Source organism: Centroberyx affinis, unplaced genomic scaffold, assembly GCF_046629955.1.
Source record: "Centroberyx affinis isolate AG114_WGS23_722 - 3 ecotype Tasmania unplaced genomic scaffold, CSIRO-AGI_Caff_v1 ptg000749l_1, whole genome shotgun sequence".
Classification (NCBI taxonomy): Eukaryota; Metazoa; Chordata; class Actinopteri; order Beryciformes; family Berycidae; genus Centroberyx; species Centroberyx affinis.
Window position 1 is genome coordinate 209,870 of NW_027279362.1, and position 71,136 is coordinate 281,005.

Consider the following 71,136-nt stretch of genomic DNA (forward strand, 5'->3'; position numbering starts at 1 on the left):
TCCTTTATTGCATCTCCATTTACTCTGGAATGGCAATAGATATAGGTTTACTTACAATGGATCCGTATTCCTTCTTCTTTTGCAGATGTTTATTCTCCAAAATATAATAAATGTAATGGCGGTCAACAATGCAATGTATTTATTTGACAGTAACGTAATGTAAACAAGCTTGTGTCTAATCAGAACTGAGCGTAATCAGTCTGGTGTTGTGTTTGGTGTGTTTAACAACTACAGCATAGCTATTCTTCTACTTTATAGTTGATGAAGTGAAGAAGTTATGGAAGAATTTGAGGGACACCTATGTGAGAAAGAAGAGGGAGGAGGGGGAAGTGAAGAGTGGCCAGGCTGGTAGCAGGCAGAAGAAGAGATGGAAGTACATGGAGGCAATGTCTTTCTTAGATAAGTCCACTTCATTCAGGAGGTAGACTATAACCCTTTTAACTTACCTCTCATTTGTCAATTGCTTTAACACTAGAATTAGTTAGTCAACTAATTACTAATTAGTTGCTTTTGAATAGCACCCAGAGCAATCTAGATGGTGAGGAAGAGCAGGAAGAGGATGCAGGGCCAGCAGAGCAGGTGTCTGACCAAGCAGAAAGTGAGGGAGAGTGTGGTGCTGTAGCTCCCAGGCCAGCCAAGGCAAAGAGAAAGGCTAGTGACAGCATGCTGGAGGAGTACCTGAGGAAGAAGGAAGCCAGGGAAGCAGAGAGAGACAGAGAGAGAGCACTGCAGAGAGACGAGGTCACTCTGTTCCTTTTAAGCTTGGCGCCTGCAATGAGGCGTCTGCCCACAGAAAGGCAATCCTGGATTAGGATAAAGATGCAGGAGTTGTGTCATGAGGCAGAGTTTGGAGCTGTGTATTCTCAGCAATACCAACATTTTACGTCACTGTAGTTGTGCTGCTATATTTAAAATTTGTTATGTACTTCATATTTATTATTAATTTATTAAATAAAATCTGATTGAAACAATAACCTGTCTGCATTTGACTGAAAAACAAGTGGTAGGGCAAGAAACATGGCTTTTATTATTTATGTGGAAACAAACAACAGTTTAAACATTTAAAGGTTTAGGCCTACATATTTATCAGAGAAATGTTAATACATGAGGTTTTGATATTTAGTATACTCTGTACCAGTCACCACACAGGAAAAGAGCAATGCTGTACACAGGGCCTTTCATACTATATTATTTGGATATACTGTATATGTTAATGTAAAACTGGGATGAAAATTAAATGAACTGATCAGGGCAGATGCAAGTTGCTTTAGGCAGCAAAACCACGGTGTACATGGGCATATTGCCAAGGCACTTGTCCGGCTGGTGAGTTGAAGTAGTGGCGGAAGGTTTCCCGTACTCTCAGGGCCTCTGCCGATGCCCTGTTCCCCCGCAGGTTCCTGATTGGAGCTAGGATGCTCTCTCCACCATCGTCTTCACCTGGCTCTCCACCGTCTGGATTCTGATCCCCCTCAGCAGAATGCAGAAAGTTGGAGAGTATGCAAGTTGCCTTCACGATACTGTCTGCTGCATCAGGGCAGACTTGCAGTCTTCGACAGTAGACCCTCCAGCGTTGCGTGAGGATGCCAAAACAGTTCTCCACGATACGGCGGGCTCTGGAGAGGCGGTAATTGAAGACTCGCATGTCCTCTTGAAGGTGGCGCCCTGGATAGGGCCGGAGGAGGTAGGGCTTCATTGGGAAGGCCTCGTCAGCCACAACCACATATGGCACAGGTCCCAACTCTGGTGCAGAAGTTAGGGGAGATGGTGGTGGGACATCAAGGTCACCTGCCTGGAGGGCTTTGCCAAGATGAGAGTTGGCAAAGATGCCTCCGTCGCTGTTGCTGCCAAAACCTCCAATGTCAACAGCCAGAAATCGGTAGTCTGCATCCACCAGGGCAAGCAAGACTACCGAGAAGGTGCCCTTATAATTGTGGAATTGTGATCCTGAGTTGGGAGGTGCCTGGATCACAATGTGCTTCCCATCCAATGCACCTATGCAATGTGGAAAGTTCCATCGCTCTTCGAATCTCCTCGCAGTATTCATCCACAGATCTTTATTTGGACACGGCATGTAGGCTTCTTTCATGTCTTCCCAGATGGCATTGCAGGTTTCCCTCACTATTTGTGCCACAGTTGAGATACCAAGGCGAAAACTTGCTGCAATTGTGGTGTAACTATCACCAGTGCTTAGAAATCTGCAAAGACATGATGAAAGAAAGAATTATCTTTTCTTTCAATTTCACACATATGATTGCATACAGTACCTTTAGAACAACAGTGTGATGAGACAGAGCTCCTAGACATGAAACATGAGATATTCTGTCTGTGGATAAACTGAAAGATTAATTGCGCAATATTGTGCTTCTGTATATCCATGGGACATCCGTGTGTAAAGCACGTCCCCAGAAGGATTTAATGGACAGAGCTCATTATATATCTACAAATATTTCACATTTAGCAAATGTTATCCATACTGGTTATTTCCTATGATTTAACACTATATAACACTGTAAGGTCGGCTGTAGGAAACGTGAGCTGCGCTGCGTAATGGCGCATTCCAAGGATTCCATTCCATGCAGTAAATTCATGATGACTGAAGAGCCTGTCATGTTTTTTTTAAATACCTTATAGTTCGTTATTGTTTTATTATTTATTTGCCCAGTTCTTTGTGTCGTTTTGTTGCTCAAGCACGTTTGGCAATGTGCCTGTAATATTTAATATATTGAAGTAATGGCTACGCCTCCGTTTCCCCGTATACCGTATATTGTATTTTAGAAATTCATCCACAGATGCTGATTTCGTTGCGATGTTTTTTTTTCCAAAGATGAAGTTTTGAGGTAGGCTGTGGTGTTTTTCCCTATAGGCAACATCAGGTTACTCATGCGGTCTGTTGGTCTTTGCTTTGCTGCAGAAGTCTGTAGTTCAATTATAAATATTCATCATGGACTAATGAATAGTCCTAAACACCCCAATGATATTATACCATTTTAAACTTTTATATAGGCTACAGGAGCCATAACTATAAAAAAATACATACCGATTCCATAAGTAAAATAAATAATCACTTATTGCCTTTATGTGTGAGCGCTGTTGTTGCTGAATCGTGGAGAAAGTTTGATTATTGAATGACCTTTGTGTTACAGCCACATATTTCAGTGTAGTTATTGGCGTGCTCCTGGATGAGCCTATAAACTCTGTGTTCCGTCTTTCCTCTCTGTTATGACTCATTTAGAAATGTACTGGCTTTGCTGTTTTTAAGCGCTGTGCGCATTCAGGGCCGTGGGAAGATGATTTACTGAATGATTTAGGGATGCACAAGGGTTAAATAGCCTAGTCTATGTGTCTCTCCCTCTATCCACCACCTATCAGTCTGATATAAAGTTTATTTGTCTATTTATTTATTTAATGTATTTGTCTCTAGCCAATGCTCACAGTTATTTTTGTCTTTAAAAGGATATGATGTAGCCTAGTTGACAAAACAGTACCAACGTGTACTGGCATTGCTGCCTTCTTCGGAGCGCACAAAAAGGCCAATAAACAACACAGATGGGTAGGCTATTTATTAACCACTAAGTAAAGTGTCTGGTTGGTATGTTAACGCAAGCCTCGAGAGGAGAGATCAGATTTTGAATGATTTTTGACCAAGCTAGGCTACAGGCGACCCAACTCTGTCGAAGAATATGAATGAACCAAATGCGCACTGCGCACAGCTGGAACTGTTTACAAACAAACGGGACTTCCCTCAAATTAAATACTTAGAAAAAAAACGATTATCTTACCTCAGACATACAGCTAGCCGCTGCTCCGGGTCAATCGGCTCTCTGAAATTACTCCTCTGCTTCTTCAAGCTTGGTGCCAGCTGTTGCAGCAGTACTTCAAATTGTCCGACGGACATCCTGAAGTACGTCCTGAAGCGGCTGTGGTACAGTTTAAGCTCCTGGACCAAGCAGTGGAACTCACCAAGTTCTCCTCTCTTTGTTAGTATTGGGTGTACCCAGGTATTTCGTTTTTTTTTCTTTTTATTAAGTAAAAGGAGCACCAGGTCATCGTCGCTTGATGTTGAGTCCATTTTTTTTTCTTGTGGCGCGAATATTTTTAGAACCTTAATAATTTATTCGCAAAATCGCGTCGCGCTTGATGTGAATAGTCAGGCGCGTCAAAATTCGCCTCCGAATTATTCGCAATTTCGTGCCGTTTATTCGCGTCGCTGTTGGTGTGCAAAGGCCTTAACTGTTGGTTTTCTGCAAAATAGTCTTGTAGCATGGATAAACTTTCCATTATCATGTAAAGGTTTAGGCTTTACCATTAGGCTGTAGTCTGGTGTTAATTTCCCACCCTGGCTTATACTATATTAGGATTAAGAGTCCTAGCTTTGGCTACGAGAGCATTTACACTTTGGTCTCATAATATCTAGGCTGTTCTCTCTCTCAGGGCTCTCCATCTGTACAGTATGTTCCTTCTGTTTACTTCTGCATGGATTAGCCAGCCTAGTCATTGTTTTGTGATGTTTTTATAGATTTCTCGCTCGTCTGTCACAACTGAAATCTGTGCTTTTTTCATAATCTACACTGCTTTCATGTGCCATAATCCCCTCTTCCAGCCCTAATTAAGCCGGTACTTCACCAGAAAGAGAAAGCGAGAGAAAATTTGAGAGAGAGACAGAGAGAAAGGAATTCTATATGAGAAAAACATAGCTTTTAAGTCCTTCACCTCAGGTGGAATGGTTGACTGATGTGATAAAATGAAGTGCTTCTCTCTCCTTCTCTTTCCATCTCTGACTGATATGAAAGGCCCTGACATACTGGTAGCGTCAACAGGGCTTCCGTTTTACCCTCTGCTCAAAAACTGGATCAAAAGAGATGTGCCACTTCGCATATCAGAAACGACACTGCAAGGGCTGTTTGGCAACTGAAAACAATATGCTTGCTTGTACTCCCAGTATGCCAGAGGATATAGACTAACTCGGTGGCTCTCAAGTCTTTGAGTGATGCTGCTTCCCTATTTATGAATGAAATAATTTGGGGAAAAAACTGAGTTTCTTCCTGTTTGGATTTCATGACCTAGTGAAATGACCAGAGATGTGCTCAGGAGTCTAATATTTCCTAAGCTTTAGGACTGAAAATTCTATAGCAGCAAGAAATTAAAATGAGTGACAGATAGATCCTCCAATAAGCGAAGAGAGATGTGTTAATTATGCCCCTCAGTACATCACATCGGTCTACCTCTTGAGATGATCTGTGATCAGCTTTTAGGATATTATTGGTGATTCAAGGGAAAAAAAACAATAAACTTATAATCTAATGGTGCGTCTTTCTTTTCCCTTGACCATGATGCAAAAAATAACCAATTTCAAAAAACCAGAATAAAAGCTGCGACTGCATTAACAGACAGGCTGCTCCTCTAGGGTCGTAAACTCTTTCGTCTATACTGTAATTTGGCTAAAAAGAACCCAAACAACCTGCCGTGAACCAACAACACATTGCACATGTATTGTCATTTCCTCTCTTTGGGTCAGACTTTATCTAAGTTGTTTTCACACCAGAAATGATCCTCACTATGGACTGGCAATTTTGGCGAACCTTTTGCAAATTTTTGGTCCACACCTGAGTCCACATGGCATGTTCACGCCTGTCAAAATCATCTGAACTTAGAAAATAGTTTGTAAAATCCACACCAAATGATGAAGGTGTGAAAACCACCTTAGTGTAAGTGTAAAATACTGGTGCAATGATATCGGTCGGGTTTATTAAAGGTTTATTAAATCATTCTGCCTTGCAGGGTGATCTATTCTCTGTTAAGAGTATTTCTTATTCTGTTAGTTCTCAAGAGACAGCCCACCCCGAGACCTTAAGCATCTGCTAGAGGGAACTCGCATTCCAATGTCCAGCATGCAGGGAGACAGAGAGAAGGGGAAAGAGAGAAAAGGGAGGAGAGAAGTGGAGAGACAGAGGGGGGGTGGGAAAGAGGAGTGGGGGATATGGAAAGAAAGACAGATAAGGTGAGGGAGATGGACAGAAATGATGAGAATGTCAGAGTCTTGGCTCGCCTTCCACCACAGGAAGGAAGCAAGACGAGAGGAAAAGGCACTGTCAGTGATGGTAGGAGGGAGGAGGGAATTGTGGGAGTTGGAGGGTAAAGAAGAAGTGACAGAAGTGAGACAGAAGGGAAGAAGAGGCAGAGATGCAAGGAAGTAGCGGGGGGGAAAGGGGGGACAGATAGTGAGGCTAGTGTGGGAGGGTGTAAGCCTACGATAGATACCCCATTTCCAGCTCCTGTCAGTGCCGCTATGCACTGCATGCAAACTAGACAGGGAAGGTGCAAGCTGGCGAGCCATGAGATTGAAATGTCCTCTTTTCCCTGACTTTGTGTTTGCCAGTTTTCTCTCTGTGAAAGCTGCCAGAACTCTTGCCTGTCCCAGTTAGGTCTATGCTACATGTTGGAGGCGTCATGGAAGAGTGACCACAGCCTGGTCACAGCGCAGTTGATACAAAATTAAACCTAAAGATTTGGCTTGGAAGCAATAACTAAGGCATGTCACTGAGATATTCTTAATTTGAAACACCAAATAAAAACCCATAATGTGCTTATGATGGGAGAGGGCTGAAGCCCTTTTCCAAGACAAGTTTTAAACTCCAAACTCCAGCTGCTTAATCCAGGAACACCTAGAGAGATGTTTCAGCTGCTCTACATCCCAAAAGCCCCTCGATAATCTTTCAACTGCCAGTCACCAACCCTGATATTTTTCTTCTCTCTTTTCTTCTCTCCCATCTCCCGCTTATACTTCAGCAGCTACATGTGTTACAGAACATGTGCGCATCCACCTACACACTCTCTTTCAATAGCCTACTTAATATTGTAAATGCGACACAGCCTCCAGACCTGCTCAGCCTTGGCATTCAGAGGCACCGACAAGGGAGGGCTGATGGCATGAGATGTTCAACTGCTAATACGTGAGCGTTTGGGGGTTTTGCCGCAGCGGACACAGCAGCCAAAGCAGCCAAAGCAAAGCAGACAAAGCAGTCAAAATGATGTCTGGGTGAGAATGAGTCTCTCTGCTGCAGCGGTGTTTAAAGTTGAGAATTTGACCCACCCTGACTGCCCGATGAATAGAGATGAGATCTCTTTGACGAGTCCATTTAGGACTTGTCGGAGAGAGGGAACCAGTGTGTGTGTGTGTGTGTGTGTGTGCAAGCCCCCCTGGAGGGCTGAAGCTGGTAGCCTCAGGACAGACTCCACAGGTGGAGATGGCAGCAATAACACAGAGGACAGAGCAGCTACAGGGGGGCCACTTACAATGAAAATCCTTCTCAGGGTATAATAGCACCCAACCTAGAGGTCCACATATACACAGGCAAGCATGCACACACACACACACACGCAAACTTTGGTGAGTGTGAGAGCACTTAATGATTAAGTTTAAGGGTACCATGGGAGAAGTACTTCCTGATGAAGGTATTTTTGCTTACTCTATGCCTATGTTCTATGACAAGGGATACAGTGGAGGGTAAACCTACTTAAACTCAATTAACCCAACTTTTACTTGGGGAATAGAGTTCACCCACCCTTTGGTTTTAGATCGATTCTTGTTTATAATGGTGGTTGGAATGCCTTAAGATGATCACCGCCTTGAGGTCATAGTTTTCCACCTATTTATTTACCACTTCATTGCTTGCGATGACTAATTAGATGTAGCAATGTATCACCATTCAAATCTGACTAGGGTACACAAGCCTTATGTAGCAGCCATTTTGATTAATGAGGTTGATTTTGACTAAGCTTTGGGTGGAACAGCTGCTATGATTCGGTGTTTGATCGCCTGCGAATAGCTTGAGGTGCAGTGCTCTCTGTAATAACAGATGCAACCACATACAAAAACATTCACCAGATTAATAACATTTGAATAACCTGGAATTTTGGTTGTAATAGAAACAAGTTAAAGAACTTTCCCTCCTAAAACCAACACAGAATCACAACCTTTGGTAGCTCAATTGGTGAATCCACACCCTACCCATGGTGAACCAACCAAATGCCCATACAACCCACACTAACGATAACAATGCATGACAGCAAACTGCACAGCAACAACAGTCAGACTTTGCACAACGAGGTGCTGGCTGAAAGAGCCGTTTCCATAGAAATATGATTAGATTTATCTGCTAAGATCTTGATTATAGTTATTGCATTGCTCACAAGTGAAAGGTGGGCAGCGAGGCTAAGAAAGGGAGGAAACCAAGAGAGTGACTGCAGCTCCCCATTCCAATTATACAGCCGTTATGCAGGGACTAAACCAAACAACAATTAGCTACTTTTATCTGATCGTCATTTAGCAAGGTTTCCTGTTTCTGTAAGAGCAACGGGGGGTCGTTGTCTAAATCTTAAACTGGCACATAAGTTGGTGTGTAGCGTTACATTACGTTGTGCGGTCAACAGCTCTAGTGAAGTGTGTAGAGGACCACAGAAAACAAAAGGTTAATAAGAGATAAATACACAAAAGGAGCATGTTTAACAATAGAAACTAAGGGGAAACCGCGCATGGAAATATAGTGTAGGTTAGATGCTATGAATGAGCCGGTGCAGGAACCGTAACGTTACTAACTTACTGCTAGCCAAACTTTTCATTCAAGTTTGCTCCTCGAAGCGTTACCTGAAACCTGGAACATTTAGCTAGTGCTACCCACCTTATGAAATACACTGCTATTAAATGAACCGTCAAAAACCTGGACTCTTCTTGTCGTCAACCAAAAACTAACGGTGTCAATGTTATCCAGTCTTCTAGCTACATCGCCTGTGTCAGCGTAGAGAGCAGCGGAGGAGAGAAAACAGCGCACTCACCTTTATTAATTCCACCTTCTCGGCGTTTTCAGCAAGAAAAACAACGCACTCACTGGTCAGTCACCGGCACACACACACTGTCACGGCTGGGCAAGACAAAACGAGTCGCGGCTGTACAAATTTCACTGCAAAAACCTTCGGGGCTCTTCACCTATGTGTCTGTTGTTGTCCGTGTACTCCAACGGCCGCCTCTCGGTTTGTTCAATTCAGAAGTTCATCCAAAGTTGCAGCGGTTCGCTCCGCCTCGCGAGGATGAGGTCACCGCTACTCAACTCCTCGCGGAGTTACTCTCGCGATACGGATGAGAGCGGTCGCATTTGCAGATGAACAGATTGCACAGTCTCGCGATATAAACGAGAGTGGAAGTGGTTGGAGAGATTGCTGATGAAAGGATGGGAGAGAGGGAGAGCGTTGCTCTGGCAACAGCCTCGGAGAGGCTTTTCAGCGACGGATCCTCGAGCAACTGGTGTTTGTGTGGCAGGTTTGGGTGTTGATGAACAGCACAAGTGATGAAACCCCGGTAGCTTGCATTGCATCATCTGTAGGCTTGCAGAGCTTTACACCTAGCTGTAGCAACATGCCTGGATTATCAACAGCGCATGTAGCAGGGGTGCTGCTGCGAATTCTGGACCCCCTGACAAGACATGACACTGGGCCCCCCACTTCAACCCGGTGTTCACACTGCGATCGACTTGGTTGATGGGTTGCTCTGACTGATTGTGTGCAGTGCAAGAGTCTCTGATTGCATCCATGTAGTGGTCTTGTGTAGCTACAAAGTTCTGATCAGTCGGATTGTGTATTTTCCACTGCTTTGGTCTTGCCGTTGGTGTTGCAACATTACATCGTTTTGATGAGTTCACATTGATAGCTAGCTATTGAATAGTTGAATTAATTGAAAATGAACAGAACAACAACAATAATACTACTTCAGAGCTTACCATCGATCCCAATGACGGATGCAACCATTCTTCTAGTATTGTTTTTGAGATGTTTATTCCTTTAGTCTTTCAAATAGAAGTTGTAGAGAAGTGGGAGGCTTTAAATGGCTGTTATCAACTTCTCATCCATTTTGCACTTGTCAGGCAGAGCTATTGTTCATGAAACTGAATCTCATCAGTAGGGAAACAAGAAAGTGTGGAAATCTGATACCCGCCATGGCCAACTTCAGGGTCAAATGGTGTTTTCTGTACTGTGCTTTCATCACTGTTCTCTACTTTGTTAAAGTGGTAATATGCGCAATCCTTGTTTTTGTTTTTTTGTTGTTTTTTTTATTGACATCTGCAGTTTGAGTTTTTGTAGGTGGCACTCTGTCTGATCAGCCATGGTGGCTGTCGCTGCTCGTGCTAACTACACAGCTCTTCTTCTATTTATTCCAAACAAACATAAAACGCATCACTTCCCGTATGCCCAACAGCAGGTGGTTAGAACAGCAAATGTACAAGCTTTTACGAACTGGCAATAGGTTGGATCACTATTGTGTTATATCACTCTGCAATAGAGAGTAGCAAAACACACATTAGTTGTATGAGAATGTCACAGATCATTACTTTTATGCTGTAAGCTCAGTTCTGCACATTCTGCCTGATTGCTTTCTTCACATAAATTAGTTATTTCAGCATCAAAGTTTAATTTGATGAGAGTAAGAACACTGCCCTAATTAAGGCTGCGGGGTAGAGTAGTATGAGGCTCACCTGTGAATAGTTACAACCTTCTATGTATTTTGTGTCCCTCTCTGAGTCTGTCTGCTGTCTATCTGCAGAAGGTGACAAAATGAATAACATTTATTATCTACAGTGTTATTCTTCTATTCTATTGCGTATTGTTGCCCATTTCTCTTAATGTGTGACAACAATCAACAAACCTTCCAGCTAAAATTTGCACCAGGACTTCTCTTTCTCTTCCTCTCTCTCTCTCTCTCTATCATTATCAACGCCAGATAAAGATGTCCCCCCCATATATTCTCTCCCTTGCCTTTATCTCCACTCTCCTTCTATGCAGCAATTATTCTAAAATGTCACCCAGGATTACATAACAATCTAATAAAGACAAAGGGAAAGCGATTACTCTCATTAAAGCCACTCTATTCCAGCAGCTCTATGGGTCTTACCGCCACCCACCCCATTCTGTCATGTGGCGGATATTTGTGTGGGTGGTTTGTATTGTTCTCCGGTGAAAAAAACTGCCTTCCCTAGGATTAGCTGAAGTAGCCTAATTGGTTTAGCCACCGAATGAAAATCAGTATGGATTAAAAGCGCAGGAAAGACATCTCCAACGAGCGGTGAGAGTGACACCCTCCTGTTTGTTATGCCAGGAAAACACTGCGTCTCCTGGGCTGCAGAGAATATTGACAACTTGAGGATATTATATTCATCCTCCTGTGGGATACTAAGCTCGTTCCTACACACCCCTTCAACTAATGCCTTCGTTATCAACTTAATGGTACATTTTACCCATTTAAAGGTAAATCCGTTCGGCTGAAAAAGTCGTTATATATAGCGGAGCCGGAGGCAGAGAGGTGCTGCAGCTGCTCTATGACACTTACTGATACTGATGTACTCATGATGCTCCAGTGTGTGTGTGTGTGTGTATGTGTGTGGAGGGAGGGAGGGAGCTCTAATAGTAAATAGTGCACTCACCCTGCATGAAGTAACCACAGAACGAATGTTATCCTATTCTGTATTAATGTTAAAGGAGCAGTAAGTAAGATTTTTACTATTCCATTGCAGAAAATGGCCACAATATATGTGTGGGGGGTTGATAGGGTTGTTGATCAATAGGGTTGTTGATCAGTACTAATAACGCAATGATTACTTCACCAGCTGTTGAGATTTCTTGCTTTCCAAACTCAATTTCCAGCCTGTACTCGCAAGACATTTCAGCTACGAAGGCTAAAAAGCCTCATTCACAAGGCAAAGATAAGTTCTATTGATGATGTTGCAATTCCTACTAGTTGCCAATAGAGCTCATAGATTATTGAATGCCACTTTAATTTATAAATGTTGCATGAGTAATAGGAAGGGGCCCATAAAAACACTTGCACTTTGTGGCCTATGCCTGCTCCCAGTGGCCTCATATCATATATCATATCCACTTACATCATGATATTGCAGCGGGCCCAGTCAGTGTCCATCACATTCTGTCTGAGCCACATGAAGACGTCAAGTAGTGCAGTCAGACGCGGGTCGACCACCTATAGGATACATGACCACAGTAACCCAGACAGAGAGAGCGAGAGAGAGAGAGAGAGTGGTGGAATTCCAGGCTCGGTCGCCCCTGGAAGCAGTGGAATGAAAAGAATGGGCCCCATTCACAAAGTTCCACTCAAGCGGCGCTCCTACACTAATAGAGATTGACATGAAGAAAGGCGACAAGTTGTTTTCACATACACTGGGCCTTTGTCCGCCGCGCTAAGGGGCGTAATGCAGACAGTGCGTCCTGAAAATAGACTGAATTTGATGCGCTTGTTTTTCATAAGTGGCGAACACGGTGCCTGGAATGGAGTGTGTGTGTGTGTGTGTGTGTGTGTGTGCGCAATTAGTTGTTTGGTTGTGTGTTGTTATTGTGAGGAGTCGCTGGCAGGGCCGTTCGCTGGGCTGAGTGATTGGCAGACGTTTAAGGATAGACGTGGAGAGAAAGGCAATTGTCATGTTGCGACTCCGACATTAATTACGAGTGCTCATACATAGTTCATTCTATTCACAGCCCTGAATTCAATCCTGTCAGAGACTATGGGAAGCATTGAGCAAAGTGGATGTTTTACAGTTATGGCCCATGCATCATGAATACGGTCATCAAAGGCTGTCAACACACTGCGCATGAAATATGCACACCATTTCCTCTGTAGTCATTCAGCGTGGTAGACAGGAAAATGCTGCCACTACTTGCTAAAGAAAATGTGAAATCAAAACAAAACAGTAGAAATTTGCTTAATCCCACCCGCCTACAATACCCAAGTAAGAACAGAAGCAATGAATAGAATTAGCATTTTAAATATGATAAATAAGAAAAAAATAATAAGAGCTTCACTTTTGAAGCTTGGGCCCAACCAAAACACAAACACTGAACTAAAACCAAAATTTCCAACCAACCGAAACTTCAAACCTGCGTGTGCTGTATCTATTTAATCATGATGTATTCCTAATCATGTTGCACATTCTAGTAACTCTACCAGTGCGTGTGTTTGAGTCAACAGCCCGAGGCGTTCGGCTGGCTCGGGCTCCCTGGGCTCGCAGCAGTTAGAGCTAGACAAATAGAGCACTTTTCGCGGAGCAGCCCTCCACAATGGGCTTTATTTGAACACGCCTTAAACTCTTGTCCGCCAATTTGAGCGCCGCTTGCTCAAACAATCACTGACGAGACGAGGCCGAAAAAGGAGGGGAAAATCATCAATTGTTCACTGTGTGTATATTTTAGGGGTGTAGCTCGGCCAGATTTTCAATCTATTGAATGGAAGTTATAAATGAGAGGAAAATGAAGAGGCAGGCCGTTGGAACTTCGTGCCTCCCGTTCTTGTACCTTCATAAACCATCCTCTCTCTGTTTTCTCTTCTCTTTCAATCTGGTTTTGGGCAAAAAAAAAAAAAAAAAATCAGCTACACTTGCAGAACAAGTCAAGAATCTTTAACCATAACTGGGTTTTATTTGTTTTCTTGTCGTCTTCTTGTTTCTCTGCTAAACTCTTCACTGTTTTTTCAGTCACAAGGGCATAGAGGGAAACCACTGGGAGAGATCTCTTAAATTGTACTATCTGCAGTTTATTATTGCAGCAATGTGTGTGCTCCATCCAAACCCCATTAACAGTAACTGGATACCTGGAGCTAACAGGCAGCAACTGATAATTAGACATGGAGAGACTTTATCCTCATCTATTCACAAGACACTGCACCTCTAGAGATTGGTATATAGTGTTCTCTCTCTCTCTCTCTCTCTCGCTCTTTATGTATCTCTATGTCTCTTTAACACGGGGTTAGGTGTATATCTTATATGAGCAAGCGGGGGAATCCACACTATGATCCTCTCAATCCCTGCCTGTCTTTGTAGAGTACAGAGAACTTATAGAAGAAGTCTTTCAAGACGTGTTTGGAGAGGCAGAGGAATAGAGAGGATTCAAACTCCGACTGCCTCCTGCGACGTTCCTGCTTGGCATCGTACGCACGCACACAGGGGCAGGCGCACGTTCCTGTGCACGCACACACACACACACACACACACGTACACACACACACACACACACGTACACACACACACACACCTCCCCGCGAAAAGAGCCGGAGCAGCGAGTGACTCACGCTGGTGTGAAAACGCAGCGCAGAGGTGGGAGGATGACATCACAGCACCCTGCAGAAAGAACAAGTGCCTCGGAGTTGGACACCGTTCAAACACACGCACACGCACACACACACACAAAACGCACACACACACACAAACACACACCGACCGCCCCCGCCACATGTGCACAGGCTCACCAAAGTCTTCCTCACCAGAAATAACGCCGGTTGTCCTGAGGAGACATCGGTGTTGTTTTTGTTTTCGATTTCAAGCTCGCATGGGGGAGGGAAGGGAAGGGAGGGGGGGGGGGGGGGGGAGGTCGGTCCAATGGTTTGCCGGGACGCTACCACGCTCTGACGGGATTTGGGGGCAGAGGTTGGAAGAATAGATATTAGGAAGGGAGGGTACGGTCCAACTGAGACGTGTGTGTGTGTTTACCCCCCCCCTCCCGCTTGGGCCGAGCTCCAGGGCCCCGGGACGATAGCAGAGGTTAAAAGCAAGTGTGATTAATTGTCAACCTCGGCACCCACACGTACACACACACACGCACGTACAAAGACGAGAACACACACGCACGCTCACACGCTTAGTGTCTCTTTAACGCGATTGGGGGGGGGGGGGGAGAAGGCTGGATTAACGCTCGATCTCTAAAGATGAGTTGCTGATGCAGTGATTCACTCACAAAAAAAAAAAAAAAAAAAACCAAACACATTTGGTGATGCTTCCGAGAAGCGCTGCGTCTTCTCCTGCAGTGATTATAAATAGGCATCCAGGCTTATGAATCCGTCCTCAAGTCCAGCTATCATGGTGGCTGTCTTTTAAAGGATGAAGCCCACACACTCAAAACTCCATACAAAAACATGTGTTATCTGTTAGGTGATGTCAAAGTGATCAGGTGTGGGTTTGTATGTATATGGAGGTGGGAGGACTCTCCAGAAGGTCCACATTGGATTCAAGTGTTGTCTATAGCAGTGTTACTCAACCTTTTTCACGTCAAGGCCCCCTAACCTGACACAAAGTAGACCACGGACCCCCATTTGATAAGATTTTGTCCGAGGGTCCCCCATCTGATAAGATTTTTGCTTTTAGATGTTTTATTACAGAAAGTGTATGAAACCCATGACCAAAATAGTCATACATTCTGTCATTGTGTTACTTATGGATGGAATTATAGTGGAAATAAATGATTCCCCTTTTTGCTGGGGACCCCCTGGAACCCCCTCAAGGGACCCCTGGGTTAGGTGCTCTCCGTAAACTCTGCCTTCCAAGTTCCAAAGTCATAAATACAACTTGTGCATTCAAGTGCTTTTTTGTCAGAATTAATAACTAAATGGACTCCGGAACAGAATGAGTTTTTTGGTGGCTGTTGTTTTAATTAGCCGATCAGCCAAAAGTTGATTTATGTGCATGACAACTAACAGACAAACAAAGCGCGAAAATAGAAACATGCAGCAACACTAATTATTTACGAGGAATGTCAAACAATAACCTGTAATAACAAAGTACATCACTTTTCCCGTCAGTTTGTGGCAGGCTTCCACGCTCGCCACCGTTTTTGCCTCCAGGCACGTTTTAACGTCTCAAGAAAATTCTGACTTCCCCAGTCACATTTATCAGTTTGTCAGGTCGGTCGCGTGCGCTCAAGTCGTAATTAAATAAATAAAACAACATTTGTGACAGCGCTGGAAGGCAGCGTTACTCTTTTCTCTTTCACTCTTTGCCGCTGCGGCTTCCCCAGCCTGGCACCTCACCATGGTGTGTGTTTATCAGTCTAACCACACATCTCCTTGAAGGCAAAAATCCGTAATTGCATGGCACCTCCTGTTGGAACACTGTCGCTCCATTATTGGCTTTCTTTTTTTACTGGATAGAGGGTTTTTTTTTTTTTTCACTCAATTTGTTGTCTGAGCTTTTGATACCAGAACTGGCAACATTTGAAAGCTAAACAGTTGAGTGCTGATTGGGTTAAGAATGTTACAACGTTTATTTTCGAACAGCCCTTCTCCTGTTTGCCATGGTAATTTGGCTAGTACACCACAAAATGACAATTATAAAATTTGAATGGTTAGTTGCTATGGTGACAATGCAAGTCTGGGCCATAAAGTCTGTCACACTTGCTTGAGAACTGTGCAGATGAGTTTGCTGCACGAGTGTTTAGCAAACTGTCAAAACTCAACTGAAAGCTGTCATTAGCGACAAGGCTAACGTAGCTTTATCAAAGACGGCTTCTTTTGCTAACTCTTCTAGTCAACATTAGCATATTAGCAAACCATGGCAGCAAGGAGACAGAGAAGCTCTGTTGGTTCTTGCTGCAAAACCTCTCGCCTAAGTGACTTGCTGGAAGTTGGTTTATACAGAAGCTAGCCCAACGGTTCACATAAAAATGGCCGCCGGAACGTTCTTCCATCCTGGAACGTTGATTAGAACGGGAATGACCGCGAAAGTTCTGTGGAAAATACCCACAATAACTTGTAGTGTTCTCTATTTCTGTACTGATTGCTATCTACTCTATCATTGCTGTGTTGCAAAGACCTAATATCTCCAATATTGCCTTTATCACTGTTATTGACTGCTGTACATTATACCCTACATGTAACAAATCAAATCACTGAATATTAAAGGAATAGTTCACCCAAAAATGAAAATTCAGTCATTATCTACTCACCCCCATGTCAGTTCAAACTCTGGTTTAGTTTTTTAGTCCATAAAACAGTCCCGGAGCTTCGGAGCACAACTTCGTAGCAGCCTTCTCCAAAACAACTGAAGTCAGTGGCTACCGATCTTTAGAGTTCTGAAAAGAGCAGAAAATATCTATAAAATTACTCCATATAGCTCTTGCAGCATAATCCAAGTCTCCTGAAGCCAACATTGGCACAGTGAGTGGAAAAGGCTGATATTGACGCCATTATTTAGAGCAAAACGGTGGAGAAAAAAAAAAAAGGATCCGGGTGAGAAGTCTTCCCGCATGGTTCAACAGAGAGAAGAAGCCTGTGAGACTCCATGACCGGGCGCACCATGATCTCACACAAATACGTAAAATGAACACGAACTCTAAAATGGCGATTTACGTGCTGTGGACACGTATTATGGGAAAATAACATTTTTCCACCATGAACTGAATTATGTTCCCCCCGCAACAAATTTAAATACATTCCTCCACCATGAATTTAAAAATGGTCGTCCGCACACAAATAAATACGTTCTTCCACCACAAATTGAATTACGTCCCAAAGGTTGTTTAATGGTTAAGTTTAGGTAGTAAAACAAAGTAAAACAAATTTGATTCATTTAGGCAAGTAAAAAAAAACTTTGGGTTAAGGTTATGGTTAGGGTTAGGGTTTGGTCATATAAGAAAAGCATTCGTTAAAAATTAAAATGTGATTTACGGTTGAAATGTCCTTTGAAAACACTGGAAATCGGATCGAAGGCAAACATACAAAACGTCACTAACACATGGACAGTAATAGGGAAGTCAGTCATCTATTCTCAGTTGCTGAAAAGATGCTTTTTCGTGGGAGATGCAAGGTTCCTGCAGCACGGTTTTTTTTTTTTTTAAAAAGACTCCCCCTTCCCTCTCACAGCTTCCGTTTTGGATATTGTTAAAGCGGGATAGACGGAGGTGGTTCTCGAGAACACAGGTAGCTTTAAAAAGCGTAGCACATCCACAGGTGGCGTGAGAAGACCGAGGACAAAATGATTCGATGTAAGATCTGGCTGCACAGGAAACCTTCCTCCTACACCGGTTGCATCTGAATGTGTGATTTGGCATCTATTTTCTCCTCTGATTCTCTGGCTTGCTGTGACCATAAACCTAGAGCTCTATTTGGAAGGGAGGCATAGGCGAGGATGCTGGAAAGTGGAGACGGGGGCGGGGGGGGGGGGGTTGGTTGTTTTTCTAAATGTACAACCTGGCCATCTCAGCAGAATTCACTGGCTGTGGTTAATTTCTGCATATACGGATATACTGATTGATTTTGTGTTTAAATAATGTCAGCTTGTTAAGTAGCAAATCATAGTAACGGTTCCGCTAACTGCTTGTTGTAGCCTCGCTAACAAATCTGATATATCCAATATGTTGAATATTTTGCAGTAGGTTGTGACAGTGCACTACAACATAGTTGGTGTTATTTATTTTTATTTATTATTTTTTATATTTTATTTATTTATCTCTTTTTTTTTTTAACTTTTATTTATTTTCATTTATTTTTTTGTTTTTAAGTTCAATTATATTTGAAGTTCAAAGAAATCCAGTGTTAAAAAGACAAGTTGTTTTTTTTAAAGTTGAAGAAATGCGTGACGTTCCCAAAGTCAATGAGTAATCATGTTAAATAATCGTGATATCAATATCAATCAAAATAATCGTGATTATGATTTTTGCCATAATCGAGCAGCCAAGCTTGGCAGTGGCTAATTGTCGAATTGAATTTGAATTTATTTGATAGGGACGATGCAATTTAACATAGTTCCAATACAGAGCATGAAACTGATGTGCTGCACAGAGAGTTTATAGCTATTGCTAATTTTCAACTTTTGTCCCTAGTTGGGCTTTTACATGTACAGTGTAATTAAAATATACAGCTTTCAGTATCATAAAACCACAATACACTACAGATATGGAAATACAATAAAATACACACACCACAATACACATACCACAATACATCAATACACATACACCATACACCAATAGTAATTTAAAGTACAATTAGCTAAAAATGAGTACAGCTCTGGTTTGCTTTTAGCCAGCACTTAACCTTTGTTGTAAAAGATTTTATATCTGGAATTAATTTGATTTCAGTTGGTAATGTATTCCAGAGTTGACAGCCCTTTATGGAGAAAGCTGATTGTCCAAATTTAGATCTACGATGTGGTATTTTACAGTTGCCATTCACCATGCTCCTAGTTACTCTGTTACTGTCTTGTCTTTGGATATATCTGGAAAGAGGCTCTGGGGCTCGACTGTTGATACATTTGAAAACTAACTCGCATGTTAAAGACTCCATGAAGTAGCATGATTTGCTGACGTGTATTGACGTATTTCTGAATGAAACTGGGGCGGGAAGTGTCAGCAGGAGCGACTTATTTGAATATCGAGGCAGTGGGCGCGTCAACGTCAAACACTTTCAGATCAAACATGGACGGTCTACACTCGGGTGTGTAGGAATATTCTCTGCCTCTGTCTGGGAAAAGGGTTTTAGGTGAAGCCAAAAACACTCCTTCGTGCTAGCAGAACTGAAAAAAATAGCAGTGGGTGGGGGGAATAATTGCAATGGTTATCAAAATTTCACTGGATGAAATCTTTGTATCCGCCCCCGAGTGCAGGATGAGCCATCCACAGAAATGGGCTGTTTACTGGAAAGAGACAGTCTATTCATTTTGATATAAAATTTATAGAAATCAAAATTTTTGTCTGTATTGGTGAATAGGTGTACACTAAGTCCAGAAACATCAGCAAAATTTATTTATTTTTAATTACATGTGGTCTTTAACATCAACATCAGTTTTGTAAAATTAGCTTGTTGGCTCATTAGCTAGCTAGGTTTGTTCAAGCTAACTGAGTTGACTCTCCTCTACAACTCCAGCTATGACTGTTTTGGAGACTAGGGCTAAAGACAACACTTTACTGTGTCACAGTAACCTAAACTGGGAAACAAACCTTATCAAATTGTTCACTTTTACTCATAACATTACTGAACTGACCTAGATCCAACAACAGTCTTTCTCTGATATCTCTCTTTTTCCAGCCCGCACAGCCGGTTCTCCAATGGACTTCCATGATGGCGCCAAATGTGATTATTACAGTAAGAGATTTGTGATGCAACTCTTTGCCTGTATAGTGTGAGGGTCATGGGAATTCAACTCACTCGTGTATACCTGTGTACATGAATAGATAAGACATTCCTCTGTGTATTTGTGTCCTTGTCTGAGTGTTTGCCTGTCTTTCTCCCTCTCTCCTACTTTCCCACACAGTTATCCCTCCCATTCACACCCATATTATGCACATGTACACTGACACACATGCACATACACGCGTACACACACACACACCATATGGCAGGCTGTCAGAGAGCTGTAAGACCTGGAGTAATGCGGTAGAGGTGTGTGTTGTGGAGAATGATGTTGATGGCCTCTGCACACAGCAGCAACAACATACTCTCCATAGACGGTCGCCATACACCATACTCTGTGTGTACACATGCATAGAGAGTGTGTATGCGTGTGTGTGTGTGTGCACGCGTGGGGGTGATATGTGAGAGTGCAAGTTGACTTGTTATTCTGTATGTGTTCGTGTGTCACTCAGCCCAGTGATAGATACTGAGCTGTCATATCTGTCAACCAGACATCATGACAACAGCTCCACATGCATATTCATCGTATGCTAATGAACAAAAGCTTTGCAGTTGGTTTTTCTTGTAATTTGTACAAAAAATGTTTAAAATCCTATCATTTGATCATAATGACAGTTTAAGAAATAATTATTTTCCTGTGTAAACAAATTCGTAGGGCCAATAGAGTACCGCTGCCTACGTTCTCCCAGCTTTGCAGTACTTGCAAAGCTTTTTGAACAATATTCTAAGCATATGCCAAGCACTATATGTTAAATCGATGATGATTTCATTTGTTTCATCATCATCAAACCAGCAGAAATGCATTTATTATAGTGCCTCCATCTGGCCGATGGCAGCCATGTTTTTTACTACTTTATTTTTTAAAGTAGTACTGTTGAGGACTTACACCAAGACCCAGTTAACAACATTTCAGATTCCTGGGACAAACGGTTAAGGAATTATAGACAATTTTTTGTTCCAGCACCCCTTATTGATCAAAATGTGCCAATTGTTTGGAGGGTCCTTACACATGGCTCTAGTTCCACATTTGATATGTGTATGTCTTACGGTCTCCAAACACTTGTAGTGGGAAAAAAAAAACACAACAGGGGTCCAAGCAGGAAGTGCTGGAACCCTATTGTTATAAGATTTTTTCATTTTTTTTTGCTAAAAGTTCAGCTCTTTGGGGGGTCCTGATGTTGTTATTTTCATAGGATTTGTTGACGTTAAGAAATGCATTAAAAAAACACCAGCGTTATCCGTTAAAATGATCTGCCATTGTTAAGCCTGTCAAATGGATGCTCAAATTTGATTGGCCATGGAGAGACTGACATTTTCATTAAAATTCAAGGAGTCAACAGTGTGAATCAACACAGACTTAATGAAAGGTTAACGTGTGGAAATTTCCAAATGCTTTTGTCCACAAATTTCTTTTGATAATTTTTCATCAGGGCATACAGGAGATTCATTGGAGACCACTTTGGTATTGAGAGGCAATTATATGGCAATTATATGATACCATGGCAACATCAACTACATATTGGTATTGGTGTTTGTTGGTGTATCTGTAAATCTGTAAATATCTATAACAACGTATATGATAGGAAAAAAAACCACAGACATACTCCACCAATAACTTCCTCACCATGACAGATTTGTATCTGCCTAACACTCAGTGGAGAGGTGGAGTACAGCGTGTTCATGGAGCCAATCTGTCATCTAGTGGTCAGATTGACTATTGACAAAAAAATATCTCCAGTGTGTCTTTCAAGCTTTGATTAAGGGTTTATATTTTTGCAAAAACAGACTATTTGATTGTACACTTAAGTGTAAGTCTGTCTGCAAGGGATTGATTTGAGCCAGGGGTGGAGCTGCAGCTCCTCCAGGGTGGGCCGGCCATCAGGACAGTTGGCCAGACACTTCTTCAACAAATCCTGGCAATCTGGAGAGAAAACCAAGGGTCAAAGATTAAGATCACTGATCCATCAGAAAACGTACACAATGTTTGATGGATAGATTTCTGTCCATTGGGTTGTTTTGAATGTGAACATAGTAGGTGTTAAAAGTGATACAGTATAAATTCAATTAAAAAGTGACCTGGCAAACCTACAATCATCCCAACGTTATATCAGACTTTCTCCGTTTTATCTTTGTTTTTGTTTATTCATTAATTATAGCGTTCTCCAAGGTCTCGGTGTTTGCCGCCACTTTTCCCAAAACAAACCTAGGAACGCCTCCTCTAATTCTATTTGGGTAAATGGAAAGTGATGAAGCCCTCTGTCCAGAAAACAAACTGTGTGTGTGTGTGTGTGTGTGTGTGAGGCTTACGTTGGGACAGCTGATTGCTGATCTCAGGGTTGCAGAGGAGGATCTCACTGGTGACGTAGAACGGGAAGAAACCAGTCACCATGGTGTATAGCACCACACCCAGCTGCCACACCGTGAATGGCTCTGCCCTGTAGGACTGATGTTCGTACCATTCCAGCGGGATATAGAAATGGGTACCTGGAATAGAGAGAGAGATGGAGGGAAAGACGTTGAAGAGGTTGTTCTCCTTGAAAGCAATTATTTCAGAGATTGGCAAACGAGCGAAGAGCAGGAATATCAGCCAGGCGTACCGCAGCAGGTGGTGTAGTTTCCCTCCGTCAGGATGCAGCCGCAGCCGAAATCAATGACCCTGAATCGAGGGCCATCAGTTTCCACCAGAAGGTTTTCCAGCTTTTTGTCACGGTGCAACACCCCTTTAGCGTGGATCTCCAGAGAGAGAGAATGTTTTGAACCATGGTTCGGACCAAAGAAAACTAACTGTAGGTGTGATCGCACCCTAAAATTCTCATTTGAAACCAGGACTAATGAAATTCTTTTAGGCAGGTTGGCAGCTCTTAAGGCAGGGTGACCCAGCCCAGCTGGGGAAACTCTGCTCTGTGGGACTGCTACCATGTCCTGGACTGCTCCTCTGGGGGAACACCACACACACAGCTGTCCAGACATCCATCCACCCACCTACCTTAGCTTCACGCTCCTGCAGGACGCCCCCGCTGGCATTGAGGTAGTCACTGAGGTCCATGCAGGGGGACGGTCTCTCCAGAACCAGGATCAGCTCCTGGTCCAGATCATACCAATCCAACAGAGCTACGGCTGCGGTTTGGCCAACTGATCCTGGTCCTGCTGCCACCTTCATCAAAAGGACCACCTCCAGGGGAAGATCACACATCTTCCCATTCTGGATCTAAATGAACATACAGAGTGCAATGGGGTGGATGAAAAGAGAAGCAGATTAGCCTGTACATGCTGATAAAAGCAAGAACAATGAAACCTTTCTGTAAACACATAAATATACAGAACTCTTATGTTTCCAGATCCAATCCAAGCTGCTCTTGTTTGGTTCTATAAGTTCCAATGAGTTTAAGAAGAGTAAGTAACAGGAATGTTTGGGGTTTTGTTTTGATAAAAACAGCTTTAAGACTGAGGTTGTGTATACATGTTATCCTCATACACAATGTAAGAGTCAGCAATGTAGGAAAGTCAAAGAAATGTTCAGCATTTAAATGATAGTGATGATTTAAACACAAAGAGCAAAATCACTCACTACAGTTGTGCAGAACACTTTTTCACTGGGAATGTGTTTGATCGCCACCTACAGGACAGAAAAACAAATGCATTAGCTCAGCACTTACAGTACAGAGGATATAGTGAACAGTAAAATGCATTAGCTCAGCACTTACAGTACAGAGGATATAGTGAACAGTAAATTGTGTGTGTGTAAGACTTACAGGGAAATAGTAATTTCTTCGGTAGCCACGATGGACCTCAGATTCAGCTAACACTACACAGACACACACACACACACACACACACACACATATGTTTTACTATACTTGTGAGGAACCTCCATTGATTAATTCCCTAATCCCTAACTCCAAACTTTAACCCTCACCACTACATGCCTAACCTTAACCCTTCCTATCTTGAAGATATAATCCTAGTTCTAACCTCAATCCTAAACTCAAAGGCCAAAGTAACACCTTAACACCTTGTTATCTATCTATGGGCTGACCTCTGCTAGTTTGGCCGCTGTCAACTGAGGTGGTTCCCCTCTTCTTCTTCTTCTTATTTTCTTCTCTGCTTTCGTCAGAGTCAGCCTTCCTTTTGTTCCTCCTCTTCCTGTCATCGTCTGTCGGGAGGTTGCAGGGCGCTGTGTGCCTGTCGGTTTCCGCTGCGATGGCACGGTTGACTACAAAAAAAAAAAACCATGGAGCCATTAGCCTGCAGGTGGTGAATCGTAGAGGAGTATGAACTGGCCTTTCTATCAGGTCAAGACACACACCCCAGATTACAAACCTTATCAGGCTGAGAGAAACAGCCAAACAGCAGGAATCAGAGCTATAACTTGAGGTACTAACCTGGAATTAGTGCCCACCCTACCTGATAAATCATATGGATTAACATTTATGAGGGACAGCAAGTTTTTGCTAGGATTTCATACTCACCAAGGTCGGTCCAAGAGGTGAAAGTGGGTAGAGACTTCACTGGCTTTGCTGATTGACTCAACATGTTGTAGTTGAGTGTTAAAATAGTTAACTTGAAGGTAAAACTTGTATATTTCTCTCAGTTTGTTGCAAGGTTTTCTGCTTTGCTGTGGCTGGAATGTGGCAACCTGAACTGACTGACTGTCTTGGATTCTGTGCTCAACTGTGTCAACTGTTCCTTATCAATCTGTAAAATAAAAAGTTTCAACATAAACAATATAATAACATACATATTTCAAAATTGTTTGGTGCAATTTGATTTTAGTTTGTCATTTCATACAACTCGAGAAAACCTTTGTGTACAAGGCCTGTCAGTTGCCAAACCGCCACAACATGCAATGGCTGATCTTGTAAATGGCCTATTATAACACACTATACTACTATTATTACACTATTATTTGTGTGGGTTTTTGCTGGCACTTATGTATTTTTATCTTTTTTATTTTATATATGTTGATATTTTTATCTCTGTGCATCATGGGATCATTGCTATCATGGTGTTATCCACTGTCTAATTTAGAATAGATTTTAGGCGAGGATACAAATGAAAATTTCTCCTTTGGTTTATCAGAGTTTACTCTGGCATAGCAACAGGCACAAGCTTACTGACACTGGGAGTAAATTCTCTAGGTTCTTATCTATCCATAGAGGTTAAGGTGATATATATAGACCTGATAGTTGTGGAGCTATTCTTTGATTTATTTTGGGTATGTCTCTCCAGCCCCCCAACACCACCCCCCACCCATTCCCATCGGAATACCTAGTTCCACCAAGCAGGTTGGATGTCATTTATTTCATGCTGTCAGTAATGCTGTCTATTCCTTTAGTCTCAAAGATTTGTTATTATGACTATTCTGCTGATCTTGAATATGTGGTAAACTTTATCATTTTGATTGCTAAATAACTCTATCCACAAACACTAAATATCATCCTTTTCTCTTGCATTTTGTAGTAGAACTGAAATCTCTACTAAAATCTAAAATCACTCTGTTCCATAGAGGATAACAAAAGCACAAAGCTATTAAAATATTACAGTTTTATCTTCCCCAAAACCTCTGGATGACTGTTTTGATTATCAGATCATATTCATATACAGTATGTAAAGCACTGCGTGCAAAAATATGGACAGTCATATACACAGAATGTACAGAAACAGTATGTAAATATCAGAAAGTGTGCAAGCTGATATATAGGTTAGTCCTGAGTGGAGGAATGCAAAAAAGTAGTCCAGGATAGTTTGTACAGAGAGTGCAGGCGTCCTGCTTCAGGATGGCTGAGACTGGGGCAGGTGTGGCAGGAAGCATTGTCCAGTCTGATGGCTGTCAGCATTAAAGACCGTCTAAAGCGCTCCATGTTAGACCTTGAGGGGTAAGACCGCCTGAAGCTGCTCCGTAGCTGCGTCAGCTCACCATGGAGGGGGTGATGCAGTCTAAGGATGCGTTCACAACAAGAACGTTTGAAGCGGCTTATTTGAACTCTGGAGCGTTTACCCTTTAGTTTGGTTGGGTTTGGCAGGTGAGAACATGCAGTACCATTCAAACTTGGGTGGCACCAAATGACCGCACCAAGAGTGCAGGTTAAAAGTGCAGGTCTCAGTCCTCCAGGAGAACTGTGGTGCGGTTCGTCACTTAAGAAATAACACAAAATTTTCTGAAGTCTCTTGAAGGTCCTGTTCTGTCAATGCCATGACTTCAGTCTAGAGTACTGCTGACAATTTTGGCATGGGCAAAATACAATCAGACAGTAGTTATAGTTAATATATATAAAGGAAGTAAACCAAGTAGTTTTCATCATTATAAGAGCAAAAGATCAAGCAAGAACTGCCAGATATTTATTTGGAAGCTATACCTAAAGAAACCAGATCAGGGGAGAATTCAGGACCAATGTTCCCTCTAAGCTGATAGATTTGGTGATCTACATCTAATAATTTATCACACTGACTAAATAATAATGTCTTGTCAGTCATCAGTCAATGCTCCTCTTGTTCCCCAGAAACTTAGTTGATGTAAATCACAATGCTTTTAGTCTGCCTGGTTTGATAAATGTATTAAAAATCTGTAAATCTACTGTAAATGTGCATACAATAAGTGACTCACAGTAGAGAAAATACATGTTTGTTATGTAGCCTCAGCATGCAAAAATACTGTAAACTATCTGTCCAGTAGTCAGTCATCATCACAGCTGTGCTGATAAATACATATAGCATCATAAGGCCCAATGTGGCACACTGGCCCAGTGTGTTATTGGTACTCACTACACTTTCCCCAACAGCTGTAACCATCCTGTATACTATGCAGCATGAACACACATGGCTATAGAATATTGGATGTTTAATGTATAAATGTGGAGGGATATGTACAGCACTGTCCATATCTTTTCTGTTGTGCCTTTGCACTGCAGTTGAGGTCCTGTTCTATCCTACCATGTGACATTAAGTACTTATAAATTCTGTAAATTGTCAATAAAACTGTCACAAAGACACATTCCTGTAGATTTATGGTACAGGGTAAATAGTGAATTTCCTTCTGGTATTTTCCTCTGTTTCATGTGATACTGTTAAGAGTTTCCTGTGTTTCTATACAAACAAGAAGACTCATTGGCACAGTCATTTATCTGCAAGTATTTACTCATAAACATTTGACATCTCTTTTCCAAGAATAACATGTTGCATTTTACATGTCGCACATAATATATTTCCACAAATACAATTCAAGTAGTCTAAAAGAAAGAAAAAAAATTGTTCATTAAACAACACAGATACATTGTGTATCTAGAGCATAGTCCAGAATATCATTCAGTACAACATACTGCCATTTCACTTGCACACATAAACATCGTTTTGAGTAGCATTTAGTAATACTAAGTTGCAAAAAAAATGTAGCCAAAGTTTGTCCTATGATGTTCAGTCTGTAATAAGTCTCCAACAGGCAACTCTGGTCAAATGCTATACTTGTATTACGGTCAGTTGATTATTAACTTCACTGAAGTTGCAATAAAAGACAGGAAAGAAGATTGGGATCGCATGCAAATCTCTCACTTGTCCCTTGCTAAGTCTGGAAAAAAAAAAACATATTTAAATGGAATCGCCACAGTACTAAAAAAAAACAGCGAGAAAGAACAGAATGACCAAGAGACGTTAGTATAGTCACAGAGGGAATATTTTAGACCATCTATATCACTGTGGACACTTTTTTTATACAGCCCTCTAACGGTAATACATTAAATTCATGTCCTATGCTCATGAGTCTATCAACCTATGATGCCTTGAAAAACTTGTATGTACAATGCAATGGGCAGTTATCAGTCAAAGTACCAACTGTAAGTACCATAGGATATTTTCTGCTCTAAACAAAAAGTATTCTGAGTATAAAATGAAAAATAAATATCTTCAGTTCTGCTACAGGGCAGTGGAATAATTTAGCTCTCGGTGTTTCTCTCCAGCAACTAAGAATATACTCGAATATGCTAATTATTCAAATGTACATGTGGTCCTATATGGATGAGTAAGAGATTACAGGCTGCATAAATGCTTGTGTTGCCAAACCTTGCATGAAAAATGTGGAAAATAAAATGGCTGCATATGTTTAGGATCCTGTCATCTCATCAAAGATAGCCATTGCAACTGCAGTCAACTGCAACCAAAAACAAACAAACAAACAAAATCAAAAATGAAAACAGTGTACTGGCATCATTGAACAGCTCTCCGGTATGTCTGCTGTTTTCGCAATGCATGTAGCACCCTCTTGTGGCACATTTTAAGACCACATCTAATGCATACAATGGTATAGATGAGCACTATACCTACAAAAAGGTAATTAAAAAGGGTGGATGAAGACCAAATGAAATCAGTCACATTATTGATTTGCAAGGCACCCAGCCTTATGATCAAAATATTAATGAATATCAGAGACAGCGCTTGGAAAATCAACATTGAAATACAACATTGAGAAAAGTTTGCAAGTCAGTGGTGAACAATTCCAAATCATAGCCTATCCTTTATTTCAAGACTATTGTACAAATTTCAGAAAGCAATAAAATGTCTTTCATCTTTATCTATAGCTCCCCTATAACTAGGCTATAGCCTTGTATTCCAGTCTTTTCAGATGTAAGTGAACTGCTGACTGGTAGTGGATAGCGATTGGATTTGTTCACACCAAAGACAATTTGAATTGAGCAGGAGTTAGTGCTTTAGCCATTTAACATTTTGTCCCACAAGGGGAAACCTTGACAGTTTGACCTTCAGCTGCTTTATTTTCTCCACCAGTCACTTGGCACTTTGTTGGAGAAAGTTTCCTCCTTTGTCCTTGAATTGCTCTAAAACAGCTTATTAGCATTTTTGGCATTGCTCATTGAAACTATGGGGAATGGCTAACTGCAAGGTTGCAGCTAGGTGTACCTCTTTATTTTAATTGAAGACAAATGGAGAAATCTTTTTCTCAGAATGTGCAAAGTGTCTGGTGAAGACAAATATTCAACTACAATTCATAATGTTAAGGTATTCCTTTAACACCAGCAGCCCTTGTTTTGGTCGGCCGCTGCATTGTCACAGAGTCCCTCCTCTTCTTCCAGGGCGGCAAGGTTAAGCTCGTCATTGATGGACATCCGGAGAAGATCCAGGTCCTTTCTATTGGCTGCAAGCACCTGCTCAGCCAATCGTGTGAAACTCTGAGAGGGAAACATGGCAGGCACAGTGGTATGGGAGGAAGACAAGGACAAGGAGAGAGACAAGATGCACACGGTCAGACTATCAAGTCATTTCCTGCCGTTATATCATTATGACTGCATGCATTGCTTTGATCTTGTTACTACACATAGTCATTAGATGCCATAAGATCCCTCTGAGCGATGACTCTCCATTGGTTATGCAGCAGTCAGGTCAGCCCTCACCTCTGTTATATTATGGTTGGTGAAGGCACTTGTCTCAAAGAAGTCCATTCCGTAAGCCTTGGCCAGCTGGAAAACATAACGATGACAACACCAACAATTTGATTAAAAACGTAGAGCTTATTTAAGGCCTGAAAATTTAAGCTTGACCCAACATGGACCCAAAGTTTCTACCAGAACCCAAACAAAACCAAACGGGTAAGGGCTTCTGGTGAACCTGGACCCAAAGGTTCTACCAGAACTCAAACTGAGTCCAAGGGGTAAAATGCTTTGGGCAAACTTGGACCTGAAGTTTCTACCAGAACCCAAACAAAGCTTGAGGGGTAAGAGCTTTTGATGAACTTGGACCTGAAGTCACTACCAGAACCCAAACTGAGCCGAGGAGTAAGAGCTTTTGATTGACCTGGACTGAAAGTTTCTACCAGAACCGAAACCAAGCCAAGGAGTAAGAGCTTTTGGTGAACTTGGACTCAAAGTTTCTACCAGAACCCAAATGGAGCCCAAGGACTAAGAGCTTTTGATGGACCTGGACCCAAAACTTATACCAGAACCCAAACCAAGCCCAAACTTTCTACCGAAATCCAAATGGAGTCTGAGGGTAAAGATCTTTAGGTGAGCTTGAGCATGACAAACACCTGGATGGTAATAATGGTATTTTACAACCTAACCCAGACCCAAACTGGATCATCTGACTCAATCCAACCCATCAGCTCTACTCAGGTCCTGTTAAGTTTGTCATTTAATGTCAAGCCAGTGTGAAATAGTGACAACAGACAGGCAGTCACTGACCCACCTTGTTACCCTGCTCTGTGGCCACCTGCCTCTTGTCCACATCATCTGACTTGTTCCCCACTAGGATCTTCTGGACCTTGTCAGGAGCATACTGCAGCAGTTTGTAATGGGAGTATGAGAGAAAGGAGGGTAATTTACAGAGGAGGAAGAAGAATGAAAGCGACAAAGTGATAGAGACGGAGCGAGAGAGAGAGCGAGAGAGAGGAGATTTCAAATGTCAAGAGAATGCCGAGGGGAGAGAAAACGGGAGAGGCAGTGTTCAGGAAATGAGACCGAGATTAAAAGTAAGAAGGAAGCATGCCAAGATAGATACAGTATATTCAGACAGACCCATCTAGGAAATTATGCCTATAATGACTAAATTAATAGAAGAGAATCATCTGGGAAATGAAGCAGGGCAGGCAGAAGAGTGCTTTATGAAGACTCAAGGCCGGTAGAAAAAAAAAAAGCACTGCCAGAGGAAAATGTGTTCTTTTAAATACTTATGGTAAGATTTTTTTTTTAATAAGATGACATGTATTTTGAAAACGAGGATGGAACAGTCATACTTTCATAACCACAGCAAGAGCAATAACCATCAGGTTTGACATAATTTGGTTTATATAATACCACATCAGGCATCTGTTCTTCGTCAACCTTGGGCCTTAGCACAATAAGTCGTTTTGACAGCTGTACCCTTTCTAAATGAAAAAAAAAAACACCTCTTGGTGATTTTCCACTGTGCATAATCTATGACATCCAGCTCTTAAAGCCCTGATCACTGAACTCACCTCGTCCACATCACTGGCCCACTTCATGATGTGCTGGAAGGACCGCTCACTGGTAATGTCATAAACCAGGAAGATTCCCTAAGGAGTGAAAAATCAGTAACTGTGTAACCAATAACTATGACATTTTTTAGCACTTTGAACAATCTAGTTTAAAAACTTTCTTCTATTTCTTTAAACTCTTAAAAGTGCTACATGTAGCATCTTAATATCAATAAGTCATCACATTCATTTTGAAACATTATTATAATTATAGTAAACAAACAAGACCATTGCCAAGAAGATTGGCATAAACTGCCGCCCCCCTACACGGCAGAGCTAAAGCTTTCAGAGTTTCTCATAGCGGCAGATGGTGGAAGGAGTGAAAGGTGATGGAAAAATCACTTCCAACATGTTTATCTTCTTCAGTAAAGCCAAAGAGAAAACCAACCCAAATGGAATGACAGCAACGAGGAGGAGGGGGAACAAGTAGCAACTATGTGACTAGAAGCAGCGGGGTTTATGGGGAATGTGGTTTTAATTTTGAGAAACATTAGCACTAACAATACTACTGGTGTGAGGTAAAGGCTACCAATCGTGTCGGCCATGGTCTCACTTGTTTACGGTTATTATGCCAAGGTATCACAATTAATTTTATAATGACATATTGATTTTTAAAAATGCTACATGTAGCACCTTTAATGTGTGTGCTTTGTGTGATTCCTCAAGCATCTGTATGACTGGTCAAAGTAACCAAAGTGGTGTGAAGCAGCACATTGAGAAAACAAATGGGCAATTCTGGCAGAATAATAGCAAAAGGAACAACTTACTCTTTTCAGTTGTAACTGGAACATTATTACTAAAATTGAATTTGTTGCACTACTTAATAGTAATAACATTACATTAATGTGTGACAAGCCACAGTTTAGCTCAACTACCTGTGCTCGTCTGTAGTACTGCTTAGTGATGGTCTGATACCTTTCCTGGCCTGCAGTATCCCTAGAGAGAACACACACACACACACACACACACACACACACACACAGAGTTAATTAATGAGATTACAATATGTCACAGCCATGAGATATGACAGTTATCTTTGGGAATAGATAAAGAACAACCCTCCCCTGTCAGAACTAGTGTTGTGTAATATTTAAAAAGTCAGGGGTGTAATCATAACATTATAGGCTGTAGTGTTTCTTATTAATGTGATTCTGATGCAATAAGCCTCCCAACATGGTGTTTTGTGTCGCCATCTTACCATATCTGTATCCGTACTTTGATACCATCTATTACTAGCGTCTTCATTTTGAAATCGACTCCTGTAAGAGAGAAAAGATAGAAGCTTGAGAAATACTATATTACATTCACAGAAGAGCTCCAGTTTTAGTTGATATTTCTCCAAACCTGTGAGAACTGTGGTCAAGCTATATGTTTTATGGAATTATTCCCAGCTTTGTGCGCACTTGCCATCCAACAAGTGACAGAAATCAATTAACCCGCCATCGTCTTTACTGACAACCAGAGCTTTACCAGTATCTGCTGCAGCTTTATAACATCAAAGAGGGCATTAACACCACGAGAGCCACATCATCCCTGTGTTATCAGCCTTTTAAGACTGGGCTAATGGGCTTGCTCCAGCGCGCCGAGGCTTCACTGAGTTCAGTTCTCAGTATCGATCACATGGGAGGTGGAATAAGGGAGGAGGGCAGAGTCGTAGCTGAGCGGAAAAAGAGGATGAGCTGGGATGGGAGAGGGAGATGAAGTGGGGGGAGGGGAGGGGAGGGGGGGGTGAGGCAAGCAGTTGGTCACGCTTCAATGATCTCTGATCTATTTTAGCAGTTTTGAAGACTAGGTGTGATATCGTTCATAGACAGAACCCCGCGGACGGGCCAATTCTATATTTCTGTTAGGGTTCGATCTATGCTGGCTTTTGAAGGCCAATACAGGTCGTGATATTTCTGGAGTGAATGTGCTGGTATTCAGTATCTTTAAAATTTGATAATAAATCTTATATCTTTAAAATTTCATAACAATCAATACTTTGATTTTTTTGTTTCCCACAGAGTATAACTGTCAGGCTGGAAAAGCCTCTGAAACAGCATTTAGACCACGAGATGCTAAAACTCTCCATTGAAACCCAGGATACTAATATTACTACTAGTACTACAACTAGTAGTACCACTACTACTACTACTACTACTACTAATAATAATAATAATAATAGTAATAATAATAATAATGATAAACATATTCATGTGGAATCCAATCAAAATATCACATCAAGTCAATCAATTCAGTTTAAAGGCGTCCCATAGACAATAAATTATAATAAATATGCAATCAAACAAACTGCATCATATCCATCATATTGGAGGTGGACAGCAATGACTGGCTGATTTTTAATAAAGGGCCTTTCTTGGCCCGGTACATCAACAAACCCATATATCAGTCTAACTCTAATTTCTGTCTCTATCAGATCCCTTTTCCTTTGTCAATTTTTCTTTCTCTTTTGCATAATGGTCTCCTCAGACTAATGCAGTGAAGTGGATAAAAAGCACACACACCGGGCACTGTACACCACACTAATCCCGGGGAAATCAATAAACAGTTCATCCCAATTAACCCGACCCTCAACATCCAGGAGACACAGCCAGCGAAAGGGTTACCCGAGTCCAATCGATTCCCAGACCTGGAAGAACTGCTGCGAGAGGTTTTTATAGCTGCGTTTCTGCTGGGTCGGTATTCCAACAGATTCCAACACGCGGAAACAGCTGACAGATGTGCTATAGCTAGGCCCTCTGATTTTAGACTGCGTTTGCGAAGAACAAGCAGGAGTTCGACTAAGACAGCGCCAGGAAGTCAGCGGAAGCGGTGGAGTTCACTGACTTGACAGCGTGAGGCCTCATTTACGCAGTGGAGCGGCCACTGCCTTTGACGAGGGAGCATTCAGACCAACACTAACTGAAAGGTCAGCATAACAATCAGCGGCTTCCCTTGCCTGGGGCTCGGGGAGAGAGAGGAGGATGATGAAAAAGAAACCGTCTTTCTCCTTCACTGTCCAGCATAGTGGGCCTGCTTTGTAAAGCTCCAGTGAGAAGTCATCCATGCAAACAGCTGTGATTTAAGTGCGAAGTGCAGGATGTCTATAGATAAATTACAGGGACAAAATAACGGAAACACCACATGAAAATGAAAGACTTTGAAGTAGTTAAATCACAACTACAAAGACAGCTACACAGGCAAGTCTATTAGGTTGAATGCAAATTAGCAGTATGCAGCTTTTCAACACTTTTATATAGGGGTTTTAAAAGCAACATGAGGAGACTAACAGAGTTCTAAAGAGGCCAAATAGTGAATTGCAGGAGCATTAGTCACAAAAACTGCAAAATGAGTCTGACAGTGGTTGTACAATGGCGAAGGAATATGAAGCCATTTTACAGGGCCAGATGCACCCAATTGTGCAAACACTGTTCCTTCGTAATGTTCCCATATTCCGAGATGATAAATGCCCTCTTACTGCTGAACAAATTCAAAAGGGGTTTCATGAACTGAGTAAAACTCCTCCATGGCCCCAGTCAGCAGATGTAAACATCATTCCTCCTCCTTCATCCCTCATAGAACTGGAGGCTTTCCCTTCTTGAAGAAAGGTACAATATCCCACTACACACAGTTCAGGATGCAATATGACAGCAAAGAGGATGAAGCTGTTCTGCAAGCAAGGAGTACTGCAAACCAAACTTTACACCGTACACTGATTGAAAGCTCAGGCATTTGCAAGTTTCAAGAAGAACAATTCACCTGTTACAGCTTACAAATAAAGATGACAGTTCAAATCGTGAAGGCTAACTGAGAAAAGAAATCACCCACCAGCTTCCATCCTGCCCTTCACAGGGAGCCGTGACAGCGGAGACATGCACAATGTCCCAGAGAGATAGCAGTTAATTTGACATGGCAGCGTTTCACAATCAACACCGACTGAAAGCCATGTAAAGACTAATGGGTACACACCCAAAACTGACTTGACTAATTACTGTGATGACTATGTGTTCGACTGTGCGAGACGGATCGGGGACCGACGCGTGTCAGAGTGTGCTATAGGTGATGGTGACAGGCTCTAATGGATGGATGGATGGATGGATGCTTCGGCGCTGGCACAAAGTCACAGGGGAATGAGCCTGTCATCCATGACTATCATTACTAACAGAGTACAGCCCACACCGTCAACAGCTGTTGCCTTTAGGTTACATCAGGACAAAGAACAAGCTGTTTCCACTAGAAACTTGTCAACACAGTCTGTGTCCTGAACAATTAACCTATATTAGCCTATGGAATGAAGAAACAACACAATAGTACCTACCAGTGCTTCTTGCTTTGACATAGCTCAAACCGGTGCGATACAGCTTTCATATTTAGACCAATATTGGTATGAGAGCTGTAGGAGAACATCTTAGTCTGAGTCAAGGCCAGGTCAAAAGTGGGTCAAGACCGAGACAAGAACAAATCGAGTCTTATTCAAGACCAAGACCAACATAGGCAAAGTTAAGGATGAACAGAGAGATACATGTATCTGCAGGAGCTCTGTACTCAGCATCCAATTAATCAAATCAATGAATAGGAATTGACTAATCAATGCATAGGAGTTTGAAGACCATGACATACACAGGTTTCTGCAGGTGAGATCCCATAAATTGTTTGTAGTGCTGGGAAGAAAATAAAGCAAACATTAAAAAAAGGCCCATTTTTCATATTTTTTGATAGACAAGAAAAAGTTGTGTCAATTTCCAATAGTGGCCGAGACCAAGACAAGTCCAAGGCATCAGAAAAGAGCCCACTGTACCTATTGGTGAATGCTGAATACTTCAACTGCTTTATGAAAGGCTCACAGTATCTGTGGCTGTGATCCATGCCAGAGCCCGGGAGGGAGGTGTGGGGGGGGGGGGTGCTGGTACCTCCTTTAAGCTAATGAGCTCCTCAAGCTGCGGCGGGGCCGAGTCCGTGACCGGACCGTGGCCGTAACACATCGAGATCAGCACCGTGAGGACAGCTGCTTATTGAGCTATGATTTAGGGCAGGGCCTGCACCATGCTTCATAGGGCGCTATGACAGCCAGGAGCTCCTGAGGACTCCAGAGAAAGAGACTGCCTAGGTGAGGGGAAGAAGATTAAACTCAGCAGTGTGACTGAATACCATTACTAAATCATCTCTACAGCTGCTCCCTGCCCGAGAAATGGGCACTCTTGGGCCCAGATGAAGGTCTTATTATGAGGAACAGAGTGACCTGCTGAAATATAGCGAGGATGTCTGCATGAGCGAAGGTGTATTAGTGCTTCATTGCTTGAAAAAAAGTAAAAATAGAATTCATGTTCCTGTTCCTATGATTTTGGACACGAAAGAGTTTAATTTTCCCAAAGGTAGAATCTAGAGAACCAAGGCTCAAATGTCTGACACTTTCTAGAACTCTGTTGATAATGAGTGGGGGAGGCTGACATTGTGGACTCAAGCCACATCCCTGGTTGATCCACCTACATAGCGTCACAGTGTTCACAATGCCAGTCAGACAATGCCTGTTCATTGTCAGAAAAAGTATTGCTGGATCACCTCACAGACAAAAAAAACCATCTTGGACTCTGAATCCAGTTCCAGCTCTGTGGTGCTCACTCTCTTTTCCTTGTGTGGGAAGTGATTTGTTCTTGTACATGATCTCAGACTGAACTCTTTTTGTGAGGATCGTGGGAATAACTTATAAAAGCCACAGGAAAATACTTTTGGGCTAAAACACATATCATTTCATGTAGCCAGTAGAGACTAAGGAGGGGTGTGAGCAGCTATTGGTCCATGCATAGGTTTGACATTGACCCAACAATCATTTAACAGACAGAGACATGGAGGAGGCCAAGTTCAACATCAACCTAAATGAGCACAACATTTTCTCAATAAGATATTATGGGAAGGTACAAATTGCTATTAAAACTGTTTTGAAGTGATACCAGAAAGATATTTAGGTCCTGATTCCACAAAACCATGCAGGTAGCAGCTATGGACAACTAAGGACGTTCTCTCAACTTTTTGTTGTTTTTGTTTGTTTGCTGGGAACCATTAGCATCTGAATTCCTCGGGTTATCCTTATACGTTACAGCAGGAGACAACAGCAGTCCCCGTCTGCTGAATAATACATTCATCAGCGTTTTATCCTCTAATGTTTATGGGGAAAACTTGAGGAGTTTTGCTGAAAATAAACCAAAAAACCTACTGATGCGAGATCCCAGCAGTTTCTGAGATAATTGAGACCCACATGCGAGCTAGTGGACTTTAATGGGACCTGATGAATAATGGAGCCAGCCATGAGGGGGACATGGGAGAGAATTTATATCCCTCTGTCCCGCTGAAGGTTGGGAAATTATTTATTGATTCTCCGCGGGGGAGCAGTGATGTTGGTCACTCTTGATCTTTCTTTCTCTCTGGGCCTTCTCGGGCTTGTTTGGTCTGAGGAGAGCAGGCTGAATTATCGCCGGCTCATGAAAGGACACCCACCACGGCTTATGGACACATGCTGTCGCCCGCCACCATTCAGTCCAGTATAAATATCTCGGCTGAGGCTGCCTGCCCCTAAACAAGATCCTGATTTCTAATGCGTCCAGCTGTGGTCAGGAACATTCAGTCCACTGCGAAGAGAACACAAAAATCCGACGGAACATTCATCCAAGATCACTGTTTTTTTTTTTTCAAAGAGCACTAAAGGACTTTTCACTGCGACCGGAATATAGATGCAATGTGTTTTCTTGTGGAAGAAGCACACTTACAAATGACTTGCAATGTATATGAGGATGCCTCTACAGGAAGTAAGCCTCCTGTAGGGCGCCATAGGTGTGTGACTTAAAATAGCACTGCTGTCTCTGTAAGCACGTGAGGGTGAATTATTACTGACTGGAGTGGGAAAAAGAAAAAAAAACAAAGCGTTTAACATAAAAAGGTTCGGTGTCATGATAAACAGGAGACTCATATAATGTCCTGTTACGGATGGTCTCAAATTTGAGTTCCCACTGGATAGCTGCTGGGTGTTCAGTAAACTCTATGGATGGGACGATATATCGGAATTCAATATATCGCAATACAGAAATGTGACAATACGTATCGTGATGCAGAAGAATGAATCGCGATATTGGCTCCATTTTATTCTGCTGTAGTAATCATAAATGAGACGGCTTGCCCATCGCAGTTTCACAAGCTCTGCATCCAAATTAGATTATTTGCACTTTGTAGTGACATTTTGAAATTGTCGTTTACATTCTATCAAGCCAATGCCATCGCTGGAAAGATTTGTGGCTCAGAAATAAGCATAATTCTGAACTTTTATTTATTACATCGTATCGTGGTTGTATTAGGTCATGAAGTGTATCGAATCGTATCGTGAGATAAGCACATCGTCCCATCCTTAGTAAACATTCCTCTAAGACTTTGGTTTCTCCATAATGCTTGTATGCAACAACAATAGAAACAAACCACTGGTCTAGAATAGGTAAACATGCAATGTTATGGTGGATAAAAAATATTAAAATGAGCAATTCACTCCGCAATGCTATCCTCACTCCCATGACTGTTAGACCTTTTCGAGGATCATCTGTCTCCAAACGACAGGCTGACCACCAGAGTTTCCTGATTCACTGTCTTGGCTTCATGCAGTTCATCATTATCTATTCCGTATCTTATCCATAACAAGACGGATGCTTATCACAACCAATAGGAACATTTCCTGACTTCCAATTCACCCCGGGGGCCACAGATGCCTGTATTTTGTCTTGGCCCCTTAATACGGCCAATTACTGCGAATAATGCTGCATAATAGCTGCTTCCTCAATAATAGGAGCTTCCTGGGCGCAGTGAGGGCTGAAATGTCTCTTTGTTGACTTAAACGAGCAGAGGCACAGCGAAGACATGCCAGCCGCCACGGAGGAGATAAGAGACGCCGCAGCGTGGGGAAAACACTCCTTAACGTCCTTATTTCCCTTGGCCTCGATGTGAAGGCACAGTGAGGAACGCTCTGAATCCTAACTATGGAGACACAGGTGTACAGTCCATATTAACTATGAGAGACGAGGCTATAGGGTTTAGCTCTGCTGAGTTAATACCCTCTTCGGGGACGGGGCTAATCCGTGACCAAGGGTGGGGAGCAGGTAGATTTACTTTCAATTAGTTCTGCACTCACTGGAGTCAATGAGTGATGGTGAGGACCACATTTAGGTTCAAGGAAGAAGAGGCTGTGGCATTAATACAGCCGGATCAACATTAACGCCACTTGCTGCCAGTTAGAGAATGATACACATTTAGTTAATTTAGACAGGGTCAGGGGTTCCCAAACTTTTTTTTCTCATCAAGGATCCCAAAATAGATACACATTACAGTACAGATTTTGTCCTTTGTTGTTAGATATGACTTTATATGCAGTTACATAACTGTATACTGTAGGTGGGGTGATAGCCACAGTGGGTACAGTGAACCCACTGATCAGAACAGTCATCCTTATACTCACTGTACTAACTTCCAATAATAATGAATAATGAAATAAGGAAATTAAACTATTCTCCCCCTATTTAAATTTCCAGGACCCTGCTGGAAGCCCATCAAGGACACTCCTGGAGGTCCCCGGACCCCAGTTTGGGAACCTCTGTACTAGATAACAGGCCTGGTGCAAACTGTAGCCTATGCCTATATATTATCTAAACAATGCCTTGGCTATTGGGCTGTATTGCATTGTGTTACACAGCCAGTCAGTGGTCAGTCAGTGTCAAGGACCTGAAGTGATAGCAGTTGTTAAACTCATCTGTACGGTTGCCAAGTGTTGGATCTTTCGCCTCAAGGGTTTCAAAACCATTTTACATTCAACTCTCTCTTTATTCCACATGAATACACTGCGCTAATCCAATCAGAAAGTAGCCTGCTTAAATGCCAGATTTCACGGCCCTAATGAAATGTAGTTTGTGGAATTCGGAGTGAAAATTCAATGAGTATGATGAGCGTGTGATGCGCATATGACATCAATAGGAGCTGAGGAAAACACTGAAAGACCATTCAGGCGGATGGGGAGTGCTAATTAACACCAGTGATCAATAATTAAAAGAAAATAGTCCTAGTGGCATTGCAGAGTCGGGCGGTCTTACCGATGGTGGAGATGTGAGACGGGTGAAATTCGTTGTCCGTGAATCTGCATAACAAACATGTTTTCCCAACCCCAGAATCTCCGAGAAGCAGGAGTCGGAAGAGCACATCGTACTGCTTAGCCATAGTGTTGGATTAAAAAAAAAAGCCCCAGCCAGCTAACTCAGCGATGAATTACCAATCCCTCCCCGCACGCATCCCATGTCTGCTCAGGTGATAACTATAAGGCTTTGTCTATGCTTCTTTTTGGTCACTGGTGCTGTGTCGGTGGATAACAAAGCGGGGATGCTCCAGCTTCCCAGTCAGCCCCTCAGCTTCCAGTGGGTGCGGTGGACCAGTGTCAAGCCGGGCAGAATGAGAAACAATACTTCCGGTGGTCGTTTTCAAAATAAAAGCATTACTGGCAGAGACGGGGTATGTTGCAATGTTTGGGTAATACAAAGCACCAAAGTGAATGTAAATATGTGTCAGGAAGGAATCGGTAGCAAATGAATATACAATTGGGCGTGGGGAGTTTTTGATAGTGTAAACGGCTAGTAGCCTAATGCACATATTCAAAACTGCACATATGTTATCTAGCCTACATCTATAAATTTAACACATTTGATAAGGTGCATAGCTTTTCTCACATATTTGTTTTCTTCTTATTCCCGTATTCTTTCTCATTTGTATGAATTCTTCCATAGCCTACATTACATAGGTAATTTCTCACTTGCATATACAATAGTAGCCACCGTAAAAGCCTATTAGTGGTGGCACAAGTGTCCGTAAAAAGCTGTAGGCTATATGCAAACTCCAATGCTCCCCACCCTCCACCCACACGCACAATTTATTTTGAAGGAAAAGTCGCCTTACTTCCTTTCATATTCTGCCTTTGTGTCGTTTGCTTGACGCAGCTATGTGGTGTAGCGAGGATGCGCGAGGTAGCATCTGCTTCTCCCGACATCAGTGACAAAACACCAATGGGTGGAGAGAATGAAATAGGAGATAGATTACAGTGAGTGATAAAAAAAATAATCAATATTGGCCACACACCCACACACACTCGTAAACACATACTTAATTAAAAAAAACTCATGTTAAACAGGCTTTACTGTATACATAAGTGTCATCAAATAAACATTTCAAAGCTCCACTTTTCCCCAGTGCGCAGTGCCTTTTTAACGGTCGATTCTTCAATCGTGTTAATGGCATTCTTTGATTAAGCCTAGCCTATTACCGCCAAGGATCACTTAGAAGTGTGTGTGTGTGCGTGTGTGTGTGTGTGTGTGTGTGTGTGTGTGTGTTGGTGTGTATGTGTGTGTGTGTGTGTGTGTGCGTGTGTGTGTCTGTTCCTTCCAAGGCGCCGTAGCTTGTGTGCGCGCGGATGCACTTTGCATGTGCAGTCTCCGCCCACTCTACCGTCAGCAGGAAGTGAGCAGAGTCAAGTGAAAGTGAGCGAACTACCAAAATAAACTAATAGCACAATTTCAGTCACAGCATCACAACAAGGAACGGGACTTGTCGGCATCATGGAAAGTGTACCGGCGCCTCTCCGGTGCTTTAGGGAATGCCACTCTGCAGAACTGTTCGCAGACGACGGGGTGGAAACGGTGACTTCGGCAGAGCAGGTGAGCGGAGGCACAGATTAGCCTCGTTAGCTAATGTGGCTAATGCTAATGCTGCTGGGATTGATTGGCAGCTCTCTGACGCGGTTGAGGCGCGTCTGGAAATGTGTGAAACAAAGCAACTGTCACAAATGATATGATTTACCAAAGAAAGTGTGAGCCAACCCGTATATTAGTAAGAAGACCAGGGAATAGGCAAAATGTGGTTAGCATTAGCTCGCAGTGCGTTAGCCAGCCTAGCAAGCTTGAGCTTTGGCTATGTACCTTAATGAGATTAAGTTTGAATTAGCTAAGTACATAGTTGAGCCTCCTTACGACGAGGTCCATCATCAGTGATAACGTTAAATGAAAGATCCTGAGAGGTCATAAACACAGTTAAATATAGCCTTCAGGTCTTAAATACTGTCCCAGAGCTCTTCAAATTGTATGTTTTCACACAGTGCTACTCGTCTAGTGAGATATGAAGGTTTTCACTCCAAAACAATATATATCCATTTTGAAAAATGTTGCCACCTGACACTTCTTCACTTAATATTTAAAAAACGCAGATGACTTTATCCTCTAAATCAGAGCTGTTTTGCAAGCAAAGGTCTTAAAATGACTAAAACTGTAATAGTAAGCCATAACATGCTTTACATTTATGTTAAGTAGCATTTTGTAAGAGTAGGTGTGACTTTTTCAAATGGAAGAGATTTGTTTGGAACAAAAATCTTCAGATCGACCCAGTGACGCTGAATCGTAGGTTGATACATCGACTCTTTCTTCACTGTTCATGTTCAATTTTGTGGCAAAAATGTTCTTGAATTTACTCTAACCAACGATAAAAAGGTTTTAAAAAGCGTTACATTTATTTTGCTGAAACCTGTTGGCATCAAACCTGTCACATGTCCACGATCTAAGCATAATAACAAGCAACAGGGTCAGATTCCATAAAGTGTGCACTCTGTCATAAATTAGCCTGACTTTCTACTAATGATGACTAGCTGATAAAAGGCTGCTGTTTATAATGTTTCCTGACATTTTATTTTTAGCCCACCTCTGTCCTGTCTTTGTCTGATACGCCCTTTCTGTTTACGCTCTTCTCCTGTCATTCTTTTCAACTAGAAAAAAGTTGAACACAACATTGAAGAAGTCATCAGTGTTTACAAGCAAATACACAGCCTACCACAGTAAGTACCCAATGTTCAGAATGCTCTAGATATGGTTTTTAGGCCATAAGTCTCAGAAAGTCCCAGCACGTGATAAGATAACACAGACAGGTTAACATTGCCTCAAGTCCACTGTGGTCAACTTTGGCTCTGGTTCCCCTATGCTAGGTTTTAAATGATAAAATGACAGCTTCCATAGAGCGAGATAATCCATCACAGTAAACATGAAGCCATCATTTGGTTTGGTCAGACTTTCTGTTTTATCTGCATTCCTTGTGAGTGTTTCCATATCAGTGAGCGCATTTGGTTACGCTTTGCTCACACTGTCACCTGACACCCACAGGAAGGGATGGAAGTCTCTGCCAGGAAATAATTCCTCAAAAACATGCTGCCTTTGCCTACAAACTTTATTGTCACATCCATGTCTTCTTATTTAGGGCGTATTTGTTAGCTGGAACAGCAGTTCGTTTCAATCTAGGTTTGACACTGTAAAGTTGTATTTTAAAAACAAGTAAATGTTAAAAAATCGAATTACACACCGCATGCATTGTAAAATGATTGGGGCAAAGTAAACTAAATGTAGACATAAGTAAATGGGCTATAACTCTAAATGGCACTGGTATTCTCCTTTTTAAAGTGATGGCAAAGAGATGGTCAGTTCTGTATTGAAAACAAGAAGCATTTACAGCTTCATCAAATGTTGCATTGATATAAATCCAGCCTAAGGATATAACTAGCACATGACAGGCTGCTAGTTTTTAAGTTAAGAGTGTAGTATTTCTTTCAGTGAAAAATAGATTTGGAGACTGTTTTGCAGCGGGGCCTTGGATAAATATGATACATTTTTCTCCACTAGAGAGGTTTAACATCTTTGTCTGTGTAAAGGAGAATGAAAATCAACTTGCTTTATCACCACATACCAAATTTGAGTCCCGAAAATATTATGCATTCGCAAAGCCAAGGCGACAGATTGGTCGGATATTCTGTTATTGTGCTCTCTTAATAATGACCGTCTCTTCGTAGTACTCTCACGACGCTACACACATTTTCCCACCATTATGGCCCATTTCCATGAACCCCGCTCATTGGCTGTGGCCGTTATTTCATCACAAACACCCGCTGTTTGCCCGCGGAGACGGCTGCGCGGCGATGTATGATGGGCTGTTAAACCGCTCGCGTTGATCGGCCCACACACTTCGCTCCTGCCATCGGTTGCCATCAGTCTTCCGTTAATGGGTTGACTCATCCGTTTCCATGACAACGGCTCGGACCTGAATGTCAGCGGCGTCGCAGTCAAAGGGGAGACTGCTTCTTTTCAATCTATGGGACTGTAAGACACTTAAGGTTATCGGTCGCCAGAGGTCACGCTAGCAGTGGTGATCGTCTGCTTTCGGAGGGTCGGCTCCGTCTCAGGGTCAGAAAACATGTTCAGCACACTGGAGGCAAGTTGTAGATAAAAGGCGAGATGAAAGGGAGGCTGACAAGGTTTCTGCATGACACTGAAGCTGTTTCTGAGGTTAATTGCCCTCATCTCACACACAAGGCCTTGGTTCTTCTCTTGCCTGCTCGCTATAATACGCTGCTGTAGCGTTTTAATACCAATAGAAACACGAAGATATCAATTCTGTCTATTATACAAAGCATAGGAGAGTATTTTAGCGTGGCCACTGTTGTCTTCTTCAGGTGTGCTCTTTACTTGACTGAGATTATAGGTTTTGTTTACTTGCACACTAGTCTGCAGTCTGCCCTCCCCAAGTTGAATCCCTGCCTCATAAGCACAACAGAGGGTGGGCGGACCGACTTGGCTGCTCAGTGCCAGTCCTGTCCTGCCCTCTGGTTGTTAATGCGCTGCAGACCTGCCGCTGTGAAACCTCGGGCAGCGCTGCAACCAGCTGATCTGTGACTAACCCTGTGTAGGTAGAGTCTAATTACAGTACTCCTCGTTCTGCCGCGTGAAAAGGGCAGGCACCGAATGGGAACGGGTGGGCGGGCATGGAGGGTGGGAGGGAGTGTCAGCCCTTTGTGACTCATAGACTCACTTGTGTGCGAGGACTTGCAGATGCAGGCGAAAGTCGCGTTTCCATGGTGCATAGCAGAGAGATTACCAGGGACAGCTGATCATTTGAAATATAAAACAGTTTCATTTTGTGCTATCTGGACCCTTACAACTTGGTGTTACAGGTTATTTAGACTAGCAAGGACAAGCGTCACAGTGTCCCGCACTATCGATCAAGCTACTACAAAAGTGTTCTCCCAAAGGAGTTAATGTAACTTCCTCTATCACCTCTCTTTCACGTGCCTGTTCAAATTCTTATGTTTCCTTAAGACATTTTCTATTATATTCTAGCTGCTACATATTTTTACTGATCCCCCTGTCCTGTGTTTTGTCTCCCCAGGCCAACTTTGTTGCGGGACCACCACTACCAGTATCTCAAGAAGGGCTTACGTCATCTATCAGATGCTTATGAGGTACAGTGCTACACTTCCAGTAAACAATAAGCGCTTACTGAAACATCTGTGGTGGGCGGTGGCCATGTGACAACCCTAATGACACACACACAACTCGGTCCTTACCTCCAGACCAGGTTTCTATCTAAATTGAGATTACACACAGTTGCATCAGATCCTTTGTAAAAAAACAGTTAGTAGGCCACTTTAAATGGAAATGCCACTGAATTTAGTGGGGATATGCTGTATTGCAGTGTTGCAAAGAGTTTGCAATGGAAATTGGAAGCCGCATTATGATGTTATGTAACAAAAACTGCAGAAAAGTCATCACAACACTATTATTTGTATTGTAAAAACCAAAACACCATCATATATCAACCGACCATCCAAAATAAGAGAAATAGTGTGATGTGATATTTTGGCCATGTGCCTCAGCTCTATCATTTTGGCCTCTCCTCTGTCTGTCCAGCAGACTGTCTGTTTTCCCCTCTCTGTCTCTCTCTAACTGACCGGTCGCAACCTTCACATTCATTTCTATAATTGGTCATCTGATGCCCATCTGATCACGTGACACATTTGTATGAGCGTGCGGTGTGTGTGTCTGTCTGTCTGTCTGTGCATGTAGTGTCTGGATGCCAGCAGACCGTGGCTTTGCTACTGGATTCTTCACAGTCTGGAGTTGCTAGAGGAGCCCATTCCTGCTGCTGTCGCCTCAGAGTGAGTCACACACACACTCACACACACACTCACACACACTACCGCTAGTCTGCTAATAGAGGGCTACCACAGAACAAGCGTGCTGATGATATGCTGGCCACATAAAGCCTGTGCACTGCCATCCTGCCAACAACTTGATATAATTACTAGTGCATAGTACATATAATTACTAGCCCAGTGCAAATGCTGCTGCACTGCTAAAATGTTGATAGATAATGAATTGCAGCAGCTACACTCATACTGGCTTATTTCCACAACACCTAGAATGCTATTTATTAGTCCAATGCCACTGTAACAAAATGCCAAATAGGACTGTACAATATAATGTTGCAATTAAAAAAAAAAAAAGTGCCATATTTTTGCAGGCATAATTTCAAACAGTGCTACATTATTGCTAGCAAAATGTCGCTCATCTGATTAAATTATTGTCAATCGAGAGTAATACTCTCTTCAAGCCCCATAGCAAGTAGCCATGCCAGGCTGCCAACCCACTGGCAACAGCTTCTGCCTTCTCAGTCATTATTACTGTGAGGCATGCCAACACACCGGCTGGCACTGCCCAGCGCCAGCGTGAGGCACTTGCACACACACACTCACACACACACACACACACACACACACACACACACACACACACTCAAGCCCTGTTCAAGCATTTACAAAAATGCAGCCCTCAATAGATTGCTTTCTCTGTCCCTTGGAATGTGCACTGTTCTCCGATCAGTATCGGCGTGGGTTGGTCAAATTTAGGTTTCCCTTCTAACTCAACTGGCTAATCGCATCCTCACAGATCTGTGATTTCTCTCTGTGGCGGGGGTTAAGGGTACATTTGCGAAGGCTTCAAACTAGGGCAGCAGACTGTAGTATGGAGGGGAAGGCTGGATAGACAGGAAGCTGTGGTTCAGATGGTCTAGGTCTGTGCCACGTCAGCTAGAGGGAACTAGCCCACTGGTGCTCGCCTCACGGTCTGCTGGGTTCTGCAGGCCTCTGCACTGAAATGCAAAAATACAGCTCTGACGCTCTGGTGCGTCTGAAATGGTGTTGTTTGTTTATGTGTGCGTGTGTGTGATGTCTAAAAAAAGCAAGTACATAAGTGTGTCCAAGAAAGAGAGAGCGGTATTCAGAGATGCATCAGGGAAGGTTTGCTGTGAACGCACGCTCTCTTTTTCAGCAGCATCTCGCCTCACGCTGCAGTTACACACATTAACGCCTGGGAGCTGCTCGGTGTAACCTCTGGGTGCTGCTGATGGAAACTGAGCAGCTCCACCGGTAGTTGTTGAGGGAGGGGGGAGGGTTGCTTAAGTGATAAGCCACAAGAAGCCGTGGGCGAAATGTTCTTTAGTCCTCTATTCAGTCTATTCACATAATGAAGGACTTGATGTTGTTTTTGCAGTTGTGTTTGTGTATATCTATGTAGGCAAGATCTTGCATTTTTGATACCATTATCGAGCTCAGTATCTTGTCTTTGTTCAGGCACTAAATTCTCTTATTACTCTCTTAACCATAAGCTAATGAGGCTGGCATTACCTAACTCGCTACTGCAGCATTTGTTGACTGCTCCTATGTCATTATCGCTAGTTTAGTCACATATTACATACAGCCTCCCCCCTTTTTACCTTTACTTCTACCCAAATAGGTGTCTTTCTATCTGTCTAAACTCTGACAGTGTCATTTTCTTCCTCTTGGTCTCCCCTCCTCAGTGTGTGTCAGTTCCTGGCACACTGCCAGAGCTCGACAGGGGGTTTTGCCGGGGGACCAGGCCAGCACGCCCACCTAGCACCCACCTACGCCGCCGTCAACGCCCTCTGTATCATCGGCACAGAGGAGGCCTATAACGTCATAGACAGGTACAGTCACAGTCCGCGTAATTCTGTAATAGACCGAAGATTATCATACCTAGTGGTATGACAACACCACATCAAAGAGTACAGAAATGTCCCTATTGAAGCAGGCTACAGGCAGGCTAACCACTTCTTTTACTAGTTGTGATTATACCTTTTTAAAATTTAGATAATGGGATGCATCTTTTTATGTTTTAAAGCAAGATTTTAATGAGAAAATACACCCATGTTATCAGTCTAAATCGCAACCTGGGGCAGCAACAGAGAAGAGTGTCACATCCAACCTAATCAAGACTCCCATAGATTTGTCTTATTTGCCCAAATTAATTCCAGATGTTGTGTATGTACAATTCAAAGGACTATCTCTTGCTGCCACCTGGGGCCTCCAAAGTGCAAAGTTATCTAATGCAGCTTTAATGCTATCAACACTAGCTATTATCCAGTGTAGACCACAAATGTTCTTATTTACAGTACTGTGGATAGTACGATACTCCAGAATTTTTGGTTTTGAATCATAAGGGTCACAACCAAAATGGCATTTCAAATGCCAAGAGCAACCAATGTACAGGAATTTGTCATAACTTAATTACAAGATGTACACACAACACTGTATACAGTATGTTTCAAAAGTAGGTATACGATTTTTAATAATGAAAATGAAAACAAAGCAGTATAATTTTAGTCACTTTTAACTTATTTGGTCATTTTAACAAGATAATTCAACATTCAATAGTCCGTCAATAATCGGTGTACCTGGAAACAAGGACAAAATATTTAATAATACAGTGAGTAGTATAAATAATGTATATAAAAAGATATACCTATTTTTGAAACACCTGCTTTGGTATTGAAGTATCGTGCAGGGGATAGGGCACTGTACTGTAAAGGAGGACTAAAAACAAGGAGCTTTTCCCATCCCATTGATGTATTGATTTGTTGACACCCAGTTTCAGAATGTTCTTATTCACATTTACATTGATGTTGTTCTATTCTTTGCGATCTTGATCCCTGTTTCTTTTTGTGTAGCCCAGGTTTTGGTGACAGCAGGTGTTGACTTTGCATTAGTGCTTTATTACATTTGCACTACTTACACTCTCCCCCTCTTCCCTTCCATCCCTTCCCATCCCCCACTCCTTTTCTTCCCGTCCTCTCTCCTTCCTCCTCTACTGCCACATCTTCCCTCTCTGCCTCCCTCCTTCCCTCTCCTCATCCTCCTTGTTCCCTCTCCTGCTCCTGCTCCTCCTCCTCCTGTTCCCAACCATCCTCCCCTCCCCTCCCCTCCCTTCCTATGGCTATGTTGGCCTTCCCCAGGGAGAAGCTGTTAGACTTCCTATGGTCAGTGAAGCAGCCAGATGGGTCTTTTGTGATGCATGTAGGAGGGGAGGTGGATGTCAGGTAAGAGCCCAGGAGAGAACGTTCCCCCCACCCTCTATTCTCTCTTCTCTCGTTTCTCAGTTTCATTTCTCTTAATGTGTGACATCAATCAACAAATTTTGCTCAATGATTCTTCTTACTGTATAAATAGGGACATCTCTCTCTCTCTCCCTCTGTCTTTTGCGTCCTCGCTTGCCCCCCTTTGGTGTTTATAGCAAAGAGGAGAAATATCCACATATGTCACTCTGGCATAAGATTGCATTCATGTCATCTGAGTCACTGTGTGTGTTTGTGTGTGTGTGTGTGTGTGTGTGTGTGTCTCTGTGTGTGTGCTGGCTGTTCTCTCTTTGAATGTGGTGAGTTTATTAGGGTGCTTTGAGGTATCCTCCTCTGTTCTGTTTCAACAAAGGACATTAAAAGTCAAAGTTTCTCTCTCATTCTGAAAGGAGACTTATCTATTCTCAACCGTTTGATGTTCAGCCGTCACTATGTATTATTTAAACTCCAGGCTTCTGAGACTTTATGGGCAAACCTGAACCAGTGTATCTCCATGCACAGTGGCTATCTAGGTACTAGATAGCCAGACTACTAGACTAGACTACTATGCCTGGTAAGTTATTAATTCTTAAAGCTTTGCAGAGACAGACAAATATGTAAAAGCCGACATGTCTAACAGTATGACAGCCTAACAGAAATACAGAGTAGATGTTTCTATTTGGGTCAGTGGCAGTCCAAAAACACATGGTTTGGAAGGGTATGTGTATGCGTGGGATGAATGGATGCCCCGTTTTTTCCTGCTCAGCCTCAGTCTCTCCGTCTGGATCTACATCAGCCTGTGTTTCTTCTTTCATAGGAGCGCGTACTGCGCAGCATCTGTAGCATCGCTCACAAACATCCTCACACCCAAACTGTTTGAGGACACACCTAGCTGGATCCTCAGGTACAGCGCCAAAACTGCTCCTTTTCATTGTGTTATTTATGCTAGACCATCTGTTTCCCCTATTTCTCTTTTCTCAGCTCCTGCTCTTCTGAACGAATGCAGAAGCCAGTAAATAGTTTTTTATTATGTGTTCGAATGGCTTTTCCTCTGCCTCCAGGTGTCAGAACTGGGAGGGTGGTCTTGGGGGAGTGCCGGGTCTGGAGGCCCACGGCGGCTACACGTTCTGCGGCACGGCTGCCCTCGTCATCCTGGGCAAGGAACACACGCTGGATCTCAAAGCCTTGCTGGTGAGCGGCCCCGTTACATGACATTTTCACAGTAAGCATGTTCTAATAGAGGCACATTTATTCAACAAAAAGAATTATTCAGATTACATAAAACACCCCATGCCCAGAATAACCGCTGGGCACTTCTTGGCTTGACTCCTAACAAGTGAAGAGATGCTATCAGTATCAGCAGTCAGAACAGAAACCTTGTTCTAAAGCAATATCCCTTTTATAGGCTGCTCCCCACTGTGAGCGGCCAAGCAATAACCCACAGCTATGATATAATCATAATAAAATGTTAGAACCCAAAGCGAGCTTTCATCAAGTAAAAAGACCGGTAATGTCTGGTGAAGACCCATTTTGGGTTGAAATGTTACAGAAGTCAAGCTTGGTGGGAGCGAGATTCTGTGTGTGGGACTCCTTCCTTTTTTAGGTTCCTTGGATGTGTATAAAGAAGTATTTTCTGTGTCTCATGACAGTACACCACTGACTAAGAGCTATTGATACCTTGACCATTTTTCATTTTAGTCGGTTATTTTCCCACCAGGCTCTTGGCATGTTTGAGGAGAACATCTCCATTAATTTTCCTACAATGGCTTGAGACCATTGTGATACTATGTTGTTCCCCGTAGGGAAATTCTCTTGTCGTTTGCCCCCTTCCAGGGAGGTCAGAGGTCAGTATCAGCTGCAGAGCAGCAGCCCTAGAGCTGCTAGGGATTCGGTGTCTTTGTTGAAGGACACTTCATCAAGGCGGATGCTTGCTGACACGGAGCTTGAACGTGGGTCATCCGGAAGAAGGACGGCCTCTAAGCACTAGGTCCAGCCTGCAGCATTGTTAGCATCTCTCACTGGAACCAAGCAGCACAGCTGGCACTCGGAGTTTCATTCAGGAATCCTAACAGTTATGGATGAGGAAAAATTGCCAATTAATACCGAAAATGTCAAGGGATTTCTGGAAGGGTTTGAGGCACTAGCCCAGCAAAAGCATTTAACTTCCCATCCTGCCACCATTCTTTAGCACCTATTCAAATTCTGTGCGGTAATAAAGGTAATTTTGCATGAGCCTGCTCTGAAAACCTGCTGTTAAAACCTTCATGTTAGCAGGCTGGTAGTGTCCCTCCCTCTTTCTACTGCCTCACAGCTCTGTAGTAATACCCACTCAACACGCGGCCAATGTCACAGGTTAACAGAGCGTGCCCTCTAAGGTATCCCATGTCACCATACACCCCCGGCGCATGGATTTCTGTCTCAGTGGGTTAACCATAGTGTCAGTGGAGCTGGAGGTGTCACCCGGGGTGAAGTCGGTCTCTGATAGTGCAGCAGGGATGTAAGGCGACACTGGTGGTTCACGTCAGAGGTCCAGAATATCACCAGCGGCAGATCTGCCTGCTCTGTCACCTCTGCACACCACTACACCACCAGTCCACAACAATGTGTCAAAGCAGCTGATGCTCAAAGTCCAGAATAAGGGACTATTGCAGGGATCATGCCCATTAATCTGATCTGTAGCCATCTCTCCAGACAAATGTATCAAATCAGTGAAACATGAAAAGAGTCTATGCCAGGCTGTGATTTTATTATGATTAAGGATCTGTCAAGAGTTTCTTCGCTCCTGTACACACTTGAAATTTTTGAGAACCATTTTGGTTCCTTAAAATTATGTGGTATTAAAAATGTTTTGAAAATGTATACTTGATATACTTGAACTGTAAGCATTGAGGAAAGATTCATATTAATGCCAACTCTCAGATTAAACTGACCTCTTTTTCTCTTCAACATTGCTATAGCTGCATTGTCAGTGACAACAATTAACATTCTAGTAATGGTTTTTGCTTCTTGGGAGCCTGTACAGTCAGTAGAAGACTGTGAAAACCACTGAAATGCAACGTTTCCAAAATGAAACCTCTAAAAATGTCACAAATGTTGTGTGTGTGCACAAAGCCTAAGAATGACAGTATACATAACCTCTGTTTCTATGCCAGATGTTTTTTAGAATGTGAGAAATCTCACCGATGTGGAGGATATTTCACATTACCTACCAATGCTTTAGGTGTAGAGAAGGGGCAGCAACACAGCGCCCAGAGTGCAGTCGGGCCAAACTCTTCCTATCATTGGCTCTGAGGCATCCAGTCAAATCACCTGAAAGCTGCGCTACACTCGGCAACAGTATGCATTAAGCATTTAAGAAGTAGATTACTGGTCGAGGACCAGTGTTCAGGTCACATGCCCTTTTAAACTTCCTTATTGCTTTAAGAGGAAACAGCTCTTGCGTGGCCTGCTTGCTCGCAGCACCGTGAAACACCAACAGACGGGGAGTTTGTGTTCCAAAATAGAGTACAAGCTGGAAAGCCACAACTCGCAACACCTGGTGAAGTAATCATTGAGTCATTGGTATTGATCAACAACCCTATAAACCTCCTGCAGATAGATCACTGTCATTTTGTACTGTGGGGCAGAAAAATTCTATGTACTGCACCTTTAATCCTTATCATTTTACACTCTGTTGTTGCAGAAAACTAAATATGAAGACGTTAACATGGCTAAGAAAAAGAAAGAATATACATTTAGATTTGACCTAAAATTACATGCTTTGAATTGGAATATAGAGATTTCTGCATGCAGCTACACTGCAGAAACTGGTTCTTGTCTGTACGAGGGAGTTAATCCCACTCCGGCCCTCTGACTGGAGCTCTATGAGAGCCCCAGCTCCTTAATGAATCACTCAGCTGCAGTGGAGCCTCCAGCCTTCACTGACCTTCTCCTCCCCGTTAAACTCCTCATCCTTCTTCACTGGAGCGCTGACTTTCCCCACTGCCTCTCCAGCCTTCCTGGCTGAAATGAATCCACGGGCTCGAGTTAATAAGCCAGACACCGTCCGCCCTCCTATGAGACAGACCGGACCCCAGCTGGTATTAAACCCCAATTCCATAATTACTCAATCCGCGCCGCACCGACTGGAAAGGCACCAATTAACGGTTTCCATGGCAACAATATTGCAAATTCTTCTCCGTTTTGTGAATGTTAATACGCCCCTTTCCTTCTGTACCTCTGGTCCCGTGTGACCCCCCCTGTGGGATTTCAGCAAAGGAAATTCTGTCAGCGGCGGTCGTGAGGGTTGTGTGTGATCAAAGTCGCAGCGATTAGGAGTTGAGCGTAAAGCTTCTTTAAAGGTTCCAAAGGATGCTCAAGTGTTAAAAATCCTAAATGAATTCTCTCACTCGAGTAAGCCTCCATGCCGCATACATATTCTTGGGATTGGTTACCACAGAGGAGAGAGAGTATTTCGATAATTATGCACAATGAAGGAACAGCGATGTGTTCGTGTGCTACCGTGATGACTGAGTGTGTTGGTGGTGTTTAACCTGTGTTCCTCCCCTGTCCCCTCAGCGGTGGGTGGTCAGCAGACAGATGCGCTTCGAGGGAGGCTTCCAGGGCCGCTGCAACAAACTGGTGGACGGCTGCTACTCCTTCTGGCAGGCCGGGCTCCTGCCGCTGCTGCACAGAGCCTTCTTCAAAGAAGGTACTTACCTGTGATTGTAGCGCTGCCCCCCCCCCCCCCCCCCCCCCCCCCCCCCGAGGGTTTTCTTCTTCTTCTTTTTTTTGTCCACCGAAAATATTGAGAAGGCTTTCAACAAATCATTGCAATTTTAACAAAATAAGTGGTCTACTCAAAGCACTTCATCAAGCAGATCAGCACTGCTTTGTCCTTTTTGTTTGATCAATTCAATCAATTGCACTTTTCCCCACAAACAAGCAGAGGAAAAACGCCACCATTTGGCCTGGGAGTTTTCCATAAAGCCGCCACAAAATCAACCACAAAATGCAGTTTTGGTCGCAATTATCGTTGTGGGTCCCATTTGTTGTAATGCACCACATTTTCAGAATACTATATACTAATACAATGGCTGTTTCAGTGGTTAAGCACTTTCCCCTCGCAGCAAGAAGGACCTGGATTTGATCTTCAGTCCTTTCTGTGTGGGGTTTGCATGTTTTACATCTAAAGAAAAAAGGGAAATGGATTTGGATCCTCAAGGGAGTTAATTTCCTGCACCACTAAAAGAAAGCGCAGTGGCAATAGGTGTACGCTGGGATAGGTTCCAGCCCTGCAACTCCGACTAGGATCAAGTGAATCTACTGAATAATGTTTTTATACACGTGTCTATGGCTGGTGTTGCGACTGAACTGTGGTTGTGCAGGGGAGTCGGAGCTGAGTCGGCAGAGGTGGATGTTTGAGCAGCAGGCCTTGCAGGAGTACATCCTCCTGTGCTGTCAGAACCCAGCAGGAGGCCTTCTGGATAAGCCTGGCAAGTCAGTACCGCGCCATCTGGCCACACACACCATGACACACACAAAGGCTGGCACCAATGCATACGTTCTTCCACACACTGAATTGTGATTTGTGCGGTTTTACTCGTGATTGTATGCCTCTGGACTACAAGCTTTACGTTTGTGATCAATTAAATACAAAATTCCTCATATAAAGGCTAGTAAACACAACACTGATGGTCCAACAGAACCGTTCAATGTTTAGCCCAGTGTGTGTTTAACAGATTTAGTGTAGGGTCCACTGCTGAAGCGGTGTTGCCGAAGGTTGTGAAACGTCTTCTTTTTTGTCTTCCCGCGCCACAGATCCAGAGATTTTTACCACACTTGTTACTGCCTGAGCGGACTCTCCATAGCACAGCATTTCGGGAACGTGGACCTCCATCACGAGCTGATCCTCGGCAAGGAGGAGAACAGACTGGTGAGGCCCCAGCAGGGCGGAGGGAGGGAGGGAGGGAGGGAGGGAGGGAGGGAATGGATGAGTGAGGGCAGAGAAATGGATTAGTAGAAGAAGAGTAAAATTTGAGACCCAGGTGACGGCTGAAGATGTCTCCAGTGTTATAATGTCAACCATTTCCCATCAGGGTCAGATGTTTTGATTGTTAACAGAACACCATGCAAGGCTTCACTGGTGATGTGAACAGAGTATCTGCAGGTCCTTAAAAAGTCAGAATATTTCTACATTAAGCGATCTAAATTTAAGGCCTTAAAAAGTAATAAAATGTCTTTAATAGGGGTTTATTATTAGAGGTTTTAATTTTTTCAGCATGTAATGGTTTCTGAAACCTGAAGATAGCCTGTACCTCCACACTGTGTTAGAAATATACAGGTGACATTGTATTGTATTTTGTATAACTGGTTAAAAAGTAGTATTTTTTTCATACAGTATAGATGTGTTGAGTCTTCTCTACCAGGCCAGTTTCATGCCTCAGAAATCAATGGAGAGTCTCCATGGACGGGGGAGGGGGGAATATAGTGTACTATTAAGATTAGTCCATTGTAAGTGAAACTGAAACTATAATTGCACCCACATCAGATTAGATTAGATGGAACTGTGAGGAAGTTGGGTCATTGCAGCAACAAATGTTAGTATATGACAAAGAAAAAAGTAGATTATATATAAAAATAGAACAAATAAGCGGAACACAGCCAAAAATTACAACACTAGAACATATAATGTAAATGTAAATGAATGAAAAACAATGACAGAACAAGCAAAATTAAGTCAGTACTATGGTACAATGACTGTGTTGATTCTCTTCTCGTTCTCGTGTCTAGGCACCCACCCATCCGGTTTACAACATTTGCCCAGAGAAGGTAGCTCAGGCCCTGCAACACTTTCACCAGCTGCCTGTCCCCGGGGCCTCCGGACCATCAGGCTCCGCCGCCCCCTCCGACTCCGCCGACCACGAGTCCTAGGCCTCTCCGGAGACGTCACCATGTGAGCCGGCCAACTCTGGGGACACGGGACTCCAACCAGCAAACGGGCGGTCAGGTCTAGATGTTGGGACAAAGCCCCGGAACCGGTGGGACGGTTCGACCCTCAGCAGACAGGAGGGCTGGGGCTGTAGAGGGGGGGGGTTGCCTGAATAAAGGTCGACAGTTGTGTGTAGGAAGCTTCGCGTTCGGCTGAATTTTTGCTCGCAATGCCTAGTGTTTTGTCAAGGTCATTCTCTGAAGTAAGTAAATGAAACTGTAACAGGCTTCAGTCTAAGCAGAATTAATAATAAACTTTATTTATATAGCACTTTTCAAAACGGTGTTATAAAATGTTTCATGAATTATGCAATAAAAGCTGATTAAAACAATGTTGCTTAATAAAGCGGGAAGATACAATGGGTAAAAAATGACTAATTTTGCCAGCCTAAGCTCCTTTTAGATGAAGCGTTCCAAAGGTCAAACCAGACGGCATTGACCTGGTCAGCTGTGGTCCTCACACTGAGGAAAAGCCAGCAGGACCCGGCCTCAGGCTGCAGGTACTAGCAGAGGGTTAAAAGGTCTAAAGTCGCAGGGAGCCAGACCCTGCCTTGTGACTGGTATTGCAGGTATGGAAATTTTACTAGTCTGCACGCCCTTCGCTAGTAGGTCAGTAAAATAGCTTTCTCTAGCCTCAATTTGAATGGAGACTGCAGCCAAGTAACCCTGGTGAGCTAGTGGCAAAGTCCAGGGATAATATCAAATGCAAAAGAGCAGGAAATAATTCAGTAAAAAAAAATTCCCATCCCTGAAACTCATTAAAGATTGAAGAGCAAAGTAGAGTAAGTGGGTCCGCTAGTGACTGTTGCTTACAGATGAGTCCATCAGCCGGCCGTTTTTTCTCCCCAGGAAGGGGTTAAAAAAAAAAAAAAGCTAGATAATTGCAAGGGGAGAAATGTTACATAATCGGACATGAAAGTACAATATTCTGCCATGGGTCTTTATTCCAGAGCCCTACCAGCGTCAATAGAAACCAGAAAAACCTGAAGTTGTGTTTGTCGTCTCAGGACACACAACAGAAAACAAACGGATCATCACATCTCAAATGGTCGTAAAAGACGACCTGACCCCACCCTGTTTTATGGAGAGTGCTCTTATGCAGCTCAGTGTGGCTGTTAAAGCAATAAGGGAAAAAGAGTGATGAGCTGGCCGTGGTTTGCGTGGTGACGCTTATTTGTTTTCTGTGATCATTAATCTGTAATTCGAAGCAGGAAATAACTAGAAGGGCACTCGGAGAGAGCAGACCTCCGCCAAGGTTCGTGCTATTATTGCTTGTTCGTGAGTCGGATCCGCTCCAAAATTTAATGGGTCCTTCCTTGGCCCATGCTACACCCTTCCACGAAGTTTCATGAAAATCGGGTCAGTAGTTTTTCCGTAATCCTGCTAACAGACGGCACCGAAAACATAACCTCCTTGGCGGATGTAATGATTTTGGGTGCACAGCTGGTACGCAAGTCACAGAAACAGCTCCATGATGTGAGCGGATCGACCCATTCAAACCCATCATTAACTACACTACTGCCTCTTTCCAATTGGCTGACATTTTAATGCTCAGGTACAACAGTTGAATAACTACAGGATGCACTTTAAAGGATAAAATAGTTTATTTTATAGTCTCATAGTAAAGGTAGGCCTCAACTTGCAAGACAATTGTTGGCAGTATGTACAACATACCTGTAATTTCCATGGAATGGAATCGGACAAACAAAGACCTAGTACACTAATTATATCCTCCTAAATGGAAATAAAATGGAAACGATATACATACACACATTTCCTAGACACGCAAAATGCCTCCTTTTTTCCTTCGGGGACTCAGCAACATTGATTTTTACTGTGTAAAGCACAACACATCAACAGGGACTTATTTTGTTTCTTTGTACTGAAAAAAAAAAAAAAAAACGGGAGCTACCTTTTGACATTCAATACCTATTTTCATACCCTTAAGGAAAACTACAAGTGACAAATTGGCATTTTTCCCATGACTTGTGAGAATACTACAAAATGCATAACATACTTTAGAGAACTTGAAAACATCCAATCAATGCTTTGTAATATATAAAACTGAGATGCCTAACGTATTCAGCCATCTAAAGTCATTCACTACTTCAAGCTAAAGGACAAAATACGATACAAGTTTAGGAATTTTCTCTTCTTTTTCAAAACATCAATTTCAACAAAGGAGTTGTACGTTTCTCTTTTTTTTTTTTCCTCTTCGGTTAACAAACGTGTCAAAATGGAAAAACATCTGCAATCCAGTGGGCCTGAGGTGGGTATCACTTTAACATTTGCTTCAAAGCGTCTTCACATTCTTTAGTGGAAAAGTAGGCTACAAATGTTGAATTTCTTTTTTTTTCTTTTTAAAAAGGTAAACTTCTCCAGGACAATTCATCTAGGCGTGTGTGTAAATTCTAAACAGGTTCTTATCAAGAATAATCAACAAAATAAACAAAACAAGAAATATATATATTTATAGCAGTGCTTGGAGGAGTACGCCTGGCGCGCCCCTCTCCCGCCCCCCTCCAAAAAAAAAAAAAAAAAAAGAACCCAGGGAGAAGGGACTATATCGAGGGTACAAAAAGCATCAAGTCCTTAAGTAGCCAAGCTGCCTCGTTTTGGGTTTTGGATTGTTGATGTTGCTGGGAAAGAAAAGAACAAGGGGGAGATGGAGAGAGAGATATGAAAGGAGGGGGGACATCAAGAGAGAAAAAAAACAAAAAACACAAAGCTCTCTACATGGATTTTAGCAGTCGTCTTCCACCCTGCTGACTTCCACCCCCCCTTCCTCTCTCAGAGACTGGATGGAGAGAGATGATTTTGGTGGGAGGGGGGGGGGGGGGATCAAGAGTCTCCAGTGCGAGCCCGCCCAGACCCAGAGATGGGAGCAGAGAATAATGGGGCGAGCATAGGGAAGGGGACCGGTGGGAGTCGGAGAGCTTTGAAGGCTGCGGTTTCCCCCTTCACCCATCCCTCGTGTCCCCCCCCCCCCCCCCCCCCCCCCCCCCGCCTGGACACACCCGGCCCCCGCCCCGACCCGGCCGGGGGTTAGCTGTGCTCTCTAGCTGGCCTCCACGCGCAGCTTCTTCCTGTTGGGGGGCTCCTCCACCTCCGACTCGGAGCTGGAGTCGGAGCCTCCGTCGAAGGCGGACACGGCGCTGCCTTTGGGGTTGGTGTACAGGCTGCTGTCGGACGACGAGTAGCTGGCCTGGAGCTGGGTGGAGCCCTTCACCTTCTCCAGGGCGCGGACTGCACGTGCGCACACACACACACACACACACACACACACACACACACACACACACACAGGAGAGAAACATGATGAGATTCAAGGGCGAAGCAGCAAAGAGAAAACTAAAAAAATATACAATCAGTGATGAAGTAAGGCTGGGGACACAATTACAATTTCACATTTGGCAGACGCTTTTATCCAAAGCGACTTACACATGAGATTTGCATACAACACAAGCAAGTTTCTAGATAGGAGAGAACAACGAGAGTAAGTGCTATAGAGCTACGTTCTGGTCCAACAGGACATAGGTGCTACGAGACAGTGCAACAAGCTAAGTTCTGGTCCAACAGGGACACACTACATGACTTAACGGACTGAAAAGATCAGGCATCGCACTTAATTGGCACTGACTTTTTTTGGCTTGTGTTGAGGTGAAGACTGGGATTACACACTACCTGAGTTCTTAATGCCACGCAACCCCCTAATCTGGCAAAACACACTACAGTACTTACAATATGCAACCAAAACAAATATGGTGGTGGAGCATTTTTCTTTCCGCACTTCCTGTATCCCATCCCCCGCCCATTCTCTTGTGCTCAACTATCATTAGCTGTTGCCGGTCTCTTTTGCAGATTTGAGTCGCTAAAACATGTTAGAAATAATCGCGACGTTCCCAACTGGATTAGGAGGCAAGAAATTAAAGTTTTGATTTAGTGCCCACACTGAAAAGTAGTTGTAATGGCTAAATTGTGGCTATAATCGACCTACAATTCATGTAGTGTGACTCCAGCCTGACGAACAGAAGGACATATAGAAGCTGAACTGATTTGGATTGCGGTCCTAAGTTTACCTTGCTGCTCCAGCAGTGCGTTCTGCCTCTTCAGGTCGTCGATGTCCTGCTGGTGCGTGTGGTTTTTCCGCCTCATGTACTGGATGTACTCTGTGGCTTTGTCTAGGATTTGAGCTCGGGACGCCTGTTTGATAGATTGCTGTCAGCGACAAATGAAAAACTAAAGCAATGACGCAAGGTTGCAGTGTCCTTATCACATTTCTAAACACAAAGCCCCTACTCCTGTCACAGCGCTACAAAGAGGCCCACAGGCCGCCACGCCACGCCGCAGTCTGTCTGAGGCAAACAACTGCAGGAGGCTACGGGGAATCTAGGACAACGCTGTGTGTTTACACACAACTTGCCTCCTCTTAACCTCTCGGAATCTTTTAACACTTCAGTCTGACATCCGCAAGCTAGGTCGTAACCCTGGCACACAACTGTCAGGGCGGTTGTGTTTGCCTCTGTTACATCAAACAAAAGTCCTGCAGCAGCCCCTTAGTGGACAAAACCTACCAGTTGGCTTCCTCATCTTAAAAAAAATCAAGCAACAGAAACAGGCCTAATTCTATGAGGGCAACAGTCAAGCTGTGCTTCAAATCCTAGGTTTGATTTGACAGTTATTACATTTGCAACTTCCCTAATCAATGCAGCCTTGCAATCTACACTACCCTAGCATCCAGAAGCAATTTGTCCAGGCCTTTCATTGAAATAATATCCAACAGCAGCATTGGTGTGATCTGTATTCATCACCTCCACTCTGCTTCCTCTCACTAGCAAGCAAACAGTGTCTAGGCCCCAAGCTGGAGCTAGACTAGCACTATGGGGCTGCTGCTGCTGGGGGGTGTGGGGGGGGGGGCTCACACCGCTCACAGTAACCCAACACTACATCTGTATACCCCAGTTATCACCGAACATCATCTTACAAGCCCCACCCTCCGCCTTGAACTAAATTCTAGTCTTTTAAGGAAAATAAAACAGTGTGCCCAGCTACTGAACACACTCCAAATACTCTCAATGTCAGGGATGTCAAAACAGGAAAAGAGCGACAAAATTTCCTCATAATAACTTCCTGACGCTGGTCCAAGTATTTAGACTGCAGTGCCGTCTTGCTGCTGCCAATCTGTACTCTTCCACCATCTGCCCTCTTCCTAGTCTCTTGAACCATTTCCCTCCACTGACGCACACACATTAACCAAGTGAATACATCTGCATCTCTGTATACATGTTCAGGAAAAATAGCATTCATCATCATGAGACTTACCACATATAGCAGAAATGACTGTATACTATGCATTTACATTCAATTTGATATATTCATTCATTAAACATCCACAATGCAGCTAAATTTAGGTACTAACAAATAAACTAGACATGTTAGCTCTTCAAACTTTTATCAAACACATTGCAAAACAGCACAAAAACAGTTTAAGACAACCGATCGACTCCCATCAGCGGCTCTGTGCTGAGACTGTGTGACCGCCTGGAGGGCCGCAGTGGGCCAGGCCAAGCTTTACCAACCTTTTCCCCTTGCAAGGCGGGTACGGAGTCCCGGAGGCTGTGAAAGCTGTCTTTGATGTGGTCCCTACGCTTGCGCTCCAGCGCATTGTGGTGTGCCCGTTTGTCTGCCTGCAATGAGAGAGTCACAAGGCCTTCAGCCTGGCAGCAGGGCAGCGTGGGCAGCGGGAGGACGGTGGGTGTCCGGCCGTCCTCAGGCACCTACACCACCGCCCTGCTGCCAGGTCCCACAGTACCGTTAAGGACCAGACACGTAGAGACGGACTAGGCCTCCATTGACATGGGTTTCCGATGAGTAATACCAGAAATCTTTGGATTGAAGCCGACATTGCGCACATATATAAAATTTTGAACATTTTCACACTAGTTTTCAGTATAGTAATACCATTTATAATATGGATCAGTAAAGCTCTTGTGAAACCAATGATAACTCACTCCTGTATAAAATTCAGGCTAACCAGTGTAGTATTGATAATTTATACAATAAAAATCTACACAAATGCTTTATATCCATCCTATCAGAGGTGGACAACAATGACTAATTTGTTTTTTTAATAAAAATATTGGCATAATGATATCAGTTTCACCCTAAATGTGACAGTGTCATCAACTGATATTTGTCTAAATTTCTACCAGTGTAATACTGACATGAGCTCATGTCGACCAACATTACTTGTGGTTGCAGATTATTACAAATTCAGGAAGTAGCAATTCTGGTGTTAACTGAAACTGAAACAGAGCATTTTATTGCCAATTTAAAGCCAATTTTCACTAAGCAATAAAAAGCCATAAATTCCTATCACCAATTCTTAAGCGGTAGTTACAACCAGTAACTGGTAATTCTGTGTTGACAATGTTGGATCTAAAACTCCCATTATTGGTCTAGTCCTGATCACCACCACCCTGAGGTTTCCCAGCCAGCCACACAACCAAGGTGAGAAAAGCACCACCAGCTACCAGCAAACACTAGTAAATTTTGGCTGTGGCTGGTGAGTGAGATGAAATGAAATGAAACTTTAATGAGAGAAATTGGATCATTGCAGCAGCAGAATTGAAGTCAAAAATCAACAAAGACTAGACTACTACTACTACTATGCAGTGTTTTCCCTACTGGCCACTTTGATAGGAAACAAACATAATTTTAGGGCTAATTCCTTCAATTTTACTGCTGAGATGAGCCCTCAACCTGCCAACTCTGAGCCAGCAGAGCCATGGTCAGTCAATTCAGGATCCTCAAGGTAAGAGGCCAACATGCAAGTCCTGTTTTAGTTCAGTATTCACCACCAGAAGTTGTGCTGCACTCTGTACCCCCCCCCCCGGTCACTGTGACCGTAGCCGACCCCCAGTGCATTTCTGTGCCTCCTTCACTGCAGTGGCATGCAGGAGTGGCCCGTCTAATTCATGTCCAGGTCAAAGTCAAGACACTTGAGTCATTCAGATGGGGTGAGATGGGGTGAGGGGCGGGAGGACAAAGCTGGCAGCTCCTGGATGAGGATTACATTGACTGAATTAACCAGCAGACTGACTCACAGACTACAAGGGTCTTTCCTTATGTAATGTAGGTTCAGGCAATGACTATTAGGGCTTTGCTTTTCTTTCATTTCTGTAGCTTCACTAGGTTTAGGGTTTTATCAGTAGAATTGTTTGGTTTGATAATGACATGCCGGTCTGTTTTCTGCACTGGAACATTTGACTTCTCCAGTATGCCCTGCTGCTGCACTGAATAAAATTCCACATTTTTCATGGCTTTTGCCAAGTCGTGCAACTGGCTACCACAATAACTCATTCCCAGTTTTATACACCCTGAATTAATACACACAGGCTTGGACCAGTCAGGCCACTGCATCCAACTGGCTGCAAATTTCAAATACACATTTGCATTCCAATTAGACTGTAAAGGCATAAGATGGCTGCCATGATCACATGACCAGAGCCAGGCAGGAGATCAGTTTGCTGCTGCATTTCGACCTGTTTTTAGGCCAAACCAGCCCAGCCTCCAATCAGATCAGATTCTGGCCAAACTACCGCCCAATCCAGTGCTGGGACTTAAGTCCAGCACCCAATCAGACTCTGTCCAGGCCAACTCAGGATCTAGCTGCATACACTTCTAACAAAGCAGGGCCTAATCTATACATTAGCAGGGAAACAGCATCATGTAGCCAAGCCATAGCCTGAGGCAGATGAGAAACAAGGTAGAAGTCACAAGATCAACATCCTCTGACTCATTTTGTCCCTCGCTCAATAGAAGCCAAACTAGCCACCACAAGACAACATACAGGTTAAAACAAGCCTTGTGCATGTCACATCTTGGGTTGAAGAGACGAGGTATGAAGATATGTGGTCATTTTATCTCAGTGACTCATTGCCACGTCCTTTGTTGTAAATACAACTTGCATCCGCAAGGACAACATCAGACTGAAGATGACTTGACTGGCTAAACTGGTTGGTAGTAAGCAACATAGCTTAAGAAGTAAACAAGTCACAAGTCCCACCTCCAGAGGGTAAGCTATATACATTGGGCTTATGAAATCAAGGCTGTAATACGAGCCCTGCATTAGGAGGCCACTGCATATTACCCACCAAGCCCATTTTGTGTTTAGGCACTAGGGTAAGTCTCGCTAGCATGGAGACAGCTGCTCCTGCAGCCTATTGCACAACAGCCACAAACCATCCAGGGGAGGCGTTCCCACCAGGGCCATGTGCCTCTTCATAACATTGAGGCGTGACTCCGCTCCCTCCACTGACCCCAGCACAAACAAACAGATGACTGGTATCGATGGCATGTGCAATTATGAGTCTGGCAGCCATTTTCATATGCCCCATTTCAATGAATGAAGAACATGTCCTGTGAGGGCAAGTGGTTGGCTTTCTGTATGGGACAGAAACGCCAAAATGAAAATATACCCTAAAACAGAATTCAAACTTTGCTGGTGTTGTGGAGAAATCAAACTTTTAGTGTTCATCATTTTCCTACCTTAATTAAAAGTCTACATTGTTCTCTATGTGCTAAGCAAGTTTCAAGTTTGGTGAGAAGTCCATTCAAAATGCATTTTGCAATGTTAGAAACACATGGGTACTAGCTGAAAAGTATAAATTGTTTTCTCAATTATTAAAAAGCATACATTTTGTAGATATGAGTTTGCATCAGACAACAGAAATATATTATTACTGACTCCTAATCCCACAAGGGTGCAGCAACATCAGTGGTGACTGCATCATAAAATACAGGTCTTTCCACTCATTAAGACACATCGTATCTGGGTCGCTACACACATCAGACACCTCGAAAAACAGGTGTCCAATTTCCTAAGCGCAACCATTATCAGTCCATAAAACCGATACCTTTTGCTGATTGCATCAGAGCCGAGCTGCTACCTCCATTCTATTCATACCTGACCGAGACGCATTACATAACTAGTCCAGGTGCCGAGTGGAAGAGCTGGTGGCTGCTGCTTCCCGGCTACCCAATGGTCTCATTGCATTATCTACATGAAAACCTGGTCTATTGTAAGACCGGTGGACAACTTGGACAAAGGTCTTGCACTGGAGGTGGTCAAGAGCAGCCAACGTAAAAAAAGGGATATAATGATAGGAATAACAAGAAAACAGGAAGCTCTGAACTGAATGCGACCGTTGTCTACAAAAAACAAAACCCTTAAAAAAATGTATTCTCATTTCCTGCCCTGAGGCAATATTCAGTCCCAACACTATGCCTAATACATGGCATATGCAGGCCATGAGCGATCAGCACCCATTCCACTCAGACTGGACTGGCAATACCTTATCTGCTAAACTAAGGCTAACTATCCAGCTTTGGAAACCTATTTATCCATGTTTACTATGTTGCACCCATCATTAGTGCAAGAGAATCTTCTCTCTTCATTTGTTTGCGTGTGTGCAGATGTTTATGCCACACTCCCACTCCTTAGGGACTGGGTAGGCCAAACCGGAAGCAACTGCCTGACTTACAAAGGCATAGAGTGCCATGAGACTCAATGTATGCATCGAGTGAAATACTTATAGCTTCAGTAACTGAATCGAATAAGGATAGTGACTGAATTGAAATCAGGTCTGGTGTTAAGAGTTAAGCTGCAACAAAGCAAAAAGTAACCCAGTGAACCGAGACTGGCCTGAGGTCTGTTGGAGGGCAGCAGCAGAAAGGTCTGATTGCCCTGTACAATATGAGTGTCAGTAATGCATACTGCTACAAATTGATGCTGGCGTTGCCTAAATGGCCCTTTTGCATTTGCAGTTTGCAGTTAATTTGGCTATTTGACCGGGGGTGAGACATCATGCTCTGCTGTGCATTAAGTATGTCGTGCAGGGTGTTTTTCTCGCCGGTATGCGATGCGGCTACGTCATTCATTTAGCTTGCCAGCCCTCAGTGGCCTGTCGAAAGAAGATGGCTCTAATCACTGGCTGCAACACAGGAAAACATCCCGCAGCACCCTTCCTGACACGACAGCTTGTCCGAGATGCAGGCGCGGCTGCCGCTCTGTTTACTGTCGCCACCGATTTTCATTACAAAAACATCATCGACGGAATATAAACGAGTGGTCTCTCGTTAAGTGAGATGACCTAGATGTCTGATTTGCAAAGCGAAACTGATCACGAGCGGAATCCCCGTGAATCGCCGGGAAAGCTGGTCGGAGCGGCAATCCAGTTGCCACCAAGCAAAGAAAGCCTTGTTGTAATTTTTTTTTAAACCAATACAGCTCTTCTAGCAGGATAAGGCTTTGGTCTAAATATAGATGTCGTGTCACCAATTCCCTATGGCCGCGTACACATATGATGGGGGATACCCTGCATTGCACTAACGTTAGCTTGATACACAATCGCTGTAAAATCGCTGCACTATCAGAAATGCATGGATAAACTTAACTAGTTCGGTGCTACAGAACATGACTCAACTTGGCATGCATCGCCGTGCAAACATGTTAATTTCACCAAGTATTGTCGTAATTCCACAATGCACCAGTAGTTTCATATTCTCTCTCAATATCAACCTCCATAATGCAATCTCACCCAACGATAAAATAACTAAATGAGCAGAATGTGATAAATATAGAACTTTTCAACAAGTTAACAATTTTCGACGTTGGGAACAAATCTCCCCCATCATTACGCACCACAGAGTGATATCTCGGTGATTCTTCCTGCAAAGAAACAGAACAAAAAGTACAATTGTAGCCACAATTGTTCACCAAATCTTACTATTTCGCTAAAGTCACTTGAATGTAAAATACATGTGAGATTTAGCAAAGCGCTTGAGCAAGATAGGGTAGCATTGCTTACCAATAAACTAAATTCCCGACAGCCTCAAAAATTACTTATCAGACAGAAAGCAAAGCTAGCCTGCTTACTTGTAGCTAACGCTAGCTGAGCAGCTAATTTTGCTAAATCGCCAGCTACCAAAATAACATCCATAAAAACTAAACGTGGCCATACTCACGTCACTATCGACTTCGATATCATCGTTATCACTCATTCTTCGATGAAATAGTCTAGTTTAAAGGAACGGGAGACTGAAAAACAACATGAATCAGTTTAGCACCGAGCAGCACTCCAACAGACAGACTGCTAGCAGCTCCCGTTCTGTTTGGACAGAACCGAGGTGGATTCAACGACTGTCTCCACGTGACTTCACTCCACACGGAGAGCTGCCGCTCCACAACACGCATGCGCGATGTCCTGGGGCTTTATGGGACTTGTAGTTTCATACATAGATAGTTTCATGTAGCTTTTAAACAAACTTTTGATTCCTGGCGGATTTTCGATTTAGAAACATCCGAATATCCATTTTTCGAGTGAAACACAATAAAAAAAACACCACTAAATGACTTAAAAATGATTTACTGACGACGAAATGTTCGTTTGCAAACTACAATATCCAGGAGTCAATAACGTTGCTTGCGACACCGCAACGTCGTTTACTTCCAGAAGCATTATGGGAACTGTAGTTCAAGTCGTAGTTGTATGTCAGTAGCAGTAGGGCCAGAAATAGAGCCATGGTCGAGACACGTGGATTTGATGAATACATAACACTCAACAAATACACACACACAGGCCCAGTTCAGATACATACGAAAATGCACCAATCAGGAGATTCCTCCCTCCCTTCCTTGAAACGGAGCCTGTTCACGGAGCAGAATTCTTTCTTTCTTTCACTTTCTTTCTTTCTTTCTTTCTTTCTTTCTTTCTTTCTTCCTTTCTTTTCTTTCTTCCTTTCTTCCTTCCTTTCTTTCTTTCTTTCTTTCCACAATCACATGAAGTCTAAAAGTCACATTACTGGACAAAAAAGCGGACAACCAATTAAATATTTGAGAATGTAATACTTTATTTATTTTATTTTTGCATTTTGCATGCAGAACTCAAGAAATCAAGCCTCTATAACACAGGCTATTAACACCATTTTTCCATCTTGCTAGTAAAAAATGGGTTATGTCGGGTGGGGGGTTGGTCTCGGAACAAACTGCAAATAATCTGGGTTTCTTTTATTTTCCGCAAAATTGTGCTGTAGATAAGGAGCTTACACTGTGGATTATTTGCGCTGCGACAGTGGATCAGCAAATGTGTAAAAACAAGGCCGAGAGCAGCCTCATCCATTCCCCCGGCAGGTCAAGAGGCCACAGCAGCTGCTGGCAACACCGCCGCCCTTCCAGCCATGACCCTCCTCCTCCCCTCTCTCCCTCCATCTACCTCCCCACTTACCCACTTACCCCTCTCCTCCTCCGTCTAGAACACCCCCCCCCCCCCCAACTTTCTGTCTCCCTCTCTCTTCCCCGGGTTCACTCTCCCTCCCTCCTGCCCGCCCTCTTCTATATTCTATATGTCCCGCAGCAGCAGAGACAAACAGGGTCACCCAGAAATGAGGCCCGTAACAGTATAGCCTATTTAAGGGATGACAACACAATAAGGCCGGGGCTTCAATAATGCATCCGCTGCTGCGAAGCCACTCCGTCTCGCTTGATGTTTATGTGACAGGCGTAGCGGAAGTGAGATGGGGGAGATGAAAACGCTGAATGCATGGTTAAAGCCATGATCGTATAGACCTCTTTTTAAGCTGGAATTAGTATCTTTGGTTTGATTTGAATCGTGCATTTTGTTTTTTTCAAATTTAGTTTTGCATTCTAAAGCATGGTGTGATATGTTTGTGCGCTATAGTTGCATTTAAATGACTTCAAGGAATGAATCATGAGGCGATCCGGACTGAAACCAAGGTTTTCTCATCTGTGTTTTCGCCACACCCTTAACGCAAACCCACCAACACCCCCCCCCATCCACCCACGGGACCTACTGAGTTATGATGTGTTTTATCGCCCTATCAGTCCGTGATATTCAGGCTGCAGAGAGCTCATCAGCAGCAGACATTGATTAGCTCTGGCTGACACTGTCAGGGGCTGGAGGGAGGGAAAGGTAGTAAAACCTAGGCATGTTGAGCGCTGGCCTGTAATTATAGAGGGGCTGATCAGTCCAGGCAGGGCCTCCCTCCCCATCCCCTCCCCCCTATGTCCTTAAAGAAGAACTGGCCTGTTAAACCTTTAAAAATGCCCTACTTTTGTCCCCTTTCCAGCATTTGGCAGACTACATCGGAAGGGCCCCAGTATTCAGTCACCGTTAGGGATTTTTTTGTTGTTCTTGCCATTGTTGCCTACGCATGACTTATGACTGGGGGTGGTGGGGGGGCGGGGGGTGCACTGTCATCTGTACCATCGGATTAAGGGTAAAGTAGTTTTGCCGAGCCCCATAAAGTGCTTTAGATGAACATAGGTTCCAGGCCAGTTCAAGTAATTTTTCAATGAACTGTTCGGAGTGTTAGGTTTGAAAACCCCTGAAGCAGTGTAGCGCTGATGCTCCTAATTTCTTTTCAAGGTTTGTAAATTGTGAAACATGACTTGCTTGAAGAAGAGGGTGATATTTGCTGTAGTGAAATAATGCTACGGACTGGTCTAGCCCAGAAACAACAAGCAACGCCTTTATTTCACAGGTTTTATAATCTCAGAGGGGTAGGGACATAATTTGCATATTCAGACGAGAACAATTGAGCCGCTTCTGTATGACTCATCGTGGTTACTGGTAAACAAGTCAGAGCGCATCCTCTTAGGGGGATTTCCACGGTGGCGATCGATGCCAGTCACAGGTCCATCTAGGACATTCCCTTCTGCTTCCTCCATGCTATCGTCTTCATTGCGTGGAGGTGCAGACTTCACTCGGGACCAGAGATACTACCTGCCCCCACCTTCGGCTTTCCAAACCCTTCAGCGGTGTCAGGGTCCTTCCCATTTGGGGGATATACCTTGGGTTGGTGGAACCACCTTGACCATAATCATGCCCCCTATTTCAGGCAAGGATCTTGGACCTTCTTGTGGAGGCCCTGGATGTGTTGTCTGCCCAAGTGCACCATCTACCCATTACCCAGACCAGCATTCCTCTAGGACGTTTTTTTGACTGGCATGTGCTGGATATGGATGACCACTTGTCCCGTCTGGATGACAGCCTCTGCTTTCTCTGAGGCCCAGCATCCAGCTTTGAGGGCCATCAGGCAGTCGTCCCATTCTTGTCCCTCTGGACGTTGGACTCCTTCTCTTGATGGGACAGGTACGCCTTTTAGCAATCTCCCGCCATCCCTTCACTTCAAGTGCTTTGTCCGGTGAGGAGTTCCATATTGGTCAATGTCTCTATCAACCAGTAAACTGCACCCCCCAGCTCCCTGATAATGCAGGTATATACAGGTATATTCAGCAGGTCTCTCCTCACACAGTGACCCCTATTGCCATGAAGTCCGGAGAGTGACCAGGAGTGGTCTGGCTGCACCATGGATACTCTGTAGACTGGCATTGCCTCGTGACATGGCCCTTTTTTCTGCACCCAAAGAAGACAATATCCTGAACGTCCTTGGGTCGGGTTATGGCTACATTAGCGGTGCTCACCATCTTTCATCATGTAGCAGTCTGGACGCTGTCTGCCTATCTGACCACCACCTGGCCCAGTTGGTGAGTCAGACTGAGAATAGAGTAAGGGAGTTTGGTCTGTAAGATGTTCTGAATGAATAATGGCGAGGCCAACACTTGGTTAGGAATGATGACCACACAAAAAACACAAGAACTGTTTTCCATTCATAACAGCAACATAATAGAGTTTATTTTTAAGTGTTATTTGATATCCTGCTGTCTCACCTTCATCAAAGCAGTGCAGGTAAAACTGAAGAGCTCTCCTGCTGCAGGCTACTGTCTCACTTTCCTCTCTGCTCTGCCTGCAGGCTGCAGAAGAAGAAGTGTGCACTAGATGGCGCTTCTCCACAGCCGGCACCCTCCATCTGTCCTCAGGTCGATACTGCATGTCTGCCTAATCACAGAGACACATTAGTGGCAAGACCCCGGCGTGAA

The 71,136-nt window shown here is 43.3% G+C and overlaps 4 protein-coding genes across 8 annotated transcripts; 1 reads left to right on the top strand and 3 right to left on the bottom strand.

Moving 5' to 3' along the window:
* Nucleotides 1-21,750: 21,750 nt before the first annotated feature.
* On the bottom strand, nucleotides 21,751-23,141 carry LOC139644522 (serine/threonine-protein kinase pim-2-like). Its single transcript, XM_071519900.1, has 4 exons — nucleotides 22,935-23,141; nucleotides 22,546-22,681; nucleotides 22,256-22,432; nucleotides 21,751-21,869 (listed from the first exon to the last, which is right to left on the bottom strand). The coding sequence occupies exons 1-4, from the start codon at nucleotides 23,139-23,141 to the stop codon at nucleotides 21,751-21,753; spliced, it is 639 nt and encodes a 212-aa protein (XP_071376001.1).
* Nucleotides 23,142-28,959: 5,818 nt separating this feature from the next.
* Nucleotides 28,960-40,160, bottom strand: rab15 (RAB15, member RAS oncogene family). The gene is made up of 7 exons (XM_071519920.1): nucleotides 40,037-40,160; nucleotides 32,140-32,200; nucleotides 31,817-31,877; nucleotides 30,903-30,980; nucleotides 30,134-30,223; nucleotides 29,344-29,409; nucleotides 28,960-29,121 (listed from the first exon to the last, which is right to left on the bottom strand). The coding sequence occupies exons 1-7, from the start codon at nucleotides 40,158-40,160 to the stop codon at nucleotides 28,960-28,962; spliced, it is 642 nt and encodes a 213-aa protein (XP_071376021.1).
* A 1,287-nt stretch (nucleotides 40,161-41,447) lies between these two features.
* fntb (farnesyltransferase, CAAX box, subunit beta) lies at nucleotides 41,448-56,520 on the top strand. The gene is made up of 12 exons (XM_071519912.1): nucleotides 41,448-41,644; nucleotides 42,746-42,810; nucleotides 45,186-45,258; nucleotides 45,863-45,954; nucleotides 47,655-47,801; nucleotides 49,107-49,190; nucleotides 50,023-50,109; nucleotides 50,267-50,396; nucleotides 53,763-53,895; nucleotides 54,572-54,683; nucleotides 55,005-55,119; nucleotides 55,977-56,520. Exons 1-12 carry the CDS (start codon nucleotides 41,546-41,548, stop codon nucleotides 56,115-56,117), a joined length of 1,278 nt encoding a protein of 425 aa, XP_071376013.1. The 5' UTR covers nucleotides 41,448-41,545; the 3' UTR covers nucleotides 56,118-56,520.
* Nucleotides 56,521-59,157: 2,637 nt separating this feature from the next.
* Nucleotides 59,158-67,346, bottom strand: max (myc associated factor X). Of its 5 annotated transcripts, none has more exons than XM_071519908.1 (5): nucleotides 67,203-67,346; nucleotides 66,880-66,906; nucleotides 61,754-61,861; nucleotides 60,254-60,377; nucleotides 59,158-59,420 (listed from the first exon to the last, which is right to left on the bottom strand). In XM_071519908.1, exons 1-5 carry the CDS (start codon nucleotides 67,236-67,238, stop codon nucleotides 59,233-59,235), a joined length of 483 nt encoding a protein of 160 aa, XP_071376009.1. In that variant the 5' UTR covers nucleotides 67,239-67,346; the 3' UTR covers nucleotides 59,158-59,232. The 5 variants fall into 5 exon arrangements, with proteins under 5 accessions (XP_071376009.1, XP_071376007.1, XP_071376011.1 ...); XM_071519906.1 differs by having other exon boundaries at nucleotides 60,254-60,392; XM_071519910.1 differs by lacking the exon at nucleotides 66,880-66,906.
* Between the last annotated feature and the right edge of the window lie 3,790 nt (nucleotides 67,347-71,136).

Excerpts from the sequence above, each read along its gene's own strand:
- LOC139644522 (XM_071519900.1), bottom strand. The coding sequence starts at position 23,141 with ATGTGTGATCTTCCCCTGGAGGTGGTCCTTTTGATGAAGGTGGCAGCA. Across the intron at positions 22,433-22,545 it reads AAACTACACCACCTGCTGCG|GTACCCATTTCTATATCCCG; the intron begins GTACGCCTGGCT and ends TCTCTATTCCAG. Across the intron at positions 21,870-22,255 it reads CAGCAATCAGCTGTCCCAAC|ATTGCCAGGATTTGTTGAAG; the intron begins GTAAGCCTCACA and ends TTTTCTCTCCAG.
- rab15 (XM_071519920.1), bottom strand. The coding sequence starts at position 40,160 with ATGGCTAAGCAGTACGATGTGCTCTTCCGACTCCTGCTTCTCGGAGAT. Across the intron at positions 32,201-40,036 it reads GTCTCACATCTCCACCATCG|GAGTCGATTTCAAAATGAAG; the intron begins GTAAGACCGCCC and ends TCTCTCTTACAG. Across the intron at positions 31,878-32,139 it reads AAAGTACGGATACAGATATG|GGATACTGCAGGCCAGGAAA; the intron begins GTAAGATGGCGA and ends TGTTCTCTCTAG.
- fntb (XM_071519912.1), top strand. The coding sequence starts at position 41,546 with ATGGAAAGTGTACCGGCGCCTCTCCGGTGCTTTAGGGAATGCCACTCT. Across the intron at positions 45,955-47,654 it reads CCTGCTGCTGTCGCCTCAGA|TGTGTGTCAGTTCCTGGCAC; the intron begins GTGAGTCACACA and ends TCCCCTCCTCAG. Across the intron at positions 50,397-53,762 it reads TGGATCTCAAAGCCTTGCTG|CGGTGGGTGGTCAGCAGACA; the intron begins GTGAGCGGCCCC and ends CTGTCCCCTCAG.
- max (XM_071519906.1), bottom strand. The coding sequence starts at position 67,238 with ATGAGTGATAACGATGATATCGAAGTCGATAGTGAC. Across the intron at positions 61,862-66,879 it reads CACCGAGATATCACTCTGTG|GCAGACAAACGGGCACACCA; the intron begins GTGCGTAATGAT and ends CTCTCATTGCAG. Across the intron at positions 59,421-60,253 it reads CGCACTGCTGGAGCAGCAAG|TCCGCGCCCTGGAGAAGGTG; the intron begins GTAAACTTAGGA and ends GCGCACGTGCAG.